The sequence below is a fragment of the Pristiophorus japonicus genome, chromosome 8, assembly GCF_044704955.1.
Source record: "Pristiophorus japonicus isolate sPriJap1 chromosome 8, sPriJap1.hap1, whole genome shotgun sequence".
In the NCBI taxonomy this organism is placed as follows: domain Eukaryota; kingdom Metazoa; phylum Chordata; class Chondrichthyes; family Pristiophoridae; genus Pristiophorus; species Pristiophorus japonicus.
Window position 1 is genome coordinate 226,977,893 of NC_091984.1, and position 72,089 is coordinate 227,049,981.

At 48.0% G+C, this 72,089-nt stretch overlaps 1 protein-coding gene across 1 annotated transcript; it reads left to right on the forward strand.

Moving 5' to 3' along the window:
* Positions 1-10,788: 10,788 nt before the first annotated feature.
* On the forward strand, positions 10,789-55,821 carry slc7a4 (solute carrier family 7 member 4). The gene is made up of 4 exons (XM_070886396.1): positions 10,789-11,770; positions 35,881-36,548; positions 46,336-46,444; positions 55,628-55,821. The coding sequence occupies exons 1-4, from the start codon at positions 10,789-10,791 to the stop codon at positions 55,819-55,821; spliced, it is 1,953 nt and encodes a 650-aa protein (XP_070742497.1).
* The last annotated feature ends 16,268 nt before the right edge of the window (positions 55,822-72,089 follow it).

The following is a 72,089-nucleotide window of genomic DNA, read 5'->3' on the forward strand; positions in this document are numbered from 1 at the left end:
AATGTTCAGTAACCTACAGACTTCTTGGCAGCCAGCACCTGTGAAGTGTGTTCCCTGATCTGAGTCAATGCTACTCGGGACTCCCCATCGGGGAATGTAATCCTTACACAAGACCTTTGCAATGTGATTGGCTGTGGCTCTTTTAGTTGGGACAGCTTCTACCCATCTAGAGAATCTGTCGACCATGACAAGAATGTTAGTGTATCCTTGGCATGAAGGAAGAGATATATAATCAACCTGCAGATGCTGGAATGGTCCGACAGGGGCAGGGGGCCTCAGTTGGGGCATTATCGTGATGGGTCCAAAATTATTTTTCTGGCAGACCACACAGCGGTCTGCTACCAGCTGGGCATGTTTTTTAAATCCCCGACCCCACCAGCTTTTCTGGAACCGTGCCGTCATCTGTTGTGAGGCCAAGTGTCCCCACGAGTGGATCTGTTGGGCTAAAAAATGGCATAAGCGCTTGTGGTAACTCTTTGTCTCCAGACACCATCTTCGCATAGCTTAATTCCTGCCTCAATCCATGTCCATTTTTCCTCTCGGGAGCACTCGCCTTGCATTGTTTGAAGGTCTCGTGTTCCTGAGTGCTTTCAATCTGCACACCTGTGTTGGTTCTTCTGGGGGAATGTCCTGTGAGGCGGCATCTTTAGCTGCCTGGTCGGCTAGGGCATTTCCCTGTGCTTCTATGGTATTTTCCTTGGTATGGGCCTTACACTTCAGGATGGACACTTCCTGAGGTAATTGTATGGCCTCTAGTAAGTCTCTGACTTCTTTTCCATTTCGGATAGGTGTACCAGCAGCAGTGAGGAATCCTCTTTTCCGCCATAACAGACCAAAGTCGTGAGCGACTCCAAAAGCATAACGCGAATCTGTGTAGACATTAGCTGTCTGTCCTTCTGCTATTCGACATGCTTCTGACAGGGCCTGTAACTCGGCCTGTTGTGCTGACGTTCCTGAGGGTAAACATCCTTTTGCTACTACCTCATATAAGGTTGTAACTGCCCATCCTGCTTTTTTGGTACCATTATCAACAAAGGAGGAACCATCTGTAAACAGGATGAGGTCTGGGTTGTGCAGAGGCTCCTCTGCTGCTAAGGCTGCTTCTTCTGTTTCTTTTAAAATCTCCACGCAGTCATGCTCTTCACATTCTCCCCCCTCTTGCTCCCTCGATTCTGACATCGGGAGCATAGTTGCGGGATTAACCGGGCTGGCCCGGACAATATGGAGATTAGGAGCTTCCAAAACTGCTGTCCAGCAGGTCCATCTAGCTGTCGTCACCTGAGGCATTCTATTCATAGACAGCAAAGCATGTACGGTGTGGGGACACTTGACAATCAGCTTTTGGTCGAGGACTAGACCCGCAGTGGTCATTACCGCTCGATAAGTAGCTTCCATGGTCCTTGGGCAACTTCCCCATCCGAGGGCTACCACATCCAGTTTTGCCGAATAATAGCCAATAGATATTTGTTGATCCCCATGTTCTTGTGTCAGTGTAGCTGTCATATATCCTTCTTTCTCATGGACAAACAGGGTAAATGGCTTACCACTGTCGGGGATTCCCAGAGCCAGTGCTGAATACAAAGCCTTTTTCAAACTCAGGAAGGCCTCTTGCTGTTCCTTAGTGAGGGTGTTGGCTTCTTTAGAGGCACAATTCCCCTTTAAAATATCATTCAATGGCTGAGCAAGCTGTGTGAAGGAGTCAATCCAATTTCTGTTAAAGTTACACAATCCCAAAAAAGACCTTAGTTCCTGAATAGTGGTGTTTTGTTTTAGCAGCCCGAATGGCTGCAGTTCTATCCTGGGTAAGTTCTCTCTTTCCTTGTGAAATCTTTTGTCCCAGGTATACAACCTCTTCTTGGGATATTTGTGCTTTGTCGATGCTGGCTTTATGTCCTTTCAGCCAAAGGTGGTCCAACAAAGCTCGTAAATCTTGTTCATGCTGTACTTCCGTGTTTGAAGCTAGCAGGATATCGTCTACATATTGGATGACTGTGGATGACAGGGGAGGTAATTCTCGCAAATGGCTTTGTAAAGCCATGTGGAATACCGTAGGGCTGTTGTGGAAACCCTGCGGTAACCGGGTCCAAGTATACTGTTGTCCTTGGACCGTGAAAGCAAACCACTCTCGAACCTCCGGTGCCAGAGGCACCGACCAAAATCCGTTGGCCATATCTATAACCGAGAAATATTTATGTTCCGGTTTGAGGGCATTAAAAATGGTGGAGGGATCTGCGACCAAAGGAGCTTTTTGATCAATACACTGATTAGCTTTCCTATAATCGACAGTCAAACGGCAAGTCTCATTAGATTTCTGTACCGGCCACACGGGGCTATTGGAGGAGCTATGCGTTTTAATAAGCACCCCTTGTTTCTCCAATTGCTGAATAACCAGTAAGATTCCCACGATGGCAGTTGGACTGATGGGATACTGTTTAGTGCATGCAGGCTTGGTCCCGGTAAATGACGCAGGCTCCATCTGGAGTTAGCCACAATCATTCTTATCTTTAGCCCATATCGGGTGTTCCTTCAATTCTTCTTTCTTCAAAGTTCTAATTGACCATGTCACCCGACCATCCTCGAAATGCAACGATGAATCTACTTGGATTAGAACGTCCATTCCCAAAAGGGGTTGATCTACTGGGCCTATCCAGACCGGCGTGGTTAGTTCATGTGGACCCAGCCCTATAAGTACCAGTGTTGTCCTTTTAATTTCCATTTTATGGCCCCCAACTCCATAGGCTGTACGTGTCCTACCATCCAACTGCAAAAAGTCTCCATATTGTAGGGGTAAGCATGTTAATTCCGCCCCTGTGTCTAAAAGACAGTCCACATCCTTATCGCCCACCCTCACAGTTATATATAGCCCATCTCCCCGCTGTTGTATTAGTGCGAGGAGGGGGGCCAGGGTAGGCTCTAATCGTTTTTTGCTATCCCAAGTAACTCCTTCTGTTGTTGTATTGTCAGTCGCTTAAATGCTTCTATGAGGTCGTTACCTTGTGACAAGCCTGGTTTGTTGGCTGAATTGTATCCCTGGCTGCGTCCTCTTCCCCAGCCACGACCTTGCTGTTTTGCCCTGCACGTCTTGGCCCAGTGACCTTCTTTCCCACAATAATGACATTTTCCGGGTAATTTTCCTAGTGACTGTTTATCAGAATCCTGGGATTTCCATCCCATAGCCTGTACAGCTCGGACTTTAGCTCCCATATCCCGATCTAATTGGTTACATCAATCCACCAATGCTGCAAAGGTTGTTCCTCTACCTTCCCAGTCCGGTAACACTACCTTAAGCATTTTGGACAGTTCTGGCTTTAGACCTGCCACGAAAGCTGCTTTCAGGGGTCCAAACACTTGTTCCATCCATTTCCTCATCCGTATTATTCATACCCGAATGTTCTAGCCACGCGCATCTAAACCGCTCGTCATACTCCAGGACCTCCTCTGTTCCTTTCTGTGGTCAGGCTGCAATGTTTCCCAGTCTGTTTTAGCTGGACTGAAGGCTTGCAGCCAGTGTTTAATCGCCTCCCATCCTGCATTGAATTCTTGCTCATCCTGCCCCAAAGCTTCTTCTACCTTGTTGTGCAATTTTCTTCCCTGTGTTTTTGGCACCATTATGGTCAAAATTTGCACTCCGTCCCAGGGATGAAGTTGATATATATTTCTTAAGCGGTCCAATTGGTCCCATGTTTTCACTCCCCCTTTCTTTGGATTGGGCAATTCCATGGACCATTTATCAATTTTCTCTGGGTCTGCCGGATCATGAAATAAGTATTCTGCATACACCCTTTTCTTTGTTTTTTTGGTTCCGCCCTCATCCGCAGTCTTTTCTGATTTGACTACAACTCGCCTTTTTTTAAACGGGGCAAAGCGCACCCCTAATTTTTCATCCTCCGACCCTGTATCATCAGAGGATTCAGAATCCGTATCTATTCCTTGGTCGTGTCTTCGGGTTTGCGCTTTTAATTTATCTAAACATGGGTACCCTGGGAATTGACCGATACATTTTCCTTTTCCGATTACTGTCTCTTGACCTAATGATTTTTTCCATTCTTTAATTTCACCTTTAAGATCTTTAACTTCCGCTTCCGACTTTTCAAGTTCAAATCTTTTCTGTCGCAGCTGTGCACAGCTTGCAATTGGTCCTTTGTACTGGTCAGTTCTCGATCATGTTGGGAACGCATTATAATTTCATTCCGCTTTTGGATCTGTCCCATTACAGCTAGGGACCATCTAGTTCGCTCTTTATTTTTCATTCGGGTCGTTTTTCCCCAGACCCTTTTAATCTCGTCCAAGGACCATTGTCCTTTGGAGGTTCCGTACTTTTGTTCGATCTTAATACAGGTTTTAGATAAGTTGAATTGTTGCTCTATGTATTCTTTCAACTGTTGGAGGATTTCATCTATCGAAACCTCAGGTGGTGCCCGCCCACCTTTAACAGTTGTAGACAATTCTTTGCTCTTATCTCCTGCTGCCATAATACTGATTTCTTTACTGGGGTCTCGAGTCGTAGGCTTTCCAGCCGATCAGTGGGTCGGTGATTAATTAACTAACACACCGCCGAAGTTAGACGTCTATGGGACCCCGAGCCGACTACCAACCGGAGGGTTCGCAAATCGCGTAGAAGGAGAGGCAAATTTAGACTTTTGACCGAGGACTTTTATAAAGAGGAGTCCTTACCTCAGTATGTAGGTCCGATGTCCAAAATTCAGTTTCTTCCCTCAGCGATCGTGTTCGTGACGCCAAAATTGTTAGAGCTCTTAATTTCCAATGAAATACGAACTCCGATTGTAGTTTTAATGTAACTTTATTCTAGCAGCAGCAACAAGCTTCTGGCTTTAAGCCAGGCCTTTGTCCTTCTGAGACCACATGGCCAAAATGGCTGTACTTATACCTGGTTCAATTTACAGAAAATAACTCGCCTTCTTTGACCTTATTGGCTCAATTGATAGTCTGTTAACCTTTTAATTGGCTCGCTACCCAAGGTCCTAAAATGTCAAGTTGATTGATGACTTAATGCAACATGCTGAGTTTTCTCAAAAACTGCAGCCAGGCTGCAGAGCTTGAATTCTCTATCACTTCCCGAAAGGGCATTAGTGAACCAGATGGGTTTTTAACAACAATCCGATAGTTTCACAGTCACCATTACTGATACTAGCTTTTTTTATTCATTCCAGATTAATTTAATTAACTGATTTTAAACCCCAAGCTGCTATGATGGGACTTGAACTCACCTCTCCAGATCATTAGTCCAGGCCTCTGGATTGTGAGTCTAGTATGTTTACCACTATGCTACCGTACTCCGTGTTAGTAGAGTAGGTCTCCAGTCATCTTGGATAACCCTTGTCACTGGACCAAGACCTAGCTCTGTCAAGCCTGTGTGGTGGCTGGTGTGCAACGGTCACCACACGTTAAAAAAATACACACACAGGCATCTTCCACCCTTCAGGACATAGTTCAGGACCTGGAATATTAGATCCTTCATTGAACACCTGTGAACTCATCCTTTTTTGGCATGGAAGCAAGTCATCCTCGTTTCGAGGGACTGCATGTGATGATATGATGATGATGTACCCTATATGCTGCTACTCTAATCCCATTTCCTTTTAATATGGTGCAGCAAACAGACAGAATATCTCTGATGAGAAACCAGGGAATTGTACATTTGAATATTCTTGGCTCCTTAATGAGGCTTTTGCATATCTTGTGAGCGAACGCTCTTGGGCTCAGTCTCCTCCTTGCTGGATAATAGCGCACGCTCTGCATTGGATGGAAAAAAAACAGGCCTGGGCCCATCTATCTGATCTTCTGACTTCCGTTTGCCCGCAATCCAAACTGACCCATGCAGTGGGAACCATTGGAGAATTATTGGCACTGTCTGTCGTGTCCTTGCGGAGATTTGCTCTTTGGTGCACCATCCTGATGTTTTGCGCCAGTGACTTTAGGACGAGGGATGGAGGGACCCTGTACCAGGCCAGATTAAACCTGTCAGCTGGCTGTGTACTGAATGGACGAGGTGAGGATCAGGGGTGGGTATGGAAATCAGCCAATGATTGCTAACCAATAACCATGCAAAGTGCATGTATGTGGATATCAGGTGAGGATAGGAGCAGGCTCTGCTGTGATGCCATAATGGTGGAATATCCTGCCAACATTAAGGGGGAGAAATTGATTATTGCCCCGTTTCAGGGGCGGGAGCTTTTGAGAGGCGGGAAACTTAGCACCAGGTTTTAATGTTTCCCCGCTCTCAAAACATTGGGTTTCACCCTCCTGGGAGGAAGTGGAGCACTAACGGACCGTGCAGCACTGCCGCGTTCAAAGGGCCCTTCTCTCCCTTAAAGGGACAGGCCATCGCTGCAGGCTCTGCAATATGAAGGGGATCTACCGGGACCACTTACGGAGCAGGGGCGCCCTTGCGATCAGCCCGGAACTCAAGCAGAGCGCCAGGCTGAGCGATCGCGGGATGGAACCCGCGAATAAAACTGATCAAAACAGCAGAAGCAAAGGCAAGGTTTTTTTTTTAAACTTACCTCGGCCACCTCGTCTTCAATCATCGCCCCGCTAACGGCTGGCCACCCAATCCACGCCTCCTGCAGTTGCCGGTGTTTTCACCCGGCGCTGCTGCAGGGGGTGAAAATCAATTTCGGGGCCAGGGTGATGCGCCCGGCGATGACGTCACAATCTCCGGCCGCAGGAGATTGGGGTGCAACACCGTAGTGCCACCGCTAACCCCCCCCCCCCGCCCAATATGGCGGGGGGCGTTGTCAGCGCTGCGCCCAGTCACTAATGCATTTGTGCCCCGTTAGCGCCTCCTGGTGGGCACTAACAGGAGGTGCAAATGCACTGAATTTGTAGGCCTAAGTGTCTAAGTTCACGAGTGAAGAACTGTTGACCCAGACAATGTACTGGAAGGTGGTTGGCATCTGAGGAATCATAGTCCAGCAAGTATCAGCACTTTTAGGAAAGGATAAATACCTGAGATGAGAGGGTGGTCCTATGAGGAGAGATTGAGTAGATTGGGCCTTTCCTCTGGAGTTTAGAAGAATAAGAGGTGATCTCATTGAAACACATAAGATTCTGAGAGGGATTAACAGGGTAGATGCTGAGAGGCTGTTTCCCCTGGGCTGGAGTGTCTAGAACTAGGGGGCAGAGTCTCCGGATAAGGGGACGGCCATTTAGGACTGAGATGAGGAAAAATCTCTTCACTCAGAGGGTGGTGAATCTTTGGAATTCTCTCCCCCAGAGAGCTGTGGATGCTCAATCATTGAGTATATTGAAGGCTGAGAATTTTGAACTCGAGGGGACTCAAGGGATATGTGGATTGGGCAGGAAAGTGGAGTTGAGGTCGAAGATCAGCCATGATCTTATTGAATGGCAGAGCAGGCTTGAGGGACCATACTCCTGCTCCTAGTTCTTATTTTCTTATGTTCTTGGGAGAGGGGAAAAAACAGGAGTGTTCTTTTTTAGAACATTGTGAAAATTAGGTTCAGAACACTCCAAATAAAAATGGCAACTTGGTTTTGTACCAGCCATCACTAACATGGTATAAAATGGTGGGGGTCAGTAGGAATATGTGTGTGTGTGCTAGGCCCATGCAGCAGAGTCTGGTCTCCAATCGTCTTGGATCTCTTTGCCACTGGACCAAGACCTTGCTCTGTCAAGCCCGTGTGGTGGCTGGTGTGCAACGGCCACCCCACATTAAAAGAAGTCACGCACAGGCATCTTCTACCCTTAAAAATAAAGTTTGGGACTTGGAACACCAAGACCCTCATTTGGTCTCATCAGTCACCTTAGAACTCATTTTAGTGTGGAAGCAAGTCATTCTCGACTCCAGGGGACTGTCTATAAGAGAGGAGAAAAGATAAAGGGGCTAATCTCTGATCCCTCGTCCTTGGGGGGGGGGGGGGGGGGCAAATGACCTTGAAGGAAGCAGAAGTTGGAGAAAGGGTGAGAACATTGTAGCCTCAAATCTCTGAGCACTCCTTGTGAGTGCAGGATTGTGGAATTATATATCATTACCATAGGCAGTCCCTCGAAATCGAGGAAGACTTGCATCCACTCTAAAAGTGAGTTCTTAGGTGACTGTACAGTTCAATATGGGAATTACAGTCTCTGTCACAGATGGGACAGTCAATGGTTAAAGGAAAGGGTGAGTGGGACTGGTTTGCCGCACGCTCCTTCCGCTGCCTGCGCTTGTTTTCTGCATGCTCTCGACGACGAGACTCGAAGTGCTCAGCACCCTCCCGGATTAGGGAATTATATATACATCTCTAATATAAACCACAGAGTTTTCTTCTATACGTTGGGCAGTAGTGGGGCTGGTACTCACACCCATCAGCTGCAGCCCAGAAGGAGCTGTAATCCCCAGTGTTGTCACTGTTACTTTTACCAAGTGTTAACAGGAATAGTTACAAATGAAAGAATTAGCATCTATTACTCTGGTGGCACAGCATGTTCGAAAACTGAGGTGTTGCCTGACAGTGGAATCTCTTAACTCCTCCTGTGCCAGTGACTCAAATCTTTCATCCTTGCCCTGAAGGCGCCGGTTTGTGCTCGTGTATGTTTCTGCAGGCGCTCGAAGCCTTCTGATCTGCGATCCTAGCGGCCATACTTCATGTGTGAGTCTAGGCAGTGAATGTTGATGGGCTATTGGGCTGTGACTTGAGCACAAAAATCTAGGCTGACACTCCAGTGCAGTACTGAGGGAGCGCTGCACTGTCGGAGGTACCGTCTTTCAGATGAGATCTTAAATGGAGGCCCATCTGCCCCCTCAGGTGGATGTAAAAGATCCCTTGGCACTATTTCGAAGAAGAGCAGGGGAGTTATCCCCGGTGTCCTGGGCCAATATTTATCCCTCAATCAACATAACAAAAACAGATTATCTGGTCATTATCACATTGCTGTTTGTGGGAGTTTGCTTTGCGCAGGTTGGCTGCCGCGTTTCCTACATTACAGCAGTGACTACACTCCAAAAGTGCCCATCCGCTTAAAGCTCTTTGAGATGTCCGGTGGTCGAGAAAGGCGCTATATAAATGTAAGTCAGCACAGCCAGGTGTGACCCTGTCTCTCCTGACCTGACATCCACACAATGGGCAAGATTGGATACTGATCAGGAGCGGGAAAATCGATTAATCCACCCCCCACTCCCGCTGAAGCCCAGGGCCTCTGAGACCAATTGTACAGCTCTTACTTCTACTCAGGTGGAGTCCAACTAATTCCTCACAGGTCAGGTACCAAACCCATACCCTTCACAGTGTGTATGGGGTTCCATATGATGATTGATTTACTCATTGACTAAACCATCAGCGTAAATTAAACTCTGCATTTTAGTCTGCAGGTAAAGTACTTTATGACATGAGAAGGATTAAAGATGATTTCTATAGAGGCCAGCTATTTATCCAAAGAGTTAAATTTAAGATTGACACTTGAGATTATCATCTCCATTTAGCCCTGAATTTCAGTATGTCTAACCGATTCTACTTATCACACTTAGGACTGGATTTTCGGCTTTTAGGATTCTGAAGTGTTAATGACGACAGAGTGGTCCTGATACCGCCTGGAAAAAGTTTGCGCCTCAGTCAGCAAAATTGGGCAGCTGGGCCCTGAGTGTGGGGCGGAGCGCTAAGGGAGGTGTTGCACACCTCTCTTAGGGTGCTCGGCCGGCTGAGCAAGCGAATATCCCGAGCTAAACAGCCGGCCTGGGAGTACTCTAAGAGAGGCCTGGGGGGGAGGGGAAATCCTGAAAAAACTCCACCAAACACATTCCCAGTACCTAGTCCATGCCACCACAACATAAATCACAAAAAAAAGAAAAAAAAACAATCATTGCCCTGCCTACGTAATCAGTAACTTTGTAAAGTGTAATTCGAGCCATTCTAACTGCCGAGTCCAGACAAAAGAGAGCTCACTCACACAAGTTAAGACCTCTCCCACCCCACTCCCCTTCTCAGCCCAAGTTCCTGATCACCCCCCTCCACCCAAATTCCTGCCCCATCCCAGCCCAGGTTCCTGACAATCCCAGCCCAAATTCCTGATTCCCCCCCGCCCAAGTTCCTGCTCCCACAGCCCAACTTGCTGATCCCCCCCCCACCAAAGTTCCTGATCCCCCCCCCACCCCCCGCCCAAGTTCCTGCTCCCCACCCCCCCACCCCCGCCCAAGTTCCTGCTCCCACAGCCCAACTTCCTGATCCCCACCCCACCCAAGATCCTGATCACCCCCGCCCAAGTTCCTGATCCCCCGCCCAAGTTCCTGCTCCCACAGCCCAACTTGCTGATCCCCCCCCCACCCAAGTTCCTGATCCCCCCCCCCCAACTCCCGCCCAAGTTCCTGATCCCCACCCCCCCACCCCCGCCCAAGTTCCTGCTCCCACAGCCCAACTTCCTGATCCCCCCCCACCCAAGTTCCTGCTCCGCCCCCCCCAGCCCAAGTTCCTGTCCCCTCCCAGCCCAAGTTCCAGCCCAAGTTCCTGACACCTTGTCACCCAAGTTATGTTGCAGTATTCAAGAGAGCAGCCCTTAAGCTGGGCCACGCTTCAGGAAACCTCAGTGTATAAGACTATTTCAAATCTTATACCAGGCTGCCAGAAGTATTTACCAATCGCTAACCGGTTTTTGTTTTCTCCTTTGATTCACAGATCTGTAATTATCGTCAACGCGCCCTCTTTTCGGAAATGACGGCTTCTCTGCTGCATGGGGGAATAGAATGAAACGCAGATAGATCCAGCCTCCAGCCCCTCTGCTGACAAGCCCTGACTTTGAACATCGGAACATTTTAGACGCGGGAAGGGAGCCAAAATGGTGAGCCGGTTGCCCAGCTGTAACTCCCTGACTCGATTCTGCCAGAAGCTGAACAGGGTGAAGACCCTGGAAGCAGACATGATGGAGACCGCTCTGAATCGGTGCCTGTCCACTGTGGACCTGACCTTGCTCGGCATCGGTGGCATGGTGGGCTCCGGCCTCTACGTCCTGACCGGCACGGTGGCCAAGAACGTGGCCGGCCCCGCCATCATCGTTTCCTTCATCTTGGCCGGTTTCGCTTCCCTGCTGGCCGCCTTCTGCTACGCCGAGTTCGGATCCCGCGTGCCAAAGACCGGCTCCGCCTACATGTTCACTTACATCTCCGTCGGCGAGATCTGGGCCTTCATGATCGGCTGGAACGTCATTCTGGAGTATATGATCGGTGGGGCCGCGGTGGCCAGAGCTTGGAGCGGCTACCTGGACTCTATCTTCAACCACAAGATCCGGAACTTCACCGAGACGCACATTGGCACGTGGAGCGTGCCATTCCTCGCCCACAACCCCGACATGCTGGCCGCGGGGATATTGCTCGTTGCCACGGCCTTCATCACCTGCGGGGCCAAAGTGTCCTCCTGGCTGAACCACGTCTTCGCAGCCATCAGCCTGGGCGTGATCGCCTTCATCCTGATATTCGGGTTCATCCTCGCCGATCCCAAGAACTACAGCGCCGAGGAGGGGGGGTTTGCCCCTTTCGGATTTTCCGGCATCATGGCCGGCACGGCGACCTGCTTTTACGCCTTTGTCGGATTCGACGTCATCGCCGCGTCCAGCGAAGAGGCTCGGAACCCTCAGAAGGCCATCCCCATAGCAACGGCGGTTTCCCTGGCCCTGGCCACTTTGGCCTACACCATGGTTTCTGCCGTACTCACCCTGATGGTCCCCTGGCACAGCTTGAACCCAGACTCGGCCCTCTCGGATGCCTTTTACAGGAGAGGCTACGCCTGGGCTGGATTCATCGTGGCTCTCGGGTCTCTTTGCGGTAAGTCTTCAGAAAACCCCCCATTGGAGCATTATTTTCCGAAGCTCCGCGCTTGATTTAGTGGCGCAATGCCCAAGGGCTGGATTTTCGGGTCTGCTCATTCGGGGGCGGTAATGGCGGCGGGGCGGTAAAGTTTGCGCCTCAGTCAGCAATATTGGTCAGCTGGACCCTGAGTGTGGGGCGGGATGCGCTAAGGGAGGCGTTGCGCACCGTTCTTGGGAAGCTAGGCCGGTTGAGCATGGGAATATCCTGAGCTAAACAGCCAGCCTGGGAGCGCTCTTGAGAGGGGTCTGGGGGTGGGGGGGGGAAAATCTGAATAAAACCCCACCAAAAACATTCCCCCAAAAATAACACACGCCACCACAACATAAAGCGCAAAAAAAACCCCAATCACACGTACCCGAGGTCGGCATTACTTACTTCACTGCGGCCGCTGCAGTTCGGAACACCTCCTTTCACAGGCAGTCCCAGCAGGAGGGCCATGGAGCATTACAGGTCAGGCAGCAGCCAAAAATGAAGGCCAGTGTCGCAACCAGGGGCTTTGCACACCGGGTCGCCTCTTCCGGGCGGTAATGTTCCACGTCCCCTCGAAACCGGCCCTGAAAGTCCCGGTGGGGAACTGGAATCTGGCCGCCCGCCCGGAAGAGCTCACCGCCGCCATTGCCGCCTCTCCGGAGCGCAAACAGAGGCGGTAGAAGGCAGAAAATCCAGCCCCAAACGTTTGATTCACAGCTGGAGGATAGAATCATGGTTGATAAACATTTTTGCTTCTCACTTATTTTCCGCCAAATATGCTTGTTGTCCAAGTCACACAATAATAATCCAGGTTTTTCATTCCTTCCCTCCCTCCCCATCTATTGTTCTCAGGAAGGCCAATGGTACCTTGGCCTTTATTGCAAAGGGGATGGACTATAAAAGCAGGGAAGTCTTGCGACAGCTATACAGGGTATTGGTGAGGCCACACCTGGAATACTGCGTGCAGTTTCGGTTTCCATATTTACGAAAGGATATACTTGCTTTGGAGGCAGTTCAGAGAAGGGTCACTAGGTTGATTCCGGGGTTGAGGGGGTTGACTTATGAGGAAAGGTTGAGTAGGTTGGGCCTCTACACATTGGAATTCAGAAGCACGAGAGGTGATCTTATCAAAACGTATAAGATAATGAGGGGACTTGACAAGGTGGATACAGAGAGGATGTTTCCACTGATGGGGGAAGAATAGAACTAGAGGGCATGATCTTAGAGTAAAGGGCCGCCCATTTAAAACAGAGATGAGGAAAAATTTCTTCTCTGAGGGTTGTAAATTTGTGGAATTCGCTGCCTCAGAGAGCTGTGGAAGCCGGGACATTGGCTAAATTTAAGACACAAATGGACAGTTTCTTAAACGATAAGGGGATAAGGGGTTATGGGGAACGGGAAGGGAAGTGGAGCTGAGTCCATGATCAGGTATCGGCCATGATCTTATTGAATGTCGGAGTCGGAGCAGGCTCGAGGAGCCGTATGGCCTACTCCTGTTCCTATTTCTTATGTTCTTATGTTCTTATGTTATGGAGATTTGAAGTGTGACTGTCAACATGGATCTCCGCATGGGTAAAATATCTTGTAATGTGTCTCAGTTTTACTCTCAGGAAGATTAGAGATCTGTGCCTCGTGTTTAGTGGAGAAACCAGGCCCAAACTCCTAGGCTTATCATAGAACGATGCAGCATAGAAGGAGGCCATTCAGACCATCGTGCCTGTGCTTATAAAAGTGTAAGATGCCGCCAAGGCTGAAAATGAAGTTGGACAAGAGATGTAAATGCTGAGACAATGGCAGGGAGGATGTTTCCCCTGGGTGGGATGTCTAAAACCAGGGGTCACAGTCTCAGAATAAAGGGTCAGCCATTTAGGACTGAGATGAGAAATTCTTCACTCAGAGGGTGGTGAATCTCTGGAATTCTCTACTCCTGAGGACTGTGGAGGCTCAGTCTTTGAGTACATTCAAAACAGAGATCGATAGATTTTTGGATCAAGGCATATGGAAATAGTGCGGGAAGGTGGAGTTGAGGTGGAAGATCAGCCATGATCTCATTAAATGGCGGAGCTAGCTCGAAGGGGCCGAATGGCCAACTCCTGCTCCTATTTCTTATGTAAGTGGCCAGGACATTGGCAGATAAAATTGAATGCAAAGACATGTACAAGCAGGAAGTGAAAAATAGATGAAATGCACTTCATGGATGATGTTGAAACCGGAAACAGTCTGAGCAGCTTTAGGCAACTTGACGCTAACCGTCTCAAATAAATGGAGAGCAGTAATTATCAAAGCCAACACAATGTTGAATTGCATATGCAAAACAGTAGAACCTAAGTCAAAGTTGGTAGTGGGTACGTTAGCAGTGACTGTACCAAACTGCCAGTCAGAATGTTAAAGTGACACCATGACATCCTGACAGCAGAGAGGAGGCCTTGGAAGGGCCTGAGGAAAATCTTCATAGAATCATAGAATGATACAGCACAGAACATAAGAATTAGGAGCAAGAGTAGGCCATTCGGCCCATCGAGCCTGCTCCGCCATTCAGTGAGATCACGGCTGATCTTCTACCTCAACTCCACTTTCCTGCATAATCTCCATATTCCTTGATTCCCTTAAATCCAAAAATCTATCGATCTCTGCCTTGAATATACTTAAAGACTGAACCTCCACAGCCCTCTGGGGGTAGAGAATTCCAAAGATTCACCACTCTCTGAGTGAAGAAGTTTCTCCTCATCTCAGTCCTAAATGGCCGACCCCTTATTCTGAGACGGTGCCCCTGGTTCTAGACTCCCCAGCCAGGGGAAACATCCTCCCTGCATCTACCCTGTCGAGCCCTGTAAGAATTGTGTATGTATTGTGGAAATGGCTGAGCCCTTAAACAATTATTTTGCTTCGGTCTTCACAGTGGAAGACACAAAAACCATGCCAAAAATTGCTGGTCACAGGAATGTGGGAAGGGAGGACGTTGAGACAATCACTATCACTAGGGGGGTAGTGCTGGACAGGCTAATGGGACTCAAGGTAGACAAGTCCCTTGGTACTGATGAAATGCATCCCAGGGTAATAAAAGAGATGGCGGAATTTATAGCAGATGCATTCATTATAATCTACCAAAATTCTCTGGATTCTGGGGAGGTACCAGCGGATTGGAAAGCAGCTAATGTAACGCCTCTGTTTAAAAAAAGGCAGGTAACTATAGGCTGGTTAGTTTAACATCTGTAGTGGGGAAAATGCTTGAAACTTTCATTAAGGAAGAAATAGCGGGACATCTAGATAGGAATAGTGCAATCAAGTAGACGCAGCATGGATTCATGAAGGGGAAATCATGTTTAACTAATTTACTGGAATTCTTTGAGGATATAACGAGCATGGTGGATAGAGGTGTACCGATGGATGTGGTGTATTTAGATTTCCAAAAGGCATTCGATAAGGTGCCACACAAAAGGTTACTGCAGAAGATAGAGGTATGCGGAGTCAGAAGAAATGTATTAGCATGGATCGAGAATTGGCTGGCGAACAGAAAGCAGAGAGTCGGGATAAATGGGTCCTTTTCGGCGAGGAAATCGGTGGTTAGTGGTGTGCCACAGGGATCGGTGCTGGGACCACAACTGTTTACAATATACATAGATGACCTGGAAGAGGGGACAGAGTGTAGTGTAACAAAATTTGCAGATGACAAAAAGATTAGTGGGAAAGCGGGTTGTGTAGAGGACACAGAGAGGCTGCAAAGAGATTTGGATAGGTTAAGCGAATGGGCTAAGGTTTGGCAGATGGAATACAATGTCGGAAAGTGTGAGGTCATCCACCTTGGGAAAAAAAACAGTAAAAGGGAATATTATTTGAATGGGGAGAAATTACAACATGCTGAAGTGCAGAGGGACCTGGGGGTCCTTGTGCATGAATCCCAAAAAGTTAGTTTGCAGGTGCAGCAGGTAATCAGGAAGGTGAATGGAATGTTGGCCTTCATTGCGAGAGGGATGGAGTACAAAAGCAGGGAGGTCCTGCTGCAACTGTATAGAGTATTGGTGAGGCCGCACCTGGAGTACTGCATGCAGTTTTGGTCACCTTACTTAAGGAAGGATATACTGGCTTTGGAGGGGGTACAGAGACGATTCACTAGGCTGATTCCGGAGATGAGGGGGTTACCTTATGATGATAGATTGAGTAGACTGGGTCTTTACTCGTTGGAGTTCAGAAGGATTAGGGATGATCTTATAGAAACATTTAAAATAATGAAAGGGATAGATAAGATATTGGCGGAGAAGTTGTTTCCACTGGTCGGGGAGACTAGAACTAGGGGGCACAGCCTCAAAATACGGGGGAGCCAATTTAAAACCAAGTTGAGAAGGAATTTCTTCTCCCAGAAGGTTGTGAATCTGTGGAATTCTCTGCCCAAGGAAGCAGTTGAGGCTAGCTCATTGAATGTATTCAAGTCACAGATAGATAGATTTTTAACCAATAAGGGAATTAAGGGTTATGGGGAGCGGGCGGGTAAGTGGAGCTGAGTCCACGGCCAGATCAGCCATGATCTTATTGAATGGCGGAACAGGCTCGAGGGGCTAGATGGCCTACTCCTGTTCCTAATTCTTATGTTCTTATGTTCTTATGTTCAATGAGATCACCTCTCACTCTTCTAAACTCTTGAGAATATAGGCCCAGTCTACTCAATCTCTCCTCATCGGACAATCCCACCATCGCAGGAATGAGGTAATCATTGCTGTGTAAATTGAAATTGAGGAACATTTCAACATATTCTAGAAGCTAGTTATTAAAACAATTGTTGATGTTGGATGTCTGTATTCCAATAGCCGTGGTGTGGTTATTGAGCCATACAGACCAAGAATGCTCCTATCCTGTGCTGTGTTATCTGAATGCAGCCAGGGTGGCGATGGATCAGTTCAAACCACAGGGGGGGTGAAATTGCCCTGCGGCCCGATTGGGGGCGGCAGCCATCTGGGGCCAGGACCTCCTGCGCCCACCACAGAAGTCCCGCCCCTGCCGCGAAATTGCCCTTACCGCCCCTCAAAGGAAGCTGAGTGCTATCTCGCCCGCTCCACTTCCTTTGGGTGCGGTAACCGGGGCGCTACTGGGGCGCTGAGGGAAGCGCTACCCAGATGCTCCACGTAATGCTGATGTGCTTCAACGCCCCTCCCCTTCGCTTAAAGGGGAGGGCCGCTGCGCACTCTGTCAGGCCTCTGATGGATCTCCACTGGGCCACCAGGGCAGCGTGGGACCGGGCCCGCAGCCCTGGACACAAAACGGAGCGCCGGGCTGCACGAGGGTGGCCCGGACCACGCTAGGGCCACCATCGTAGAGCCAACCCAAGAGTCAGCAGGCGAAAAAAGATGGCGGCCCGGGGCCGCTGGCGCCCTCCCCTTTAAGGAGCACCCCGAGAGCGGATGTCGGTCAGCTTCGCGACCCACGAAGGTGGTGTTGACATCCGCTCGCTTCAGCCTCGCGATTTCCTCTGTGGGGCATTAAGGGGTCGCCGCAGGGGAGTAAGGGGGTCGCTGCACAAGGTGTGACGTCATCGCCGGTTGTGTGGCGGCCCGGGGCATTAACCGCGGGGCACAGCGCTCCCGGGATGCAGTAGCAGCCCCCTCCCCTGGGTGAAAAGTCTCCTCCATCCCATTAGCGCCCCCCCGGGGCTGCTAACGGGGCTATTAAAAGGGCCAATTTTGCCCCCATAGAATTATATAGCACAGAAGGTGGCTACTATGCCTGCGCCGGGTCTTGTAAAGAGCGATCCAATTAGTCCCACCCCCGGGCTCTTTTCTCACAGCCTGCACATTTTTCCTTATCGAGTATATATCCAATTCCTGTTTGAAAGTTGCTATTGAATTCGCTTTTACCCACCCTTTCAGGCAGTGCATTTCAGATCATAAAAATTCACTGCTTAAAAAAATTCTCCTCATCTCCCAACTCTTTCTTTTGCCAATAATCTTGAATCTGTGTTCACTGGTTACTGACCCTCCTGCCACTGGAAACAGTTTCACCCTATCTACTATAAGAACATAAGAACATAAGAAATAGGAGCAGGAGTAGGCCATACGGCCCCTTGAGCCTGCTCCGCCATTTAATACGATCGTGGCTGATCCGATCATGGACTCAGCTCCACTTCCCCGCCCGCTCCCCATAACCCCTCATCCCCTTATCGTTTAAGAAACTGTCTATTTCTGTCTTAAATTTAGTCAATGTCCCAGGTTCCACAGCTCTCTGAGGCAGCGAATTCCACAGATCCACAAATCTCTGAGAGAAGGAATTTCTCCTCATCTCATTTTTAATTGGGCGGCCCCTTATTCTAAGATTATGCCCTCTAGCTCTAGTCTCCCCCGTCAGTGGATACATCCTCTCTGCATCCACCTTGTCAAGCCCCCTCATAGGCCCCAAGTTTCACCATGATTTGCTCCTGATTTTTAGGAGCAACTGGTGTAGAACGGAGTATCTTAGAAATCGGAATTTTCGCCATTTAGTTTGCTCCAGTTCTAGTCAGTTAGAACAGTTTCACTTTGGAACAGAATTTTTTTTCCAAAAGGGGGCGTGTCCGGCCACTTACGCCTGCTTTCAAAGTTTCGGCAGTGAAAACTTACTCCAAACTAACTTAGAATGGAGTAAGTGAGGATTTTTGTACGCTGGAAAAAACCTTGTCTACACTTTAGAAAATCAGGCGTAGGTTACAAATCAGGCGATGGAATGGGGGGAGGGGGGGGTTTAAAGGGAAGTTTACAAACATTAAACACTTCAGTTTTACAAATAAAGAGCCATCATCAATAATAAATGATAAAAACATCAATAAATCAATAACAAAAAATTAATAAGAAATAATTTTTTAAAAATCAATAAATAAAACATTTTCTACTTACCGACTGCAGCACCGGGAGCCCTCCAACAGCGTGCTGGGATCTCCCCCCCTCCCCCCCTAGTGTGTCTCTGTCAGTGTCTGTCTGTGTGTATCTCTCACTCTCTGTCTGTCAGTGTCTGTGTTTCTGACAGTGAGGGGAGGGGTAGGAGGGGGGTAGAGGAAGAGAGGGGGAGAAGGGGGAGGGGGAGAAGGGGGAGGGGGGGTGGAAGAAATGGAGGGGGGGAAAGAAAATGGGGGGGAAAGGAGAGGAAAGGGGGAAAGGAGAGGGGGGGGGGGAAAGGAGAAGGGGGGGAGGGAGGCTGACCGGGCCGGGCCTGGCTGGGCCCGAGACTTCGGGCGGGGCCCGTCCCCAGCACCAGATTTACAGGTAGGTGGCGTTGGGTTGGGTCGGGATCGCGGGTCGGGTTGGGGGGAGCGCGGATCGGGGGGGTGGTGGGAGGGAGAGGGAGATCAGGTCGAGGGGAGGGAGGTCAGGTCGGGTCCAGTCGGGGGAGGGGGAAGCGTGAGTTGTGTCGGGGTCGGGGTCCGGTCCAGGGACGGTGGGGGGGGGGGGGAAGCGGGAGTCGGGTCGGGTCCGGTCCGGTCCGGGGGCGGTGGGGGGAAGCGGGAGTCGGGTCGGTGTCGGGTCTGGTCCGGAGGTGGGGGGTGGGAGTCGAGTCGGGTCAGGAGGAAGCAGAAGCTGGCCGTGGGAGGAGCCTTAAGGAGTGGAGGTCAACAAACGACTCCACTCCCCCCCCCCCCCCCCCCCCACAATAGGTTAGGTAGAGGTTGCACTATGCTTTTGCCATGAAGATAACCATAGCCAGCCTCAACATCAACGGCGGCAGAGGGGCACGCCGTAGATTTGACAATTTTTCGCTCCTGCGGGAGGGGAAATATGCGGTGTGCTTCCTGCAAGAAACCCACACCGTTCCGGGAGACGAAGCCACGTGGCTCCTGGAATGGCAAGGAGAGGTCCGCATGAGCCACCTCACCGCCACTTCTAGTGGGGTGGCCATCTTGCTGGGCCCGCATTTTCAGCCGGAGATCTTGGGGGTCGAGGAGCCCGTGCCAGGCCGCTTGCTGCACGTAACGGTTCGCCTGGGGGACGTGCCGCTCCATCTCGTGAACGTGTACGCCCCTCATCCCGGCCCGCAGCAGGCGCGCTTCTTCGAAGAAGTGTCCGCTCTTTTTGGTTCCGTCGACGTCGGCGACTGCATTGTCCTCGAGGGGGATTTTAACTGCACCCTCGAGGCGAGGGACCGCTCCGGTGCCCCGCAGAGCATGACGGCGATGGAGAAGTTGAGGGACCTGGTCGGGTCCTTCAACTTGGTGGACGTCTGGCGAAATCTCCACCCCGACTCCAGCGCCTTTACTTGGGTGAGGCCTGGAGTAGGATGGTCCAGAGTCGACCGCCTTTACGTGTCTCGGGCGTACGTTTCCTGCATCCCGGCGGTCGGTGCCATGTTCGGACCACCACCTGGTGTGGGCGGAGCTCGCTTCGCTCCGCGCGAGGACGGGGTCCGCATACTGGCACTTTAACAACCGGCTGCTGGAGGACGTGCGGTTCCAGGACTCGTTCCGTCGATTCTGGTCCGACTGGAGAAGGAAGCAGGGGGGCTACCCCTCCTTGAGGCTATGGTGGGACGTGGGCAAGGCTCACGTCCGCGTCTTCTGTCAAGAGTACGCGAGGGGGTCGACCAAGAGGCAGGCGGCCGGAGTCGGGCGCCTAGAAAAAGAGGTGCTCGACCTGGAATCGCGTCTCGGTCAAGCCGTCCAGGACCCGGCCCTGCGGACGGTGTACGAAGCGAAGAAGGCCGCGCTGAAGGACCTGCAGCTCGTCGGGTCCCGAGGTGCATTCGTGAGGTCGCGGATCCGGTTCCTGCGGGATCTGGACCGCGGCTCCCCCTTCTTCTACTCGCTGGAAAAAAGGCAGAGTGTCCGTAAGCAGCTCTTGATGCTGCTGGCTGACGACGGCTCTCTCGTCTCGGATCCGGAGGGCGTCAACAACAGGGCCCGTGAATATTACGGGGCTCTGTTCTCTCCAGATCCGTCCAGCGAGGAAGCGTGTAGAGTTTTGTGGGAGGACCTGCCGAAGGTCAGCCCGGAGGGCGGTGAAAATTTGGAAGCTCCGCTAAGCCTGGCGGAGCTGACCGGTGCCCTCGCCCGGCTCTCGAGGGGAAAATCCCCGGGGCTGGACGGGCTGACCGTGGAGTTCCACAGGGCGTTCTGGGACGTCCTGGGGAGCGACTACGCGCGGGTCCTGGGGGAAAGTCTGGCGACCGGGGAGATGCCCCTCTCTTGGCGCAGGGCAGTCATCGTCCTGCTGCCTAAGAAGGGCGATCTCCGCCTCCTTAAGAACTGGCGCCCGGTCTCCCTCCTCAGCACGGACTACAAAATCTTCGCCAGGGCGATGTCTGCTCGCCTTGGCACCGTGCTGGACCACATGATCCACCCCGACCAGTCCTACACGGTCCCGGGCCGGACAATCCACGATAACATCCATCTGGTCCGGGACCTCATCCATCATTCCCAGGAGGCTGGTCTGTCGGTCGCCTTCCTATCTCTCGACCAAGAGAAGGCGTTCGACAGGGTGGATCACGACTATCTGCTCGGAACTCTGCGCGCTTTCGGGTTCGGGACGCATTTCGTCACCCGGATCCGACTTTTGTACGCCGCCGCGGAGTGTCTGATTAAGGTTAACGGGTCCTTGACGGTGCCCCTTCGCTTTAGGAGAGGGGTGCGCCAGGGATGCCCCATGTCCGGCCAGTTATATGCCATCTGCGTGGAGCCTTTCCTGCGCCTCCTGCGGACGAGGTTGACGGGACTGGCTCTGCAAGGGCCGGGCGTGGAGGTCGTCCTCTCGGCTTACGCCGATGACGTGCTTCTCGCAGTAGAGGATCCCGCTGACCTGCGGAGGATGCGTGAGTGCCAGGAGATTTACTCGGCCGCATCCTCCGCCAGAATCAACTGGGAAAAATGTTCCGGACTCCTGGTGGGTCAGTGGCGGGTGGACACCCTGCCGGAGGAGCTCAGGCCTTTTGCCTGGAGCACGACCCATCTCCTCTATCTGGGAGTCTACCTTAGCCCCGACGAGGAAGCCTGGCCGGTGAACTGGCAGGAGCTGGAGGCCAAGGTCGCCACTCGCCTAGGGCGCTGGACAGGACTCCTCCGAGTGCTGTCCTACAGGGGTCGAGCGCTAGTCATAAACCAGCTGGTGGCCGCAATGTTGTGGTACCGGCTGGTCACTTTGACCCCTCCCCCTGCGTTTGTCGCCAAGATACAGAAGAAGCTGGTGGACTTCTTCTGGAACAACAGGAAGCACTGGGTCTCTGCCGCGGTCTTGAGTCTCCCGCTTGAGGAAGGCGGTCAGTCTTTGGTGTGCGTCAGCGCCCAGCTCGCGACTTTCCATCTTCAGACCCTGCAGAGATACCTTTACGTCGAGCCCCCTCCTAGGTGGTGCGCTCTGGCGAGGTATTTCTTCCGCCAGCTGCGCGACCTCAACTACGACATGCAGCTCCTGTTTGTGAACTTGGGGGGTGTCAGGACCGCCCTCCAGGAGCTGCCTGTCTTTTACAAGGAACTCATCAGGGTCTGGAACAAAGTCTCCACCAAGCACAGCTCTCCGCCGGCTGGAGTGTCGGCCGTCCTGCAGGAGCCGCTGCTCGGGAATCCGTACCTCCACGACCGAGGTTTTATGTGGCGGTCGGAAGAGAGGGCTGTGGCTGGTGAGGTGACCAGGGTCAGGGACCTGCTCGATGGCGGAGGAGCGGGCTGGATGGCGCCAGGCACGCTGGCGCGGCACCTAAATTCAGCCAATGTCTGCCGCGCGGCCGAAGCCATCGAGTCGCTAAAAACAGCTTTGGGCCCTGACTCTGTTAGGTGCATCGAGGAGGCTCAAGCACGTGGGGAGATCCCGTCCGAACTGACCCCCGTCCGGACGGAATTCCTCATCGGCGCCAAACCCCGGAACCTCCCTCGGGGGCCGGCGCCTCACAACTTGAGCCGCCTCGAGGAAATCCCCTCCGTGCCTTTCAGTTCCGCGCGGAGGGGTTTCCTGTACGGGCTGCTCCTGCACAATCTCAACTTTGCCATCCTCGCCGGCCGTCCGGACACGCCATGGCGTACCATCTTGCCATCCGGAGGAGGCGGGGATCCCCGATGGAGCGCACTCTATGCGGGAGTCCTCCCACTATTCATCGGGAACTTGGCCTGGAGGGTGGTGCACGGAGCAGTGCCGTGCAACAAATTTTTAAGCCGGTTCACGGACTCCCAGGCCGCCTGCAATTTCTGCGGTCTGGGAGAGTCCGTGTTCCATGTTTTTATTGAATGCACGAGGTTGCAGCCCCTGTTTTATTATTTAAAGGGGCTGCTCCTGAAATTCTGGCTGCACTTCAGTCCCACTCTCCTGACCTTTGGGCACCCTGTGCGGAGGGGAGCGGGTAAGTCCGAGGGCCTCCTCGTAGGACTGCTCCTGGGCACGGCCAAGGGTGCCATCAGCCGGTCCAGGCAGCGGGCGGTCGAGGGGGTCGTTCAACCTGACTGCCTGCCTCTCTTCTGCGCGTACATCCGCGCCAGGGTGTCCTTGGAGATGGAGCACGCGGTGTCCACCGGTACGCTCGCGGCCTTCCGCGAGAGGTGGGCACCGGAGGGACTGGAGTGCATCGTCACGCCCGGCAACCAAATTTTAATTTGATTTTATGTTTTAAAGTTTAATTTGTTTTAATTGCTGGTGCTTTTAGTGTCCCCCTCCCCTTTTATAGGGGGCACTGGAGGAAAAAATGTGATTTTAGTGCCCCAAAAAAAAAAGAAAAACACAAAAAAAAACCACAAAAAAGAAAAAAAAAGGGCCTTGTAAATGTCTGGTGTGTCATCCAGGGCGGGTGGCACGGTTTAATGTTTATGTTTTTTCAGGTAAACTCCAAAAGAGTTTCACAGAGCCCCAGTGAGGCCATTGGGCCAGGGCTAGGGGCTGCTGGCTTCAGCCCCTCCCACAGTTTTGGGCGCCTGGAGCTACTGCACATGCACTGCACTGTAGCGCGCATGTGCAGAGGTCCCGGCACTGTTTTCAGCGCAGGGACCTGGCTCCGCCCCCTACAGCTCATGCTGCGCTGCGCCCAGCTGCAAACGACCAGCAGGGAGCCGGAGAATCTGGAAGTTTTTTTTAGGCGCACTTTGTGGCGCGAAAAACGGGCATCCAGGTCGGGACTGCACCGTTCTAGGCGCGGCTCGAAACTTGGGCCCATAATCTTATATGTTTCGATAAGATCACTTCTCATTCTTCTGAATTCCATTGAGTAGAGGCCCAACCTACTCAACCTTTCCTCATAAGTCAACCCCCTCATCCCCGGAATCAACCTAGTGAACCTTCTCTGAACTGCCTCCTTTCTTAAATATGGAAACCAAAACTGCTCGCAGTATTCCAGGTGTGGCCTCACCAATACCCTGTATAACTGTAGCAAGACTTCCATACTTGTATACTCCATCCCCTTTGCAATAAAGGCCATGATTCCATTGACCTTCCTGATCACTTGCTGTACCTGCATACTAACCTTTTGTGTTTCATGCACAAGTACCCCCAGGTCCTGCTGTACTGCGGCACTTTGCAAGCTTTCTCCATTTAAATAATAACTTGCTCTTTGATTTTTTTTTCTGCCAAAGTGCATGACCTCACACTTTCCAACATTATACTCCATCTGCCAAATTTTTGCCCACTCACTTAGCCTGTCTATGTCCTTTTGCAGATTTTGTGTGTCCTCCTCACACATTGCTTTTCCTCCCATCTTTGTATCGTCGGCAAACTTGGCTACATTACACTCAGTCCCTTCCTCCAAGTCGTTAATATAGATTGTAAATAGTTGGAGTCCCAGCACTGATCCCTGTAGCACCCCACTGGTTACTGATTTCCAACCAGAGAATGAACCATTTATCCCGACTCTCTGTTTTCTGTTCGTTAGCCAATCCTCTATCCATGCTAATATATTGCTACTCTATCAAAACCCCTCATAATTTTGAACACATCTATTAAATCTTAACCTTCTCTGCTCTAAGGATAACAAGCCCGGTCTCGCCATAGAACTGAAATCCCTCATCCCTGGTACCATTCTAGTAAAGCTCAACAACAACAACTTGCATTTATATAGCGTCCTGAATGTAGTAAAACATCCCAAAGGGCTTCCCTGGAGTGTTATCAAACAAAATGTGGCACTGAGCCACATGACGAGATATCAGGACGGATGACTAAAAGCTTGGTAAAAGAGGTAGGTTTTAAGGAGCGTCTTAAAGGAGGAGAGCGAGGTAGAGAGGCGGGGAGGTTTAAGGAGGGAATTACAGAGTTTAGGGCCAAGGCAGCTGAAGGCACGGCCGTCAATGGTGGGGTGATTAAAATAGAGGATGTGCAAATGGCCAGAATTGGAGGAGCGCAGAGATCTCGGAGGATTGTAAAAAGAAAGAAAGACTTGCATTTATATAGCGCCTTTTACATCCAACAACCATTTTACAACCAATGAAGTATTTTTTTGAAGTGTACTCACTGTTGTAATGTGGGAAATGCGGCAGCCAAATTGCACACAGCAAGCTCCCACAAACAGTAATGTGATAATGACCAGATAATCTGTTTTAGTGATATTGATTGAGGGATAAATATTGGCCAGGACACCTGGGATAACTCCCCTGCTCTTCTTCGAAATAGCGCCATGGGATCTTTTACGCCCAAGAGAGAGGCAGCTTGGGCCTCAGTTTAACATCTCATCCAAAGGACAGCACCTCTGACAGTGCAGCAGTCCCCTGGACTGTCAGCCTAGATTTTTGTGCTCAAGTCTCTTGGGTAAGACTTGAACCCACAACCTTCTGACTGAGAGGCAAGGGTGAGCCACAGCTGACACTGTTTGCAGAGCTGGCAGAGATTATAGAGATAGGAGGGGAGAGGCCATGGAAGGATTTGAAAACATTGATGAGAACTTTAAAATCGTGGCATTGCTTATCTGGCAGCCAACATAGGTCAGCAAGCACAGGGGTGATGGGTGAACGGCACTTGCTGCAAGTTAGGACACGGGCAGCCGAGTTTTGGATGATACAAAGATTCCGCAGGGTAGAAAGACAACTGGTTGTTCCTGTAGATTCATATCTAGGTAGTCACAGGCTTACAGGTGAGGAACTGTGGGCAAAAAAGTTAAGATAAATGAAGGCAAATGGAATGTTGGCCTTTATTGCAAGGGGATAGAGTATAAAAGCAGAGGAATCCTGCTACAACTGTACAGAGCATTGGTGAGGCCACACCTGGAGTACTGCGTACAGTTTTGGTCTCTGTATTTAAGGAAGGATATACTTGCATTGGAGGCTGTTTAGAGAAGGTTCACTCGGTTGATTCCGGAGCTCAGCGGGTTGACTTATGAAGATAGGTTGAGTAGGTTGGGCCTATACTCACTGGAGTTCAGAAGAATGAGAGGTGATCTTATCGAAACATATAAGATAATGAGGGGGCTCAACAAGGTGGACGCAGAGAGGATATTTCCACTCATAGGGGAAACTAAAACTAGGGGACATAGTCTCAGAATAAGGGGTCGCCCATTTAAAACTGAGATGAGGAGGAATTTCTTCTCTCAGAGGGTTGTAAATCTTTGGAATTCTCTGTCTCAGAGAGTTGTGGAGGTTGGGTCATTGAATATATTTAAGTTGGAGATAGGCAAATTTTTGAGCAATAAGGGAATAAAGGGTTATGGGGAGCGGGCAGGGGAAGTGGAGCTGAGTCCATGATCAGATCAGTCATGATCTTATTAAATGGAGGAGCAGGCTCGAGGGGCCAAATGGCCTACTCCTGCTCCTATTTCTTATGTTCTTATGAATATTTCTGTTAAGTGAGTGGAAGTTGGAGATCCAGAAGCTGGTTTTATTTGCACCACTGAATTCCCTCCTGTTTAATTGATAGTTTTAGTGCTGAGCTCTCCATCAATGAGTGGCCGAGTTTTCTGCAATTTAACCTGTTTACAGCCCCGTCTGTGTAAACTGTACAATTTCAACAATTTTCTATAGTGTTTTAGAAACACAGCAAATGAAAAGTACCACAACACATAAGAAATAAGAACATAAGATCATGGCTGATCTGATCTTGGCCTCAGCTCCTCTTTCCTGCCCGCTCCCTATACAGCTTGACTCCCTTATCATTTAAAAATCTGTCTATCTCCGCCTTAAATATATTCAATGACCCAGCCTTCACAGCTCTCTGGGGAGATAATTCCAAAGATTCACGAACCTCTGAGAGAAGAAATTCGTCCTCATTTCCATTTTAAAATGGGCGATCTCTTATTCTGAAACTATGCTCCCTAGTTCTAGATTCCCCCACAAGGGGAAACATCCTCTCTATATCTACCCTGTCAAGCCCCCTCAGAATCTTGTACATTTCATTAAGATCACCCCTCATTCTTCGAAACTCCAATGAGTATAGGTCCAACCTGCTCAACCTTTCTTCATAAGACAACCCCCTCATCTCAGGAATCAACCTAGTGACCTTCTCTGAACAGCCTCCAATGCAAGTATATCCTTCTGAACTGTACACAGTACTCCAGGTGTGGTCTCACCAACAGTTGTAGCAGGACTTCCCAACTCTTATACACCAGCCCCTGAAAAGCCAACATTCCATTTGCCTTCCTGATTACTTGCTGTAGCTGCATACTTATGTTTTGTGTTTCATGCACAAGGACCCCCAGATGCCTCTGTACCTCAGAATTTTGTAATCTCTTCACATTTAAATAATAATTTGCTTTTTTAGTTATCCTACCAAAGTGGATAATCTCACATTTTCCCACATTATACACCATCTGTTGAATTTTTGCCCTCACTTAGCCTGTCTATATTCCTTTGCAGATTCATTGCATCCTCCACACAACTTGCTTTCCCACCCATCTTTGTATCATCAGCAAACTTGGCTACATTACACTCAGTCCCTTCATCCAAGTCATTAATATAGATTGTAAATAGTTGAGGCCCCAGCACTGATCCCTGTGGCACCCCACTAGTTACTGATTGCCAACCTGAAAATGACACCTGCAGAATTAATTGTCACTTTTGCATTGACCCGCTGACAAAAGCATCTTATCGACTGACCCCAATTTACAGGTCTTAATTTCACATGTTTAGATGCGGTTCAAACACTGGCTGTTACTGTACTTACAATGTGAAGCAATTAAATTATGTAATAAGGAGGTTTTACTAATATGTGGGACTGTTTAAAAAAGGGGGCAGACAAAAGGCAGGTAACTATAGGCCAGCTAGTTTAACATCTGCAGTGGGGAAAATGCTTGAAGCTATGATTAAGGAAGAAATAGCGGGACATCTAAATAGGAATAGTGCAATCAAGCAGACGCAACATGGATTCATGAAGGGGAAATCATGTTTAACTAATTTACTGGAATTCTTTGAGGATATAACGAGCATGGTGGATAGAGGTGTACCGATGGATGTGGTGTATTTAGATTTCCAAAAGGCATTCGATAAGGTGCCACAAAAAAGGTTACTGCAGAAAATAAAGGTACGCGGAGTCAGAGGAAATGTATTAGCATGGATCGAGAATTGGCTGGCTAACAGAAAGCAGAGAGTCGGGATAAATGGGTCCTTTTCGGGTTGGAAATCGGTGGTTAGTGGTGTACCACAGGATTGGTGCTGGGACCACAACTGTTTACAATATACATAGATGACCTGGAAGAAGGGACAGAGTGTAGTGCAACAAAATTTGCAGATGACAAAAAGATTAGTGGGAAAGCGGATTGTGTAGAGGACACAGAGAGGCTGCAAAGAGATTTAGATAGGTTAAGCGAATGGGCTAAGGTTTGGCAGATGGAATACAATGTCGGAAAATGCGAGGTCATCGACCTTGAAAAAAAAACAGTAAAAAGGAATATTATTTGAATGGGGAGAAATTACAACATGCTGCGGTGCAGAGGGACCTGGGGGTCCTTGTGCATGAATCCCAAAAAGTTAGTTTGTAGGTGCAACAGGTAATCAGGAAGGCGAATGGAATGTTGGCCTTCATTGCGAGAGGGATGGAGTACAAAAGCAGGGAGGTCCTGCTGCAACTGTACAGAGTATTGGTGAGGCCGCACCTGGAGTACTGCGTGCAGTTTTGGTCACCTTACTTAAGGAAGGATATACTAGCTTCGGAGGGGGTACGGAGACGATTCACTAGGCTGATTCTGGAGATGAGGGGGTTACCTTATGATAGATTGAGTAGACTGGGTCTTTACTCGTTGGAGTTCAGAAGGATGAGGGGTGATCTTATAGAAACATTTAAAATAATGAAAGGGATGGACAAGATAGAGGCAGAGAGGTTGTTTCCACTGGTCGGGAAGACTAGAACTAGGGGGCACAGCCTCAAAATACGGGAGAGCCAATTTAAAACCGAGTTGAGAAGGAATTTCTTCTCCCAGAGGTTTGTGTATCTGTGGAATTCTCTGCCCAGGGAAGCAGTTGAGGCTAGCTCATTGAATGTATTCAAATCACAGATAGATAAGATTTTTAACCAATAAGGGAATTAAGGATTACGGGGAGCGGGCGGGTAAGTGGAGCTGAGTCCACGGCCAGATCAGCCATGATCTTGTTGAGTGGCGGAGCAGGCTCGAGGGGCCAGATGGCCTACTCCTGTTCCTAATTCTTATGTTCTTATGACTTGTTGGCGAATGAAATATTGACTCCCTCAATGGCCCCAGTTGGTACATCTCATTAAAACATGTAAGCTTCTGAAGAGGATTGACAGGGTAGATGCTGAGAAGTTGTTTCCCCTGGCTGGAGAGTCTAGAACTAGGGGGAATAGTCTCAGGATAAGGGGTCGGCCATTTAAAACTGAGATGAGGAGGAATTTCTTCACTCAGAGGGTTGTGAATCTTTGGAATTTTCTACCCCAGAGGGCTGTGGATGCTCAGTCGTTAAGTATATTCAAGGCTGAGATAGGTAGATTTTTGGTCTCTAGAGGAATCAAGGGATATGGGGATCACATGGGAAAGTGGAGATGAGGTCGAAGTTCAGCTATGATCTTATTGAGTGGTAGAGCAGGCTCGAGGGGCAGTATGGCCGACTCCTGTTCCTAATTCTTATGTTCTGATGTAACTGCCCAGTGTGGTACTGAGCCACACTGACCACAGGGTCTCAGGTTTGATCCCTGGTCTTTGCTGAGCTAGCTGAATATAGCCAACAGACCAACTAAGGTGTAAGTACTAACTGCTATGTTGCCTGAGATCAGCTAACTCTGTAAAGCTAGGGAGAGGGCAAAATTGGCATCAATTAGGGAGAGGGAAAAATTAGCCTGGGCTCCCATTCCTGAGTTGGAATGACTCCTGCCAATGAACCAGAAGCTACCGGAAGGTTCCAAATTAATAAAATAATGGTCCCAAATTTAAGGAATAACTTTCACAACAGACAGAGGTCTCCGTAAATACCGACTCTTATTTGCTTTTGATGATCAAAATCCATTTATTATTTGTAATATTTTCTATGCTTACAATAACAACATGTATTTATATAGTACCTTTAATGTAGTAAAGATGCTATATGACGTAGTAAAAGGTCCCAAGGCGCTTCGGAGCAGTGTTATAAGACACAAAAATTGACAATTTACAGTTAAGCTATGTAGTTCTGTGGAGACTGTGATTGGAGAATGAACGCAGACAAGAAATACCAGAAAAATGAATATTAAAGCATTCCCATTGGATTGGCTGGATAAACATCCTCATTATTTAAAGGTTTTTTTCCCCTTGTTGGAAATAATTTTACTGTAAAGAAATGCAAACGCACATTATTTTCCCATTAACAATCCAGGCTCAACTTTATCTTACGTTTTATATGTTTCTCTGTTTTTTTATAAAGATCTTTCCGATCGTCTAAGCAGGGTGCCTGCTCAAAAAACACTGGAACTGTGCACACGGAACTACTTCCGGTGCATTGGCAGCAGTCACTTCCTTCCTGCTTACTGCCCAGTGACTGCCTGCTGGAAAGTGCTTTTGATTGAATGTAGGATGAAGACTGTCATGTATGTACTTTTGGGATCACTAGCCACTAGATGGCGTCACTATTGGAGGCCATTGGGCAGCCCAAGCATAAAAGGCCAGCCATTTTGTATATTAGTCACTTTGGGCCTTAATAAAGCAGAGACAAGGTCATACCTCTTGGAGTTAAACAGTACTCAGTCTATCAGTTATTGCATACACAACATTTGGCGACGAGGCAACAAGAACCTTTGCATGCAAAAATGAGCACAATTGGATTGTTGGAGCGATTTGTGGAAGGAGAAGATTGGGCACTTGTGAGCCGTTTGAACCAGTTCTTCGTGGCCAACAAAATGGAGGAGGTCGGTGACGCAGATCGGCGCCGGGTGGTGTTCCTCATGGTTTGCGGTCCAAAAATTTATGGTCTGATAAAGAATCTACTCCTGCCTGTGAACCCAACAGAGACTACGTATGAAGAATTGTGTACACTGGTACAGGACCACCTTAAGCCAGACGAAGTCATCACCATCTCGAAATACAGATTTTACACGCATGTTCGCTCAGAGGGCCAGAATGCGGTGGAATTCGTTGTCGACCTGAGATGTCTAGCGGGACACTGTAAGTTCGGGTCTATATTGGCAGACATGCTGCAGGACTTCTTTGTAATCGGTATCAGCCACGAGGTGATCTTGCATAAACTACTGCTGAAGGAGACGTTGGAGACGTTGGAATCCTTCCATCATGGTCGTTCAGTCATACATGACGACGGATAGAAGTCTGAAGCAGACATCAGTGAAAAATCGAAACTCGGCAAGTACTGTAAATATGATCGATTCGGCGTTCGGCAGAGCGGCACATGGCAGGGCCTACCCGACTGCATACGCGAAACCTGTGGCTGTCCAAATTCCATCAGTGGGAATACATCTGATTTCTCCATGTTGGCGTTGTGGGGGAAATCACCGGCACCAGCAGGGCTGATTTAAGCAATATAGTTGCAAAGGCTGAGAGTGGGGCATCTCCAGCGCAAGTGTCCGCAGATGAGCAAGCGTGCTGCGACACACCATGTGGAGGATGATGGTCAGACTAGCGCGGATCTGGATACGCAATCCGAGATACCAGAGGAGGAAGTGTATGGACTGTACTCGTTCCTAACTAAGAGCAAACCGATAATGATCAATGTGAAATTTAATGGGGTGCCGGTATTGATGGAACTGGACACGGGGGCGAATCAATCAACAATGAGCCAGAGGGCATTCGACAAGCTGTGGGATACTAAGGCTGTGAGGCCCAGGCTGAGTCCAGTCAATGCCAAGTTGCGCACGTACACAAAGAACTCATAACGGTGATTGGCAGTGCCACAATTAAAGTGTTGTATGACGGTGCGGTTCACGAGTTACCGTTATGGATTGTCCCAGGCAATGGCACAATGCTGTTCGGCAGGAACTGGCTTGAAAAAAATCAGATGCGATTGGAACGACATCAAGGCGTTGTCGTCGGAGAAAGATACATGTGCCCAAGTACTGAGCAAGTTCCCCTCGCTGTTCGAACCAGGCATCGGCAACTTCACGGGAGCCAAGGTGCAGATCCACGTGGACTCGGATACAAGACCCATCCATCATAAAGCTCGGGCAGTTCCGTATGTGATGAGGGAGAAGGTCGAAATCGAACTGGACAGACTCCAGCGTGAAGGGATCATATCACTGGTTGATTTTAATGAATGGGCCAAGCCCCATTGTTCCTGTGCTGAAAAGTGATGGCACAGTCAGAAACTGTGGAGACTACAAGGCTACGATCAACAGGGTTTCAAAACAGGATCAGTACCCATTACCGAAGGCTGATGACTTGTTTGCAACGCTAGCCGGGGAGAAGACGTTCACCAAACTGGACCTGACGTCAGCCTACATGACACAGGAGCTTCGAGACAGTGAAGAGACTTACGTGCATTAACACACATAAAGGATTGTTTATTTATCACAATTGCCCTTTTGGAATTCGCTCGGCTGCAGCAAAATTTCAGAGGAACATGGAGAGTCTACTGAAGGCCATTCCCAGAACTGTCGTGTTCCAAGATGACATCCTGATCACAGGTCGTGACTCCGAGGAATATCTGAACAACCTGGAAGAGGTTCTACATCGTCTGGACAAAGTGGGGCTCGGATTGAAATGCTCGAAGCGCATCTTCATGGCACCAGAGGTCGAATTCCTGGGGAGGAAAATTGCTGCTGACGGCATCAGGCCTACGGACACGAAAACCAAGGCCATCAAGAATGCACCCAAGCCGCAGAATGTGACGGAGCTGCGTTCGTTCCTGGGTCTGCTCAACTACTTCAGTAACTTTCTACCTAAATTGAGCACCTTGTTAGAACCACTGCACATGCTGCTAAGGCAACTGGGTGTGGGGTGCGTCTCAAGACAGATCTTTTGAGAAAGTCACTAACCTGCTTTGCTCTAACAAGCTGCTGGAACATTATGACCCATATAAATGTTTAGTATTGGCCTGTGATGCTTCGTCATATGGAATTGGTTGCGTATTCCAATAAGCTAATGAGTCGGGTAAACTTCAACTAGTCGCATATGCTTCAAAAAGTTTGTCTAAAAGCGGAAAGAGCCTACAGCATGTTAGAGAAAGAAGCACTAGCCTGTGTGTATGGGGTTAAAAAGATGCATCAGTACCTGTTTGGTCTTCGGTTTGAACTGGTGACAGATCACAAGCCGTTCATTTCACTGTTCTCTGAAAACAAAGCTATCAATACCAATGCTTCATCCTGCATCCAGAGGTGGGTGCTGACATCGTCCGCTTATGATTATGTCATTTGCCGTAGACCTGGCACCGAGAATTGTGCCGATGCTTTGAGCTGTCTGCTGTTGCCCACACCGGAGGTGGAAACACCACAACTGGCGGACCTATTGTTAGTTATGGATGCTTTTGAGAGTGAAGAAACCCCTGTCACGGCTCAACAAGTTAAGACCAGGGCCAGACAGGACCCGATTTTATCAGTGGTGAAGAGTCGCATCCTCAAAGGTGATTGGTCTGCCATACCCAAGTAAATGTGTGAGGAGACCAAACCTTACATTCGTCACAAAGACAAACTGTCTATTCAGTTGGATTGTATACTGTGGGGCAATCGTGTTGTTATGCCCAAGAAAGGGAGAGAGCAATTTGTACGTGAGCTACATAGCACACATCCCGGCATTGTAATGATGAAAGCCATCACTCGGTCTCATGTATGGTGGCCGGGAATTGACTCTGAGCTGGAATCATGTGTGCATCAGTGCAACACTTGCATACAGCTCAGCAAAGCACTAGCGAAATCGCCGCTGAGTCTGTGGTCGTGGCCATCCAAAACATGGTCCAGGATCCACATAGATTTCCTGGGGAAGATGTTTTTAGTTGTGGTGGATGCATATTCGAAGTGGATAGAGTGTATAATCATGTCATCCAGTACATCCACAGCTACCATTGAGAATATCAGTGTCATGTTCGCGACACATGGTCTGCCTGATATTGTTGTTAGCGACAATGGATCGTGCTTCACCAGTTAGGAGTTTCAAGAGTTCATGAAACTCAATGGTATCAAACATGTAAGGTCAGCACTATTCAAACCTGCATCCAATGGGCAAGCAGAACGTGCTGTTCAAATTATAAAGCAGAGTATGAAGCGAGTAACCCAAGGGTCACTGCAGACCCGCCTGTCATGCATACTGCTTAGTTACAGGACAAAACCACACACGCTTACATGGGTCTCGCCTGCTGAACTAATGATGAAGAAAGGTCTTAAGACCAAGCTATCTCTTGTACAACCCTGACTTGAATAATCATGTTGAATATAGAAGACAAAGTCAGCAAGAGTATCATGATCGCACAGCTGTGTCACGAGATATTTCTGCAAATGATTCTGTATATGTTCTGAATTATGGTCAGGGTCCCAAGTGGATTGCTGGTACTATCATGGCCAAGGAGGGTAACAGAGTATTTATTGTGAAGCTCAAAAATGGGCAAACATGCAGGAAACATATGGATCAGACAAAGCTGCGGCACACAGACGAACCGGAACAGTTGGAGGAAGAGACAATCGACGACCAACCAACCCACCCGCAGTCATCAGAGGACTCAGTGGTCATCAGTGAATCGGGTCTTTCAATCACTGACATGTTCAATGAAAATGGACTTTCAATCCCTGACATGGCCATTGCCAGTCCCACCAGGTCAGCCACCCATCACAACAAACTCTGAACACTCACCCAAAGCTGGAGTTGAACTGAGACGGTCAACCTGGGAGCGTAAAGCACCGGACTGTCTCAATTTTTAAAAGACTGTATTAATATCTCAGAGGGGGATATTGTCATGAATGTACTTTTGGGATCACTAGCCACGAGATGGCGTCACTGTTGGAGGCCATTGAGCTGCACGTACGTGTGTGCAGTCCAAGTATAAAAGGCCAGCCATTTTGTATATTAGTCACTTTGGGCCTTAATAAAGCAGTGCCAAGGTTACCTCTTGGAGTTAAACAGTACTCAGTTTAACGGTTATTGCATACACAACAAAGACCGTGCGCAGTAATGCCATCTACAGTTGTACATCCTGCCAACCTTCAGGTTTATTCTCGTGATGCGCTTGAGCTGTGGCTCAGTGGGTAGCACACTCGCCACTGAGTCAGAAGGTTGTGGGTTCAAGGGACTTGAGCACAAACATTGTCTAGGCTGACACCCCAGTGCAGTGCTGAGGGAGTGCTGCACTGTCAGAGGTGCCGTCTTTCGGATGAGACGTTAAATCGAGGCCCCATCTGCTCTCTCAGGTGGACGTAAAAGATCCCATGGCACTATTTCGAAAAAGAACAGGGGAGTTATCCCCGGTGTCTTGGTCAATATTTATCCCTTAAATCAACATAACAAATGAACAGATTATCTGGTCATTATCACATTTCTGTTTGTGGGGGCTTGCTGTGCACAAGTTGGCTGCCGCGTTTCCCACATTACAACAGTGACTACACTCCAAAAGTACTTCAGTGGCTGCAAAACGCTTTGTGATGTCCGGCGGTCGTGAAAGGCACTATATAAATGCAGGTCTTTCTTTTCTTTCTGTGAGTGAGGTATCAGAGGGTTAAATGGCATCTGTGACACCACATGAGTCATCACCTTCAAAACAACATGAGAATGAAATGGGGTGAGAAGAGTAAGGAAATGTGTAGGTGTTGATTATAATACTAAATGGTGTAACATCCAACAGATGTTGGCAGTCTTGCTTTGTCTCTTGATTGTTATTATCTTTTTTTCCACTTCTATTCAAGCAATGAACACAGTTCTCCTCAGCAACCTGTTTTCCCTCCCTCGGATTGCGTACGCCATGTCTGAAGATGGCCTTTTCTTCAAGATATTTGCCCAGGTCAACCCGGTCACCAAGGTCCCCGTGATTGGCATTGTGGTGTTTGGAATCTTGATGGCCATCTTGGCGTTGGTGTTTGACCTGGAATCCTTGGTGCAGTTCCTGTCCATCGGAACGCTCCTGGCCTATACCTTCGTTGCCGCCAGCATCATCGTGCTACGCTATCAGACAGACAAAGCGAAACCCTCGGAGCCATCGCCACACGGCCAAAGCCCCCAAGCCCAGGACAGCGGCGGGGTGAAGGAATACGAGTCATTTTCGGATAAACTCCAGTTGGTGGAGAGGCAAAAAGCAGCCAAAGAACGGAGAGAGCCCGGCCAGCTGAGGTCCTCCTTCGAGCCTTATTTACATTTCCTGGGTGATTTTGCGCCGGGGGAGATAGTGACTGTGTCAGTCGTCGCTATGATGACCTGCTCCGTGTGCCTGTGTTGTATATTGGTGTTTGGCAGCAGTCATCTCCAGCTCCCGCCGTGGGCGTCTATTTCATTCGTCGTCTTCTTTGGGATTGGGTTTCTCCTCAGCTTGTTCCTCATCTGGATTCATGAACAACACCAGAAACTGAGCACCTTTCAGGTGGGTCCTCGAGGAGCTTGCATGTTGGCACACAGGCATGAAATACATTCTCCTTTCACTCGGGGGCGTAGTTTCAGAATAAGGGACTGCCCATTTAGAATAGAGTTGAGGAGGAATTTCTTCTCTCAAAGGGTCAATAATCTGTGGACTTCTCTGCCCCAGAGAGCTATGGAGGCTGGGTCATTGAATATATTCAAGGTGGAGATAGACAGACTTTTGAACGAAAAGGAAGTGAAGGGTTATGGGGAGCGGACAGGAAAGTGGAGCTGAGCCCAAGATCAGATCCGCCATGATCTTATTGAATGGTGGAGCAGGCTCAAGAGGTCAAATGGCCTACTGCTGCTCCTAATTCTTATCTTTTTATGTTCAGGCATTCCGGGTCACCATTGAGTGCTCCCAGGTCAGGTAATGCACAGCGTGGCAGGACATAAAGGCCTGAGTTATGATTTTCAATAATTGTGTTTGCACGATTTTCTCTCTATTAGTCCAAATGTAATATATCCAAGTTTGCTAATGATATAAAGCTAGGTGGGAATGTGAGTTGTGAGGAGGATGCAAAGAGGCTTCAAGGGGATATAGACTGGCTAAATGAGTGGGCAAGAACATGGCAAACGGAATATAAAATGTGGAGAAATGTGAAGTTATCCACTTTGATAGGAAAATAGAAAAGCAGAGTATTTTTTAAAATTGAGAGATTGGGAAATGTTGGGTAGACGAGTAAGAACCGATAGTGTTTTATGTGTTCGAGCCAGATCTGGTGGTGAATGGCTAAACCAGTTGTCCGCCACATCTGTTCAAGTCTACGTCCTTTTGGCTTGAGGGAGCGGAGATGAGGGCTGTACCAGAGGGAACGGTAAGGGTGGGAGAGAGGAATCCTTTTAATAGGGACTAGGGCATCAAAGGTGGTAGTGAGAGTGTGATTGAGCAGATCGGTGGCTGAAGAAATGTCATTGTTAAAAGAGGGCCAAATAATGGACAGTTTTGAGTTGATAAGTGCAGTTGTAATAGAATTTGGAGAGAGTTTTTTCCAGGGGCGGATGCAGAAGGAAGTAGGTTTGGATTGGGAAAGAGGGATGTGGGTTGAGAGCGATACAAGGAAATGGTCAGAGATGGCTTTATCTTTAATTGATACAGTTGGAATAGCGAGGCCACGAGAGATAGCCCACTTCCTGATTGGTTCCCAACGTACTGTTCAAGGAAACTATCCTAGATACATTCTATGAACTCTTCCTCAAGGCTACTGTGGCCAATTTGCTTTGTCCAATCAATATGGTTAAAATCGCCCATGATTATTGCCGTTCCTTTTTTACAAGCCTCCATTGTTTCTTGATTTATACTCCGTCCAACAGTGTAGCTACTGTTAGGGGGCCTGTAGACTACACCCACCAGCGACTTTTCCCCCTTATTATTCCTTATCTTCACCTGAACCGATTCAACATCTTGATCTTCTGAGCCAATATCGTTTCTCACTAACGCACTGATCTCATCCTTTATTAACAGAGCTACCCCACCTCCTTTTCCTTTCTGTCTGTCCTTCTGGATTGTCAAATACCCCTGAACATTTAGTACCCAGCCTTGGTCAACTTACAACCACGTCTCTGTAATGGCTATCAGATCATACCCATTTGTATCTATTTGTGCCATCAAACTCATCTATTTTGTTACGAATGCTGCGTGCATTCAGATAAAGAGCTTTTAAATTTGTTTTTTTTAACCATTTTTTTCCGGCTTTGACCCCACTTTCTGATACATTTTTATGTTTATACATTCTGTATAGGGAGGGAATTCCAGAGCTTAGGGCCTTGTCTACCAATGGTTGAGTGATTAAAATCAGGAATGCACAAGAGGCTAGAATTAGAGGAGCGCAGATATCTCGGAAGGTTCCGGGGCTGGAGGAGATTACAGAGGTAGGGAGGGACAAGACCATGGAGGGATTTGAAAACAAGGATGAGAATTTTAAAATCATGGAGTTGCTTAACCAGAGCCAATGTAGGTCAGCGAGCACAGGGGTGATGGGTGAGCGGGACTTGGTGTGAATTAGGACACGGGGCTGCCGAGTTTTGGATCACCTCTAGTTTACGTAGGGTAGAATGTGGGAGGTCAGCCAGGAGTGCGTTGGATAGTCAAATCTAGAGACAACAAAAGGAATGGATGAGGGTTTCAGCAGCGATGATTATATATTATTTGTAATTAAATCATAAAACCTATGGCAATTTACGAAACAGGAGGTGTTTGGAGCACAGGAGTTTCTCTGCAATGGGGACTGAGGAGCTGGGAGACGCAAAGGTGATGTGCTACAGTGCCACCAATGGCAGGAGGATGTAACTACAACATGACAAATTCACACAGGCAGTTCCCATTCGAAATACGGACAGATGAATTTATACTGGGAATTTGCCACAAAAGCGTGTCAAAAATTTGAAAACAGGAAGCCTAGTTTTGCAGACAGGAAGTGCACATGGCTGTAACATATTTAGAAAATTATAGCGAAGTAGAAACCATATTTGCTCAATAAAGTTGCTGCATCAAAAATCTTGTTACAATACCTATCCCCAAGTGTGCGAAGTCTTGAGATGCAAAGACCAAAACAGCTCTCAGTGCTAGCAACAAGACGATGCATCCTCCCACTATAATAACACCTGACAAACACATGGTGTGAGCACCAGTGGGATTGCAGAAAAGGCCCGACCAGTAAGTCGGCGGTAAAAAAAAAAATGGCCGCGTGCGGCGGCACGCACCTCCCCTTTTAAATTTCGCCCCGCAAGCGGAGTGCGGGTCAGTTCGTGACTCATGACGCTGGCGCTGACAATTCACTAAATACATTCGAAAAAGGAGTTAGATGAAGTCCTTACTACTAGGGGGATCAAGGGGTATGGCGAGAAAGCAGGAATGGGGTACTGAAGTTGCATGTTCAGCCATGAACTCATTGAATGGCGGTGCAGGCTCGAAGGGCCGAATGGCCTACTCCTGCACCTATTTTCTATGTTTCTATGCATGATATACAGGGGCCAAAATTCCCCTGTTGTGCATCTCCCATTAGCGCCTCCAGCGGGCACTAACGAAGCGCGAAATTGGGGGCGCTATCAATTCTCAGGAAATTGCACAGGAGTTACGGAGGCGCAAGACCAGTAGCGCCGTGCCCCTCACTGGTCACACCCCAGGCTGCTGCATCTCTGCCGATAACATCATCGCCATGCACCGCGGCTCCTTTTCGTATGGCGGCAGAAATTGGGCAACGCCTACCGTGAGGCTGCCGTGGGCAACGTCAGCGCCAGGGTCACGAACTGACCCGCACTCCGCTTGCAGGGCGAAATTTAAAAGGGGAGGTGCATGCCGCTGCACGCCGCCATTTTTTTTACCGCCGACTTACCGGTCGGGGGGGGGGGGGCCCTTTCTGCCGATTTCGCGGGGTCCGTGCCGCGATCGTGCAGCCCGGCGCTCCGTTTCGGTGCCGGGCTGCGGCTACTGCACCACCCCCACCCCCCGCATCCCTTGTGGCCCAGTGGAGGCCCATGAAGAGCACTGCAGAAGTCGCAGTGTCATGCCCCTTTAATGGAAGGGGAGGGGCCCATGTAACGCGTCAGCGCTACACAGCGTTGCGTGGGCTTAGCGCTCCCGAGCCCGTCCCGAGAGGAAGCGGAGCGCCCGACATTGCGCTCAGCGGCGGTGAACCCAAGTTAGGTCGCAGGAAGTCCCGCCTTTCCAGGGTTACCGCCCTCAAATGGAACACTTCGGAATTTCTACATGTGTGACAGTCACACTCTGCCACCTCACCTGAGTGGCCATTCTTTGTGCTGCATCTGGCAGAATGACTGTTGGCCATCAATGTTCCCCCTCACTTATTTTAGCCCACGTGGCCACTCTAACGAGCTGCGTGGGCCATTCAAAATTTCGCCCACGCGCGGTTTTCCTATCTCAAAGGCGGTTCACCGGCTGGGCGGGACCTTCAGAGTGCTGCACTGCCATGCAGCTTAAAGGGAACATTGTTGGCAGGTTATTTGAAGAACTACACACACAGCCAAGCACAAACCTGCTCTCACCCAAAATTCACAGACCAGTGACCAGCATGCCTTGTCATTTTTTTCCCCTTCCTAGCCCAGAAAGCAAAGAAAGAATTTACATTGCTGTAGCACCTTTCACAACCTCAGGATGTCCCAAAGTGCTATACGGCCAATGAGGTACTTTTTAGAGTGTAGTCACTGTTGTAATTTAGGAAATGCGGCAGCCAATGTGTGCACAGCAAGCTCCCACAAACAGCAATGTGATTGTTATGTATGCAACCCTATGTAACCAGTATTCTACCGCCACCAGAGGGCGTATCTGTTGGAGTCCCAATGGATCCCAGCATCCCTTGGGAGCACTGTATATAAGCAGGCCTCCCATGCTGTACCAACACTCTGGAGTTAGAATAGAGAGACTAAGGTCACACTTACTCCCGTCTAACTCCAGAGCGTTGGTACAGGATGGGAGGTCTGCTTAAATACAGTGTTCCCAAGGGATGCTGGGGTCCCTTGGGACTTCAACAGATACATAAGAACATAAGAATTAGGAACAGGAGTAGGCCATCTGGCCCCTCGAGCCTGCTCCGCCATTCAACAAGATCATGGCTGATCTGGCCGTGGACTCAGCTCCACTTAACCGCCCGCTCCCCATAACCCTTAATTCCCTTATTGGTTAAAAATCTATCTATCTGTGACTTGAATACATTCAATGAGCTAGCCTCAACTGCTTCCTTGGGCAGAGAATTCCACAGATTCACAACCCTCTGGGAGAAGAAATTCCTTCTCAACTTGGTTTTAAATTGGCTCCCCCGTATTTTGAGGCTGTGCCCCCTAGTTCTAGTCTCCCCGACCAGTGGAAACAACCTCTCTGCCTCTATCTTGTCTATCCCTTTCATTATTTTAAATGTTTCTATAAGATCACCTCTCATCCTTCTGAACTCCAACGAGTAAAGACCCAGTCTACTCAATCTATCATCATAAGGTAACCCCCTCATCTCCGGAATCAGCCTAGTGAATCGTCTCTGTACATCCTCCAAAGTTAGTATATCCTTCCTTAAGCAAGGTGACCAAAACTGCACGCAGTACTCCAGGTGCGGCCTCACCAATACCCTATACAGTTGCAGAAGGACCTCCCTGCTTTTGTACTCAATCCCTCTCGCAATGAAGGCCAACATTCCATTCGCCTTCCTGATTACTTACTGCACCTGCAAACTAACTTTTTGGGATTCATGCACAAGGAATGCCATCGAGTCGCTAAAAACAGCTCTGGGCCCTGACTCCGTTAGGTGCATCGAGGAGGCTCAAGCAAGTGGGGAGATCCCGTCCGAACTGACCCCCGTCCGGACGGAATTCCTCATCGGCGCCAAACCCCGGAACCTCCCTCGGGGGCCGGCGCCTCACAACTTGAGCCGCCTCGGGGAAATCCCCTCCGTGCCTTTCAGTTCCGCGCGGAGGGGTTTCCTGTACGGGCTGCTCCTGCACACCCTCAACTTTGCCATCCTCGCCGGCCGTCCGGACACGCCATGGCGTACCATCTTGCCGTCCGGAGGAGGCGGGGGTCCCCGATGGAGGGCACTCTACGCAGGGGTCCTCCCACTATTCATCGGGGACTTGGCCTGGAGGGTGGTGCACGGAGCAGTGCCGTGCAACAAATTTTTAAGCCGGTTCACGGACTCCCAGGCCGCCTGCAATTTCTGCGGTCTGGAGGAGTCCGTGTTCCATGTTTTTATGGAATGCACGAGGTTGCAGCCCCTGTTTTATTATTTGAAGGGGCTGCTCCTGAAATTCTGGCTGCACTTCAGTCCCACTCTCCTGATCTTTGGGCACCCTGTGCGGAGGGGAGCGGGTAGGTCCGAAGGCCTCCTCGTAGGATTGCTCCTGGGCACGGCCAAGGGTGCCATCAGCCGGTCCAGGCAGCGGGCGGTCGAGGGGGTCGTTCAACCTGACTGCCTGCCTCTCTTCCGCTCTTACATCCGGTCCAGGGTGTCCTTGGAGATGGAGCACGCGGTGTCCACCGGTACGCTCGCGGCCTTCCGCGAGAGGTGGGCACCGGAGGGACTGGAGTGCATCATCACGCCCGGCAACCAAATTTTAATTTGATTTTACGTTTTAAAGTTTAATTTGTTTTAATTGCCGGTGCTTTTAGTGTCCCCCTCTCCTTTTATAGGGGGCACTGGAAAAAGGAAAAATTTGATTTTAGTGCCCCAAAAAAAAAACACAAAAAAATAAATAAAAAAGGGGCCTTGTAAATGTCTTGTGTGTGTCATCCAGGTCGGGTGGCACGGATACATGTTTTATGTTTTTGCAGGTGAACTCCAAAAAGAGTTTCATGCACAAGGAATGCCATCGAGTCGCTAAAAACAGCTCTGGGCCCTGACTCCGTTAGGTGCATCGAGGAGGCTCAAGCAAGTGGGGAGATCCCGTCCGAACTGACCCCCGTCCGGACGGAATTCCTCATCGGCGCCAAACCCCGGAACCTCCCTCGGGGGCCGGCGCCTCACAACTTGAGCCGCCTCGGGGAAATCCCCTCCGTGCCTTTCAGTTCCGCGCGGAGGGGTTTCCTGTACGGGCTGCTCCTGCACACCCTCAACTTTGCCATCCTCGCCGGCCGTCCGGACACGCCATGGCGTACCATCTTGCCGTCCGGAGGAGGCGGGGGTCCCCGATGGAGGGCACTCTACGCAGGGGTCCTCCCACTATTCATCGGGGACTTGGCCTGGAGGGTGGTGCACGGAGCAGTACCGTGCAACAAATTTTTAAGCCGGTTCACGGACTCCCAGGCCGCCTGCAATTTCTGCGGTCTGGAGGAGTCCGTGTTCCATGTTTTTATGGAATGCACAAGGTTGCAGCCCCTGTTCCATTATTTGAAGGGGCTGCTCCTGAAATTCTGGCTGCACTTCAGTCCCACTCTCCTGATCTTTGGGCACCCTGTGCGGAGGGGAGCGGGTAGGTCCGAAGGCCTCCTCGTAGGACTGCTCCTGGGCACGGCCAAGGGTGCCATCAGCCGGTCCAGGCAGCGGGCGGTCGAGGGGGTCGTTCAACCTGACTGCCTGCCTCTCTTCCGCTCTTACATCCGGTCCAGGGTGTCCTTGGAGATGGAGCACGCGGTGTCCACCGGTACGCTCGCGGCCTTCCGCGAGAGGTGGGCACCGGAGGGACTGGAGTGCATCATCACGCCCGGCAACCAAATTTTAATTTGATTTTACGTTTTAAAGTTAATTTGTTTTAATTGCCGGTGCTTTTAGTGTCCCCTTCCCTTTTATAGGGGGCACTGGGGAAAAATTGTGATTTTAGTGCCCAAAAAAAACCAAAAAAAGAAAAACACAAAAAAAAAAACAAAAAAAAGGGGAAAAAAAGGGCCTTGTAAATGTCTGGAGTGTCACCCAGGTCGGGTGGCACTCTTTAATGTTTATGTTTTCGCAGGTAAACTCAAAAGAGTTTCATGCACAAGGACCCCCAGGTCCCTCTGCACCGCAGCATGTTGTAATTTCTCCCCATTCAAATAATATTCCCTTTTACTGTTTTTTTTCCCAAGGTGGATGACCTCACACTTTCCGACATTGTATTCCATCTGCCAAACCTTAGCTCATTCGCTTAACCTATCTAAATCTCTTTGCAGCCTCTCTGTGTCCTCTACACAACCCGCTTTCCCACTAATCTTTCTGTCATCTGCAAATTTTGTTACACTACACTCTGTCCCCTCTTCCAGGTCATCTATGTATATTGTAAACAGTTGTGGTCCCAGCACCGATCCCTGTGGCACACCACTAACCACCGATTTCCAACTCGAAAAGGACCCATTTATCCCGACTCTCTACTTTCTGTTAGCCAGCCAATTCTCTATCCATGCTAATACATTTCCTCTGACTCCGCGTACCTTTATCTTCTGCAGTAACCTTTTGTGTGGCACCTTATCGAATGCCTTTTGGAAATCTAAATACACCACATCCATCGCTACACCTCTATCCACCATGCTCGTTATATCCTCAAAGAATTCCAGTAAATTAGTTAAACATGATTTCCCCTTCAAGAATCCATGCTGTGTCTGCTTGATTGCACTATTCCTATCTAGATGTCCCGCTATTTCTTCCTTAACGATAATTTCAAGCATTTTCCCCACTACAGATGTTAAACTAACCGGCCGATAGTTACCTGCCTTTTGTCTGCCCCCTTTTTTAAACAGAGGCGTTACATTAGCTGCTTTCCAATCCGCTGGTACCTCCCCAAAGTCCAGAGAATTTTGGTAGATTAAAACGAATGCATCTGCTATAACTTCCGCCATCTCTTTTAACATCTTGGGATGCATTTCATCAGGACCAGGGGACTTGTCTTCTTGAGTCCCATTAGCCTGTCCAGCACTAGTGATAGTGATTGTCTCAAGGTCCTCCATTCCCACATTCCTGTGACCAGCAATTTCTGGCATGGTTTCTGTGTCTTCCACTGTGAAGACCAAAGCAAAATAATTGTTTAAGGTCTCAGCCATTTCCACATTTCCCATTATTAAATCCCCCTTCTCATCTTCTAAGGGACCAACATTTACTTTAGTCACTCTTTTCCGTTTTATATATCTGTAAAAGCTTTTACTATCCGTTTTTATGTTTTGCGCAAGTTTACCTTCGTAATCTATCTTTCCTTTCTTTATTGCTTTCTTAGTCATTCTTTGCTGTCGTTTAAAATTTTCCCAATCTTCTATTTTCCCACTAACCTTGGCCACCTTATACGCATTGGTTTTTAATTTGATACTCTCCTTTATTTCCTTGGTTATCCACGGCTGGTTATCCCTTCTCTTACCGCCCTTCTTTTTCACTGGAATATATTTTTGTTGAGCACTATGAAAGAGCTCCTTAAAAGTCCTCCACTGTTCCTCAATTGTGCCACCGTTTAGTCTGAGTTTCCAGTCTACTTTAGCCAACTCTGCCCTCATCCCACTGTAGTCCCCTTTGTTTAAGCATAGTACGCTCGTTTGAGACACTACTTCCTCACCCTCAATCTGTATTACAAATTCAACCATACTGTGATCACTCATTCCGAGAGGATCTTTTACTAGAAGATCGTTTATTATTCCTGTCTCATTACACAGGACCAGATTTAAGATAGCTTGCTCCCTTGTAGGTTCTGTAACATACTGTTCTAAGAAACAATCCCGTATGAATTCTATGAATTCCTCCTCCAGGCTACCCCGTGCGATTTGATTTGACCAATCGATATGTAGGTTAAAATCCCCCATGATTACTGCTGTTCCTTTTTCACATGCCTCCATTATTCCCTTGATTATTGCCCGTCCCACCGTGAAGTTACGCCCTCTGGTGGCGCGAGAGACCAGATGATCTGCTTTAATGATGTCGGTTGAGGGATAAATATTGGCCCAGGACACCGGTGATAACTCCCCTGCTCTTCTTCGAAATAGTGCCATGGGATCTTTTACGTCCACCTGAGAGAGCAGACGGGGTCTCGGTTTAACGTCTCATCTGAAAGACGGCACCTCCGACAGCGTGGCTTAGACTTTGTGCTCCAGTCTCTGGAGTGGAACTCGAACCCAGAAATTTCTGACTGAGAAGTGAGAGCGCTGTGCACTAAAGCCACGGCTGACACCTCAATGACGTTACTGTCTCCAAAACCGAGATGGGCTAACAGGACAGACTAGGATTGAGGATTACAACCAGTTGGTTTCTATGGCTGATGCTTTTACCCATCAGCTCATCAGGCGATGTTACTGCAATTTTTTTTAGTAAAAACGCTATTGAGTTGTTTTATCGATTATACCCTCACGACCTTTCTTTCCACAGGTTCCTCTGGTGCCACTGATTCCTGCTGTGAGTATTTTACTCAATGTGTACCTGATGTTAAAGCTGAGTTTAATGACCTGGGTGAGATTTTCCGTTTGGCTAGCTATAGGTACGTCAACTTTATTTTTGAACTTATTTCTATATGTCAAGCTTACGTTTGAGGCATCACTTTACGAGGCTCCACTGATGGTGTGTTGCACTGATGGTGGTGATCATGGGTTGGGAAGTCTGGGTGATAGCTTTCGTAGCCCGATCCCCTACCCGACTCTCCACGCCAGCAATGGATAGTCACAAAGTTACCGGTAATCCATTGTGAGAAATAAAAAAAACAACTGCAGGTACAACGTCGCAAATCCGACTGTCCAAAAATCGGAATTCTACGAAAACCGGCCATTTTTGAGAAACTCCCATTTGATACGCAGTAAAATCAAAATCCGGAATTATTGTCCAAAAACCGGCGGGCCCGACTAGTTATCGGCTTCGCCGCTATGTTTTAAATGGCCCTCGACCTGGCCCGCCCCCCACCTGACCCACACCACCAATCGTACTTTGTCTGTCTCGGGAGCATACACACGCTCTTAATTTTCTTGTTTTAAATCTGGAAAAATCCAAAAACAGTCCCGAGGTTGCCGGATTTGCGATGTTGTACCCGTAGTAATATACAAGCGGTTACCTTATACCATATAAAATTGTCTTGCAATGTTTTTAATCTGCAAGGTGTGATAACGAAGGCACTGCCCGAAAGGGCGGTGGAAGCAGATTCACTAGTAACTTTCAAAAGGGAGTTGGATAAATAGTTAAAAAGGAAAAAAAATGCAGGGCTGTGCAGAAAGAGAAGTCGAGTGGGACTAATTGGAAGCTCGTTCAGAGAACCAGCGCAGGCCATGATAGACCAAATGGCCTCCTCCTGCACTGTATTATTCTGTGTTCCTCCAGGTATCCTCCCCTCACCTGGATTTTTAACTTTATTACTCACACGATAGGTACAGAGGCGATTTGGCTCATCCTAACTCATCCATGCAGAAAGCTTGATTGGCCCCCCCCATCCACCACCTTCAACACTCACTCCCTCCACCACCGGCGCACCGTGGCTGCGGTGTGCACCATCTACAAGATGCACTGCAGCAACTCGCCAAGGCTTCTTCGGCAGCACCTCCCAAAGCCGCGACCTCCACCGCCTAGAAGGACAAGGGCAGCAGGTGCATGGGAGCACCATCACCTCCAAGTTCCCCTCCCCAGTTACACACCATCCTGACTTGGAAATATATCGGCCGTTCCTTCATCGTCGCTGGGTCAAAATCTTGTAACTCCCTCCCTAACAGCACTGTGGGAGCACCTTCACCACACGGACTGCAGCGGTTCAAGAAGGTGTCTCACCACCACCTTCTCGAGGGAAATTAGGGATGGGCAATAAATGCCGGCTTTGCCAGCGACGCCCACGAATAAAAGAAAAAAACCCTACAGTTCCATCCATTACAGTATCCAGCTGTATCTTAAATGGTTCCAGGATTTATACTCCCTCTATTCCTACAGTTATCAGAATTCCATCTCATGAGTTGCTCATAATTTGTGTGAAGAATTTCCTGGCATCAGTTGTAACATTTCCTTGTACTAGTTTGAACCTGTGATCTTGTCTTCCTGTCATGGCTTAGTTTGGAGTCATGTTCCTTGGTGATCACCAAGCTGGGAAATGGAACGCTTTCCATTTCAGGTCCCCACTGTCGGCATCAAGCACTCTCGCACAGCTGGATGCAGGGTAAAGTTGCCCCAACCATGTACCTCAGCCCCAGCCCCAGAACAGCTTACACACAACAGTCTTTTCGATTTCCATTTCCCTCACTTGACTGGGTGACATTGCCAAATTAAGGCTTTTTTTTTTTTGCTGTGTACCCAAAGCCACTAGAAAGAAAAAAAACAGAAATACTTGCATTTATATAGCGCCTTTCATGACCTCCGAACATCACAAAGCACTTTATGGCCAATGAAGGACTTTTGAAATGCAGTCACTGTTGTAATGTGGCGGCCAACTTGCACACAGCAAGCTCCCACAAACAGCGATGTGATAATGGACCACATAATCTGTTTTTTTTTTGTTATGTTGATTGAGGGATAAATATTGGCCCAGGACCATTGGGGATAATTCCCTTGCTCTTCTTCGAAATAGCGCCATGGGATCTTTAACATCCACCTGAGAGAGAGCAGGCGGGGCCTCGGTTTAACATCTCATCCTAAAGATGGTACCTCCGACAGTGCAGTGCACCAGAGTGTCAGCCTAGATTTATGTACTCAAGTCCTGGAGTGGGACTTGAACATCCAACTTTCTGACTCAGAGGTGAGTGTGCTACCCATTGAGCCACAGCTGACACTAGGAACTGAATATCCATTTCACATAGGAGGATCCTTGGGACCAGGCGACCGAGGAGATTGTCATCTGTTCAGGTTGGGCTGTATTTGAACCGAGGAACTGAACTTCCGATGTCAAACCCACTGCACCAGCAAGGTCTTCCTTTTCCTTTGAGACCCTCCTTAAAATCTACCTTTTTGACCAAATTTTTGGTCACCTGCCCTAATTGTTATGTCTTTAGATGCTCTGATAATGACTCCACAAGGCAATGTGTTGTACTTGAACTGTAGTGACCTTAGTCCTTTATTGATAATTCCAGAGTGAGGATCACACCTGGTGGCCTGCCTTTTATACTAGGCCAGGCACACCTGTACAGGTAACCTACAAGTCTCCCACTGTGGTGCCCTCTGGTGGCACACCTTGTAATTGTACAAGCAGTAACTAGGTAGGCTACATGACACTACTATCTCCTTATATGGCTCGGTGACAAATGTTGCAGAATAATCGCTCCAGTGAAGCGCATTGAGGCGTTTTACTATGTTAAAAGGTGCTATATAAATGCAAGTCTTTCTATACTATTGAATTATATAGTCCTATGAGAACCCATCTCAATTTCCTCCTTTCAAGGGGAGTAGGGGACAGAATTAAATTACAATGAATGGATGAGAAATCAGAGGCCAATTTTACGATATGCACTTCCATTGGTGTGGGAGGGAAGTCATTGAATCATAGAGTGACACTGCACAGCCATTCAGCCCATCAAGACTGTACCTGCTCTTTGGTAGAGCTATCCAATTAATCCCACACCCCCGCTCTTTCCCCAGAGCCCCATAAATTTATACCCTTCAAGTATTTATCCAATTCTCTTTGGAAAGTTGCTATTGAATCTGCTTCCACCGCCCTTTCAGGCAGCGCGTTCCAGATCATAACAACTCGCTGCATAAACAAGATGTTTCCTCATGTTGCCTCTGGTTCTTTTGCCAATCACCTTAAATCTGTGCCCCCTGGTTGCCTACCCTTCCGTCACTGGAAACATGATGGAAGAATTATACACGGAGTCGAGTTTCGAGATAGTTTGAAGGGCCGAATAGGCTTTTGTTACTCTGGAATATTTTGTGTGTTCTTACAATTTAAAAGCCCAATTTTCTCCAATTTTTACTCATTACATTGTCCTGTCTCGACGTTCTCTGTAGTTAAATTAAGAGGAGAGATTACACAAATTAGGATTGTATTCCCTGGAATTTAGACGGTTAAGGGGTGATCTGATCGAAGTTTTCAGGATAGCGTAGATAGAGAGAGACTATCTCCGCTGGATGGGGATGCTTGGACTGGGGGCAGAGTCTAAAAATTAGAACCAGACCTTTCAGGAGTGAAATTAGGAAACACAAAGAGTGGTAGAAGTTTGGAACTATCTTCCGCAAATGACAATTGATGCTCGGTCAGTTGTTCATTTTAAATTTGAGATTACTACATTTTTGTTAACTAAAGGGTATTAAGGGATATGAGGCAAAGGCGGGTAAATAGAGTTAGGTCGCAGATCAGCCATGATCTCATCATCATCATCAGCAGTCCCTCGGAATCGAGGAAGACTTGCTTCCATTCTAAAAATGAGTTCTTAGGTGATTGAACAGTCCAATACGAGAATCGCAGTCCCTGTCACAGGTGGGACAGACAGTTGTTGAGGGAAAGGGTGGGTGGGACTGGTTTGCCGCACGCTCTTTCCACTGCCTGCACTTGATTTCTAACGGCCGAACAATCTCGAGGGGCTAAGTTTCCTGCTCCTGTTCCTATGTTCCTATATCCTGTGTTCGCAGATCTCAGCTAAGACAGCAGCTAGGGAGACAGAATTTTCCTCAGTGCCATTGATCTAGGGAAGAGAGCTGGAGTGGGGGGGTGGGGGGGCGGAGGGGTTGCAACCAATCTGCGCTCTCACTTTTGATCATTATCCCCTAGAAAGAGCACACTTGGAAAAGATGGGTCAGGACAGGATCAGACTTGGCTTGGAAGCTCCTGCACTCTGTCTAGTCGTCTTACAGCAGTCAACTGGATAAGCTTACACAAGGGGAATAGCCCCTCGGGCTGCTTGTATTGTATGAACTGTATGGCCTCTTTCTGTGCCGTATATTCTATGTAATCCTACGACAATAAATTACAGATCAGATTGCGACCATACAATCGATACCGCATGTCACTGCTACAAGATGACCTGGCAACACCAGGCAAATCTTAGATGCTATTCTAATATCTCCTTATGTGGCTCGGGGTCAAATCCCCAGAGTCAGCACCTCCTGGAGAAAGTGGGAAGAACTGGGGCTGGAAAAAAGTGCATTACATTATGGAGAAGCTTTCACAAATATTCAGCCCGGCCTGTCAAGTGTAAGCTTACGGAGATTTAGGCATATGATAGACCACACTTGGAGCACTGCGTACAATTCTGATTATTGAGGCACTTGAGAGGGTGCAGAGAAGATTTACAAGGATGATACAGTGGTGATGAGCAGACTGACCAAGGCATTGTGGTGCAGAAAGCCATTCAAGTAGGGGGAGTAAAGAGGCAGATGGTTGTAGTAGGGGACAGTATAGTTAGGGAGATAGATGGGGTTCTCTGCAGCCAAGAGCATGCGTCCCGAAGGCTGTGTTGACTGCCTGGTGCCAGGGTAAAGGACATCTCCTCCGGGCTGGAGAAGAACTTGGAGTGCGAGGGGGAGGGTCCAGTTGTCGTGGTACACGTAGGTACCAATGACATAGGTAGGACTAAGAAAGAGGTTCTGCTGAGAGAGTTTGAACAGTTGGGGACTAAATTGAAAAGCAGAACCACAAAGGTATTAATCTCTGCATTATTACCTGAGCCACGAGCAAATTGGCATAGGGTCAATAGAATCAGGGAGATGAATGCGTGGCTCAGAGGCTGGTGCGGGAGAAGTGGGTTTCGATTCGTGGGGCACTGGCACCAATACTCGGGAAAGAGAGAGCTGTTCTGTGGGGACGGACTACACCTGAACTATACTGGGTCCTGAGTTCTAGTGAACCGACTAACTAGGGAGGTAGATAGGGCTTTAAACTAAATAAGGGTGAAGGAGAGGACCATCGCATTAGAGAGCCATCTAGAATGCTAAAGAGAAAAGAAAAGGAATCAATGCAGGAAAGTGATTGTGGTAAGGATAACCAGATTATGTCAGGAAGGGACAGAGCATACAAACAAAAGAGTGCACTAAAAAATAGGGTCCAGGTAAGAAAAAATAGTGATAAGACAAATAGGGCTGTAGTATAAAATAATGTTAAGATGTCTAATAATGTTAAAAAGACAAATTTAAAAGCATTGTATCTGAATGCACGAAGCGTCTGTAATAAGGTAGATGAATTAACAGCGCAAATAGATGTAAATGGATACGATATAGTTGCAATTATGGAGACATGGTTGCAGGGTGACCAGGGTTGGGAACTGAATATCTAAGGATATTCGATATTTAAGAAGGACAGGCAAAAAGGAAGAGGGGGTGGTGTGGCATTGTTAGTAAAGGATGAAATCAGAGCAATAGTGAGAAAGGATATTGGCTCAGAAAATCAAGATGTAGAATCAGTCTGGGTGGAGCTAAGGAGCATCAAGGGGCAGAAAACATTGGTAGGAGTTATCTATAGGCCACCAAACACTGGTAGTGATAGTGTAGGGGATGGCATCAAACAGGAAATTAGAGATGCATGTAACAAGGGTACTACAGTAATCGTAGGTGACTTTAATTTACATATAGTCTGGCCAAACCAAATTAGTAATAATATTGTGGCAGATGAATTCCTGGAGTGTGTACGAGATGGTTTTTTTAGACCAGTATGTTGAGGTGCCTACTAGAGAACAGGCTATCCTAGATTGGGTATTGTGCAATGAGAAGGGGTTAATTAACAGCCTTGTTGTGCGGGGTCCTTTAGGGAAGAGTGACCATAACATAATTGAATTTCTTATTAAGATGGAAAGTGAAGTAGTCCAATCCGAAACTAGGGTCCTAAATCTAAACAAAGGAAACTATGAAAGTATGAGGAATGAATTGGCTATGATAGATTGGGAAGATTCCTTAAAAGGCATGACAGTGAATAGGCAATGGCTAATATTTAAGGAACGAATGCATGAATTGCAACAGTTATATATTCCTTTCTGGCTTAAAAACACAAAAGGAAAAGTGGCCCAAACATGGCTAACAAAAGAAATTAAGGAAAGTATTAGATCCAAAGAGGAGTTATACAAAGTTGCCAGAAAAAGTCGCAAGCCTGAGGATTGGGAGCAGCTTAGAATTCAGCAAAAAAGGACCAATAGATTGATTAAGAGGGGAAAAATAGAGTATGAGAGTAAACTTGCAAGGAACATAAAAACCGACTGCAAAAGTTTCTACAAGTACGTAAAAAGAAAAAGATTAGTGAAGTCAAATGTTGGTCCTTTACAGACAGAAACAGGAGAATTTGTAATGGGGAGCAAGGAAATGGCAGAACAATTAAATAAATACTTCGGTTCTGTCTTCATGGTAGAGGACACAAATAACATCCCAGAAATGCTAGGGAACCAAGATCTAGTGAGCAAGAGGAATTAAAGGAAATTCTAATTAGTAAGAAAATAGTGCTGGAGAAACTAATGGGACTGAAGGCAGATAAATCCCCAGGGCCTGATGATCTGCATCCCAGAGTACTAAAAGAGGTAGCCATGGAAATAGTAGATGTCATCTTCCAAAATTCCATAGATTATGGATCAGTTCCTGCAGATTGGAGGGTGGCAAATATAACCTCACTATTTAAAAAAAAAAGGAGGGAGAGAGAAAACGGGGAACTACAGATCGGTTAGCCTGACATCAGTAGTAGGGAAAATTCTGGAGTCTATTATAAAGGATGTGATAACGGCACACTTAGATAATATCAACGGGATTAAACAAAGTCAAAATGGATTAATGAAAGGAAAATCATATTTGACAAACCTTCTAGAGTTTTTGGAAATTGTAACTGATAAAATAGATAAGGGAGAACCAGTGGATGTAGTGTATTTGGATTTTCAGAAGGCCTTTGATAAAGTCCCACATAAGAGGTTAGTGGGAAAAATTAAAGCACATAGGATTGGGGGTAATGTATTGGCATGGATTGAAGATTGGTTAACTGACAGGAAACAGAGAGTCGGGATAAATGTTTTTTTTTCAGAATGGCAGGCAGTGACTAGCGGAGTGCCGCAGGGCTCAGTGCTGGGACCCCAGCTCTTTACAATATACATCAATGATTTAGATGAAGGAATTGAGTGTAATATCTCTAAGTTTGCAGATGACACTAAACTGGGTGGGATTGTGAGTTGTGAGGAGGATGCAAAGATGCTGCAAGGTGATTTAGATAGGTTGAGTGAGTGGGCAAACAAATGGCAGATGCAGCATAACGTGGATAAATGTGAAGTTATCCACTTTGGTAGGAAAAACATAAAGACAACGTATTATTTAAATGGTGATGGCTTGGGAAGTGTCGATGTACAGAGCGACATGGGTGTCCTTGGTACACCAGTCACTGAAAGCAAACATGCAGGTGCAGCAAGCAGTTAGGAAGGCAAATGGTATGTTGGCCTTCATTGCAAGAGGATTTGAGTACAGGAGCAAGGATGTCTTACTACAGTTATACAGGGCCTTGGTGAGACCGCACCTGGAGTATTGTGTGCAGTTTTGGTCTCCTGACCTAAGAAAGGATATACTTGCCATAAAGGGAGTGCAGCGAAGGTTCACCAGACTGATTCCTGGGATAGCAGGACTGTCGTATAAGGAGAGATTGGGTCAAGTAGGCCTGTATTCACTAGAGTTTAGAAGAATGCGAGGGTATCTCATTGAAACATATAAAATTCTGACGGGGTTGGACAGACTGGATCCGGGGAGGATGTTTCCCCCTGGCTGGGAAGTCTAGAACAAGGGGTCACAGTCTCAGGATACGGGGTAGGAAATTTAGGACCGAGATGAGGAGAAATATTTTCACTCAGAGGGTGATGAACCTGTGGAATTCTCTACCACAGAAGGCTGTGGAGGCCAAGTCACTGAATATATTTAATAGGGAGATAGATAGATTTCTAGAAACAAAAGGCATCAAAGGGCATGGGGAAAAAGCAGGAATATGGTGTTGAGATAGAGGATCAGCCATGATCATATTGAATGGCGGTGCAGAATCAAAGGGCCGAATGGCCTACTACTACTCTTATTTTCTATGTTTCTATGATACCAGAAATGCGAGGGTATACCTATCAGGAAAGGATGAACAGGCTGGGTCTCTTTTCTCCTGAAAAAAGAAGACTGAGGGGTGACCTAATAGAGGTCTTTAAAATGATGAAAGGTTTTGATAGAGTGGATACAGAGAGAATGTTTCCACTTGTGGGGAAGAGCATAACTAGAGGCCATCAATATAAGATAGTCACCAAGAAATCCATTAAGGAATTCAGAAGGAACTTCTTTACCCAGAGAGTGGTGAGAATGTGGAACTCGCTACCACAGGGAATGGTCGAAGCGAATAGTATGGATGCATTTAAGGGGAGGCTCGACCAGCATATAAAGGAGAAGGGAATAGAGGGTTATGCTGATAGATTTAGATGAGGAAAGACGGGAGGAGGCTCGAGTGGAGCATAAACGCCGGCATGGACTGTTTCTGCGCCGTATATTCTATGTAATCCTAAGACAATAAATTACAGATCAGATTGCTACCATACAATCGATACTGCATGTCAGTGCTATAAGAGGACCTGGCAACACCAGGCAAGTCTTAGGTGCTGCCTTAATATCTCCTTATGTGGCTCGGGGTCAAATTTCTGTCTGCTAACGCCCCTGTGAAGCGCCGCGGGACATTTCACTACATCACAGGCGCTATATAAATGCAAGATGTTGTTGTTGAGAGTCGCCAGTGCCGGTAACTGTTGTGAATTTGTAAGCTTCTAACACCCTCTTGCCCGTTGAAAAGGTTTCCTCGTCTACTTTGGCTACGGAATCTGGCACAGCAAGGAGAACCTGAAGGAGCCGAAACCCCGGAACGTCACCGCCCGCTACGTGGTCCTTCCCAGCGGCAGCTTGCTGGAAACGGTCCAAACTGTGCAGCCAGACCCGCAGGACACCATGGGCATAGCGGAGGTGACCGGAGAGGAAGTGAGTAGATAGTAGCGAACTCGGCCAGTCACTCTTCGATGGAGGACTTCCTCACCCACCCAGACCCCCCCCCACCCAAACCCGCCACTTCCAAATGTCGATATTAGTCCAGGAGCAGTCAGCCAGAGCCATCTTCACCGGGTTGCTGACGCACAGCGGACATGTGTTGCATCTTTGCTTTTGTTTCACCCATGGAGCTTTTACGACGTCTGCTGATGTTAACTTTCTCTACCAAACTAAAAGGGAATGAGGTGTTTAACGTAAAGGGATATCATCTCCAGTAAAATAGCAGAGAGAGCAATTTAAGAACAGAAGAATTAGGAGCAGGAATAGGCCACACGGCCCCTTGAGCCTGCTCCACCATTCAATAAGATTACGACTGATCATTGACCTCAACTCCACTTTCCCGCACGATCTCCATATCCTTTGATTCTCCGATAGTCCAAAAATCTATAGATCTCTGTCTTGAATATACTCAAAGACTCAGCATCCACAGCCCTCCGGGGCAGAGAGTTCCAAAGATTCACCACCCTCTGAGTGAAGAAATTCCTCCTCATCTCAGTCCTAAATGGCCGACCCCTTGTCCCGAGTCTGTGCCCCCGAGTTCTAGACTCTCCAGCCCAGGGGAAACATCCTCTCAGCATCTACTCTGGCAATCCTCCTCAGAATCTTTCAGGTTTCAATTTCAGATGAATTCATTAAACACTCATACACTGGTATCCCAAAGGTGTCATTTCAGGGTCCAAATCTCCCATGTAACACTGAAATTATTCACCCTCCCCCCCACCATTCGATTCAATTGACCCAATCTCTCCCTCGCTCCCTTGTCTTGTTATCCGGTAGACTAGGGGAAAGATCGAGAAAGCAAACAAACACAAGCTTGGTCAAAAAATTCCTGTCCCCATGAGCTATATATCAAAGCTTGTGATGTCACTACTCTGGGCTTCTGCGAGAAATATTTAGTGATGGATTAATTCGGTGGGTCAGTATATATTGTAGGATAATTATCGATTCGTTGTAAGTTCAGGGATTTTAAATCCTTTACCCAAGAACTGTTTCTGTCCTGACTGCTGTTCACTGGCCCTTGACAAACTCACCCTCCATTAATGACCCATCCACCCTTGCAATGTTGGCATTAACTGCGGCCCCCTTTCATTATTTTGCTGTCAGCATCCTCCATTAGAGATTTCCAGCCTTCCCCCCTCCACACTGAGGTAATCTCATACACCTATTCTCATACACCTCCTCAACCCTCCCCTTCTCTACCCCTTCCTTTTCTCTGTCCTTCACTGTCCCCTCTCCTTTTCCTCCCTACCCACCTTCCTCATCCTCCTCTTCCCCGCTCCCTTCTCACCCCTCTCCCCCATTTGTTTCTTCTCTATCCCCTCTCTCTCTCTCTCTCTCTCTCTCTCTCCCCCCACCGCCTCTTCTCTTTACCCTTTCCTCTTCTCCCCCTCCCCCAACATCCCTTCCCTCCTCCCCTACACCCCCTTCACTCCTTTGGCTAGTTACAGCCACTTATCCTCCTGACCTCTAACCCTGCTTGACTTAATATCGCCCTACTTCTTGTTCCTGTTCACAGCCACAGGAATCAATCAGTAATATTGTTTAAAAAAAAAAATCATGCATTCCCTGTGCTTCACACATCTCTGTCACACTTTAACCATTGTACTCAAATGTCTGTGTCATAACTCAAAGAGAAGCAGAAGGACTCTTCAGGACCACACAATACCAGTAGCCTGAATGTCTACAGCCTCTTAATTGTCCTCTGTATGAACTCACCCAGTGTTTAATTAACAGCAATTGGACTTTATAGCCTTAAAGAGGCACACAACTACATTTTAGCACTCGAATAATACGTTATATTTTGCATTATATAGTGTTCCCATCCTTATAAAACAGCATATCCTCTGATTAGGGCCGCAGTAGATTTGCTGATCTTTCCAAAGCTTTGTGTATAATGTGTGTCACACGTCAGATGTGTCTGGAGCAGAGAACAAAGTTCTGGCCTGCTTTTGTGATTGGCTTAAATTTCTCAGGATCCAATCAAAACTATCTTACCGCTCACACCGATTGGTTCCGAATTGGAGCCAATCAAAACAACGTTGCACCATTCATCCAATTACCTCAATGTCTCTCATCACATCTCTCACAAGCCCCAAACATATCTTTCAACCCACTATGAGCAATAACATGGGCGGTCCTCGAGTAGTGGATTCATAATATTAATTGTAGCAAAAAAAAAAATTATAAGAAAGTTTCAAGTAAAAACGGCCCTTTGGCTGTTTTGAACTCACCCTTAAACAGTACCAAGGGATAAACTGTCAGCTTGCCTCTTTGGCATAAAATTGGCTCTGTGAATTGGCTGCACATGATTAAAAAAAAACACACATGGCATTATCAATATAATGGCCAACTGACAGACTAGCTGGACTTTATCTGCCTGTCACTTTTGTATGTTCGTACGATCCACAACAGGTTGGCAAGTTCAACACCTGACCCCTGAGTCTACCATCTTCCCATGACTACATCCGGCCTGTTGGTTTAACGAGCCTAAAGTCCTGGCCTCAACCACCCTTCCCAGTAACCCATCCCAGCTCTCGAACTCTGCTCAAGGGTATTTTGTTTCCAGTAAGTGCACATTAATCAGCGTGTTTCCGTAAGTGACTTCAGCGAGAAAGGGTCAAGAAACCAGTGATCGATTATACAAAGTGTGATCTATTCTTTACGACATCACAAACGCACACATATACAAGATGGCTCTGCAGGAACCTGTCATGTGACCTTGTCACGCGATCCTTTTATTATTATTATACATCGGCAGTTGCATTACCACAGTAGTCCACTAGGTGGAGCAGTAGTCCACTAGTGGGAGCTCTATATTACACTTATGGAGGGATTGGGGTGAGGGGGTTGGGGGAGAGGGGTGAGGGGGTTGGGGGGGGGGGTGGGTTGGGGGCGGAGGTGGGGGGGGTTGGGGGGAGGGGGTGTTGGGGTACAGTTGGGGGAAGGGGGGGTAGGCTGTATGTCACTTATCCTTAAATCTGAATGAGCGACTTATAAACTATGTGAGAAAGTAATGAGATCTCTGCGGTGAAAGGAACCAGGGAAGTAGATGATTCTTTTGGAAAGGGGCAGGATCCTTACAGTATAACGAGCCAAGCAATCACGCCTAAAAGTCACATTTGTGATTTTACTGCTCAAGTTAAAACTCTCTTTGGTCGTACTTGTACATAAGCCCTTCGGACCCCAAAAAGGGCAACATTTTCTTGCTGCACCAATTCCTGGAGGTGTATCTTCAAAACGTGCTGTCCTTCTACATAGAATGCTACAGCACCGAAGGAGGCCATTCAGCCCATCATGCTTGTTCTGGCTCTTTGAAAGAGCGATCCAATTAGTCGCAATACCTTGCTCTTTCCCCATAAGCCCTGCAAATTTCTGTTTTTTAACTCTATTTCCAATTCCCTGTTGAAAGTGACAATTGAGTCTGCCTCCTCCACCTTTTCAGGCAATGCATTCCAGATCCTAACAACTTGCTGCATAAGTAAATGTCTCCTCATCTCCCCCACCGTTCCCCTCCCTGGAGTATTTTGCCAAGGACTTTAAATCTGTGTCCTCTGGTAACCGACCCCCCCTGCCAATGGAAATGGTTTCTCCCGATCTGCTGTATCAAAATGCCTCATTTTTTTGCCTTGTTTCACGATTTGTACATTGAAATGATTTGTGATTGCCAGGTATCCCGCCCTGCCCGACCCCCTCCCCTCCCCTCCCCGCCCCCACGCAGCAAACAAGCAACTTATGCCAGGCCCAGTATGTGCCGGTCACATGTTAAGGAGCTGACCACGCAATGTTGCACTCGGCCAACATGTTGGCAAATCAGTGAATGCCGCAGTCACCCTGGGCTGGTTCATTGGGTACCGCACTGGGATGAAAGTGCGTACTCTGAGAGTCACTGCTGCTGCACTTAGCGGAGATGGAAGAGAACAAAATCAATCTCCATGGGCAACAGTGTGTGCCTGGCCCTCGCTGGCTGGCTCCTGTTACACCAGCCGCACACTTTATCCAGACAAGATCAGGAGTCGCTCAGCAGCAGATGCCAGTCAAATTTTACCTCGCGTGCACTCTAAAACCTTCTCCCATCTTACGTATTTACAATAACAGATGGATATCCCTGCACGCAACCCGGTGCAACTGACCCCTTTTAACTGGAACAAAACTAAACGCTTGAATCGCGGAGCGGATTACAGCAATGCCCGAGGAATGAGCAGAGTCCTGTGACAGGCTTCAGCCCGCCTTTAAATCGCCCTTTACACCCAGCAGTGGATGTGTTGCACACTGAGCTGTTCCACGTTAACCCTTTGCTATCAGGGGTATGGCAACATAATGGTTATGTAACTGGCCGAGTAATCCAGAGGCCCGGACTGATGATCTGGAGGCATGAGTTCATATCCCACCACAGGCAATGCATTCCAGTTCATAACTACATGCTGTGTAAAATAAACCTCTCTTCATCTTCCCCCCTGGCTTTTTTGGCAATTACATTCAGTTAATTAAATTCATCTGGAATAAAAAGCTAGTGACAGTAATGGTGACCATGAAACTATTGGATTGCTGTAAACACCCATCTGGTTCACTAATGTCCTTTAGGGAAGGAAATCCGCCGTCCTTACCCGGTCTGGGCCTATATGTGACTCCAGACCCACAGCAATGTGTTTGACTCTCAACTTCCCTCTGAAATGGCCTAGTAAGCTCACCACCACCTTCCCAAGGGCAATTAGGGATGGGCAATAAATCCTGACCTTGCCAGCGACACCCACATCACAAGAACAAATTTTTTAAACTTTCCATGTCATCTTTACACATTGCTCGAAAGTACACCTTCGTTCACATCTCCTTCAAGCGTACATACTGCACGTTACTAAAAAACTTCTTTCCCTACAAGCTTTTTTGTTATGAACTTATGAATGACTCCATGAGGCAATGTGTTGTACTCAAACTGCAGTGACCTTGGTCCTTTATTCGTAACCCCAGAGTGAGGCACAAGCATGGTGGGCAGCCATTTATACTGGGCCCTGCACACCTATGCAGGTAACCCTCAGGTCTCCCACTGCAGTGCCCCCTGGTGGACAGCCTCTGCCACAGGGGCAGGAAATCCCGGTCTCCATCAGTTGCACCCTCTAGTGGTGCCAGCATTGTATATACACAGTGTAAACCTTATTGATAGTACATCAGGTAAACAAGTCTCCATCTTATGCAACTATACAGTGACTACACAGAGAGTATATCTATAGTCTGCATATGTAACAGTTTATTCCTGTGTAACGGTTCACACATCCTGTGCCAATCCCTGATTGTGAGGGTGCACTATGATCCACTCGCCCATGATGCCAACCAAGCTGTGGGCAACCGTCGTGCTTTAAGAGACAAACCAGAGGCGCTTTGCTTTGCTTTTCCCTCTCGAATAGCTCAAGCTGAAGTCACGCAAGGTAGCTCAGATGTACGCCTGAGTTGGCTCAGTCCGTTAGTAGGACTGTTGCCTCTGGGCCCAGGAAGGTGTGCACTTGAGTCCCTGTTCATAAGCTTGCTTGTACAGTCAGTTCTGCAATGTTGGAGGTGCTGTCCTTTTGATGAGAGGTTAAACCAATGCCTTGACCACCTAGTCAACTGAACATAAAAGGAATACATTGTCAAACCATTATTTTCCAATATTAGTAACTACATGTACGATACTATATCGACAGCAAAAAGAATGGCTTGCTCCACTTCCATTAAGATCATGCTATGTGATATCAATCAGAGAGTAGCTTCATCTGCTTTGTAGCTTTGAGCTTGGCGAGCATCTCTTCCCATTGAATGAACCGCTGTGAAAGGAGCAGAATCATTTTGTTCCACTCTTATACTTCAAACGTAGTTCATTGGCGGTGAGCACTTTTGGGTCATTGTGACCAGGCATTACACGCATGGTAGTTCTTCCCGTCTTCTTTATTTCCTGGTGCAGGATACCAGTACACTGGCTTCCAGAGGCCTCCCGATATAACTTGTTTGCTGCCAGCTTCTAGCTGTTTGCAAACAGAATAATGACAAAAAGAAGCAAGCCCTTCTAATACAGCTGTGTGTTCAATCTTCAATCTGTCAGCTCCAATGGTAATCAAAACAGTTGCATTGCTCTCTCCGGTTGAAAAGTCATTTCTCCTCCCAGCTTTGACTCACTTTGGATGATGCGCTAATGGATACCTGAACGAACTAAATATCCACTTGATTCAATCTCCAATCTGTAAACCCCAATGACGTGGTGACTGAGATCACAAACTTGCTGGGTAGTGTAATGTATTTGCTTCATGGGTTCTTTGCTTAAGAATTCATAGCAACGCATTGCTATTAAGAACCAATTGGTTTATTAGCAAAAGGTTTAACAATCACACGACACATTACCAGTGCATCCACTAGGCTCACAACCACCTGTCTCATCGTGGATCCCCCGAACCCAACTGGCTGGGGTTTTATTGAGTCTTATCTGGGTTTTCCTTGCAACTAAGACAGAAGGTCTTGTGTTGGGGTCGCCAATTCTGATTGGATGGATTCCTGGAGGTTTCACCCCACGACCCCCTGCCTCCAACTGCCCCTCCCCCCACGCCTCCGCCATTGGCCGCCCAACACGCCCACCTTCACGGCGCACCGCTTTCTCCCTCCAATTGAAAATAGAAAAGACTTTTCATTGCCCAGTTGGATGATTTGTCAGTCAAAACAATCTGGAAATCAAAATCAAAACCGGGAGAGGTGTAAAGCGGGCTGCATTTTCGCTGTCACTTGTTTTACAGCATCGCACACAATTGAAATCTACCCTTATGATTGTAGAAGGGAACTTGGAGGCTGATGGTTGTGTGAAGGCCTGATTTGAAAGTGGCCTCTTTAATGAGTAGTTGTATATAAAAATTTGTTGAGTTTTACCAAATTTCAGACTTAACTCCATTGAATGGCGGGTCCTTTAGAATGCACTTTAATAACATGGCAATGGTATTTGCCATTTGCATTTCTTTATTTCATAGTCAGTTCCACTAAACTCAGCTCACCACACACATAGTTGTCACTTTCTACTACCCACACTGAGCATTGGGAGAGGCCACAAACTATCTTACTAGTATCAAGAGATACTGAGGGCAACGCTCTCACTATGAGCTGACAGAGACACACTGGGTCAGTTGGTCTCCTTCTGTGCTGTAAGTTTCCATGGTTCTTGCCTTAGGATCATTTGCCAGACCCCTTTCTCCCCAATAAGCCTCTCGCCTCGCACCTCCAACCTCCAACCTCTCTCTCCATTGTAGCCAGTCTTATTGTTCCTTGTTCATGAATAATAACACTCCTCTGAACCCTCCCTGCATTGACTGGTCATACTAACCCAGGGTGCTCATTCTTACCCAGGGCCCCAAGATCAGATCAGCTCATCTCCCTCCGTTTCCCTTCCTCATACAATCTGCAAGCTGGAGCTTGGTGTCATCCAACCATGACTTTTTTGGAATTACCTCCAATTTGTTATTTTCCAACTTGGTGGTTATGAGCACTGTGGACTTTAGCCCTTCACCCAAGTTTCCCAATAAAAACCTGGATTCTGTTTATATTCCTTTTTTTGTGAATGGTTTAATCAAGTCCTCGTTCATTTCACCCGATGACAATCCATTCGATAAGTTGTAAGCAACTTGGAAATGTGAAGATGATTACTTCTTAACCGTGATTGTATAAAGTGTCTGAATGGGGTGAAAAAAATGCTTTCTCACATTCTAACAACCAGGTACTGCATCTGTCAACTGTAGGATCCAACTTGCTCCTAGTGAATTAAAATTGGTTACAACCCAAATTCAAACCACAGATTTCTCCCATAAACTGAAACGCCCCAAGCCTCAGGCTTAAGAACATTAGAAATATAGGAGCTGGAGTAGGCCATTCGGCCCCTCGAGCCTGCTCCGCCATTCAATAAGGTCACGGCTGATCATTGACCTCAACTCCACTTTCCCGTCCGATCTCCATATCCCTTGATTCCCTTAGAGCCCCAAAATCTTATCTATCTCAGCCTTGAATATACTCAAAGAGTATAAAGGCTTCTGAGAGTACCTGGACATATGTGCACCAATTCATAGAATCATAGAAATTTACAGGGCGGAAGGGACCATTTCGGCCCATCGTGTCCGCCCCGGCCGACCAAGAGCTATCCAGCCTCATCCCACTTTCCACCTCTTGGTCCGCAGCTCGGTTACAGCACTTCAAGTGCACATCCAAGTATTTTTTTTATAGTGGTGAGGGTTTCTGCCTCTACCACTCTTTCAGGCAGTGAGTTCCAGACCCCCCACCACCCTCTGGGTGAAGAAATTGCTGAGCTCAGGCCCAGAACCATCGACATTTCTGAAGTAGAGGAAAAATTCAAATTGACGAAGGAGCTTCTTATGGGAGGAATGGGGAATGAGGAATGGAATGGATAATGGGCAAGCAAAATCTAAAGCAAATCAGAGGGGAGCTAAATTGGATAAAAGTAAACCAAATGGGAGTTAAAGATCACGTGGACATAGAGAACAAAAAGTAGAAAGCAGCGACAAAATGGAAAGTGAGGCAAGGGGTGACTGGGGATGTGAGAGCAGAGAGAGAGGGTAACAGGTTTGGAATGGGGAAGACAGAGAGTGCAGCGAGGTATCCTGTGACATGGCCATATAAACATCCAAAGCATTCTTTCTGAGTCTGACTAGACTCAGCATGAAGACTTTTGAGTCCCCCAACTCGACTTGAATTGGATATTAGCCATTCCCAACACCTCACTTTCCTCCCCCTCCAAAACAAAATGGGTGAGACCTTTCCAATGGTCTCTTTGCTTCTGTACCTCCTTAAATGATAAGTGCTGGCAAACTTGTATTTATATTTTTGTAGCATAGGATTTTTTAAAAGAAATGATTTGTCCCGCACTCTTGTAAAAACGATGCTACTATTTGCCTTTGGAAGATTGTAACCTGGGTTTTCCGTCGCAATTCTTGTCAATGTTGTATTTATTTTGGGGACAAGCTTCTAATTTGGTGAATAAATGTTCTGAAGCAGCAGGCTGGTATGTTTTGTGTGTTGGTGTTTACTGACTGTTCGTTCCTTTTCCAGTTGCCCCGCCCGCTTTCCTCCTGAGGCCGCTGATTCGTCTGTTTTAAGGTCGACTGGCCCCAGCGGCCATTTTCCACATGTGAGTCCAGACAATGAGTACCTCTGAGTCAGAAGGTTGTGGGCTCGAGTCCCACTCCAGGAACTTGAGCACAAAAATCTCGGCTGACGCTCCCAGTGCAGTGCTGAGGGAGCGCCGCACTGTCGGAGGTGCCGTCTTTCGGATGAGATGCTAAACCGAGGCCCCGTCTGCCCTCTCAGGTGGACGTAAAAGATCCAATGGCACTATTTTGAAGAAGAGCAGGGGAGTTTGCCCCGGTGTGTCGTGGCCAATATTTATCCCTCAATCAACATCACTAAAACAGATTATCTGGTCATTATCACATTGCTGTTTGTGGGAGTTTGCTGGACGCAAATTGGCTGCCGCGTTTCCTGCATTACAACAGTGACCACACTCCAAAAGTACTACATTGGCTGTAAAGCGCTTCGGGACATCCGGTGGTCATGAAAGGCGCTACATAAATGTAGATGTTTCGTTTCTTTCACCCACCTGCACAATTGGGCCTGATCCTGTTCTCAGTCGATGGCCAGATGTGGGCACTGACCACCACATATTTACCAAATAATGATCAGGAGCAGAAATCTTGAGTGTTTTTTTTTTGCCCCTTCTCCCCGACCAGCTCCTCCTTAGATCAAGAGCACCAACGCTAATTGTAGCTCCCACCACCCTCCCCCAACGGCAGTTACACCCAGGATCACATGACAGCGCAGTCCGAGGAGTTAACTTGGAGCATTGCAACAACAACTTGCGTACCAAAATGTCCCAAGGCACTTAACCAGAGCGATAACAATAAATCTTTCTTGACAACGAGCCACAGAAGGAGATATTAGGACAGGCAACCAAAAGCTTGGTCAAAGACATTGGGGTGCAAATTCCATCGCGTCTCTGTTGCGGCATTAACCCGGGCGGAGTGGTAAATTTTTGCGCCGAGAAATGGTTTGCGTCTGCAGCTGCAAAATTCACCAGCTGGGCCCTGAGTGTGGAGCTGAGCGCTAAGGGAGGCATTCCAAATCTCTCTCAGGGCGCTAGGCCGGCTGAGCAACTGAAACTCCTGAGCTGACCAGCTGATCTTGGAGCGCCCTAAGAGAGGCTTCCGTGCAAAAAAAGATCGGAAAAGAAATCACCGAAAACAATCCCAATACTTTCCTCTTGCCACCACAACATTCCCGATACTTGACTGACGCCACATCCACATGGATCGCAAGAATAAATAAATAAGAAGCAATCACACTTCCCTCAGGTCGACATTCCTTCCCTCACTGCGGCCGGTACAGCTCGGATCGCCCGCTTTCACAGGCGTGCCCACTAGGGGGCGCTGCGGGGGCGCTACTGATCGGGCGAGTTTCAAGTTTCAAGCCGGTGTCGGAACCAGGGGCGTTACCTCCATGCCCCACGCAAACCCAGCACCCAATGTACCGGCGGAGCGCTGGTAGCTGGCCGCCGGCCCGGAAATGCTCTCCGCCGCCAGAGGTGGCAACAAACCAAAAATCCAGCCCATTGGTTTTCAGGAGCGTCTTCAAGGAGGAGAGGGAGGTAGAGAGGTGGAGAGGTTTAGGGAGGGCATTCCAGAGCTTGGGGCCCAGGCAGCTGAAGGCTCGGCCACCGAAGGTGGAGTGATTAAATTCGGGTCGTGCAGGAGGCCAGAATTGGCCAGAATTCCTAGTCGACTCCTGCTGGGATGTGGTTTTGTGGGTGTTAGTCTCCAGTACCTTATCCATAAAACCATTCTTCATGTACGAGTCCCACTGCTGGCAAGTTATTCAACTCTAGGGGGCATCATAGCTGATTCTGATCCTGTTCTCGCCCGATATTCACACACTTTCCAGCAAGGGTCATTGGATAGCCATCAGGGGTGGCAGCCTTGGTTTACTGGTTCCTCCAAGCACAGGACGCTGAAGCCTAATTGCAATCCCTCATCAGCTGAGAGAACTGACTTCATACAGACTGCAGATCAATTGTAGGAACAGGAGGGACCCAGCGTAATGTAGCCAAATTTGCTGATGATACAAAGATAGGTGGGAAAGCAAGTTGTGAGGAGGATGCAAAGAATCTGCAAAGGGATATAGATAGGCTAAGTGAGTGGTAAAAATTTGGCAGATGGAGTATAATGTGTGAACATGTGCGGTTATCCACTTTGGTAGGAAAAATAAAAAACAAAGTATTATTTAAATGGGCAGAGATTACCAAATGCTGTGGTACAGAAGGATCTGGGGGGGTCCTTGTACATGAAACTTGTTGCGTATCTGCAAACCATGCACTTCCATGTTCCACCACCAGGGAGTGCATCCCCTGAAGTCCCAAGGGATCCCAGCATCCCTTGGGAGCACTGTATATAAGCCGGCCCATAAGGCCCGCTCCTCACTCTGGAGTGTCTTAATAAAGACTGAGGTCACTGTTACTTTAACCTCACTGTGTGCAGCCTCATCTGTGTTAGGAACACAATAAAACTCAAAAAGTTATTATGCTGGTACAGCAAGTAATTAGGAAGGCAAATGTAATGTTGGCCTTTATTGCAAGGAGGATGGAGTATAAAAGTAGGGAAGTCCTGCTACAACTGTACAGGGTATTGGTGAGACCACACTTGGAGTATTGTGTACAGTATTGGACTCCTTATATATGGGCTCAATTTTCCCAGAGCCCGTTTTCTGGCATACTTGCCCGAGTTGCGGCGCTTAATTACGATAATAGATGTGCCAGGAAAAATTCTTCATAGATTCCCCGATGTTTGGACTCTAATCTGTTGTGGTGCAGCATGGCCAGTCGCCTCAGGGTGTGGATCCTGCGGTCTGCGCTGGAAAAAGGAGACGGGCCTTCTGCGCATGCGCGCGGGGGGGAAAAGTGACGTTCTTGACGTCGCTGAAATGGCCGCGCATGTGCAGTCAAGCTCCGAGTCTGGGAGACTTCCTTCAGCTTCATATAGTGAGTAACCTTCGAGGTCTGTCAACAAGTAATGGTTAGGTGACAGTGCAATAGATTTCAAGAAGCTGTAGATTATGTCTTCCCCCCTCCGCCCCCCCCCCCCACCCCGAGCCCCTCCGGTGCCTTCCCGCCGCTCTGTGGCCCCCGATGCCGGCCAGTTCACTGTCTCCCCCCCACCCAGCCTCCCGGTCCGCTCTCCCGCCCCTAGCCCAGGCCGAGTGGCCTCCCGGTCCGCTCCCCCGCCCCTAGCCTCGGCCCAAGTGGTCTCCTCCCTCCCGGTCCCCGCACTTAACTACACTCGAAAGGCTTCCCCCCAACCCCTCTCCCTCCCCCCACCTCTCTCTTCCTCCCCCACCTCTCTCTCCCCCTCTCTCTTACTTTTCCTGCTCCTGCTGTCCGGGCATCTGCTGCACTTACCTGCGCCGATTTCCTTACCTGCGCCGATTTCCTTACCTGTGCCGATTTCCTTACCTGCGCCGATTTCCTTACCTGCGCCGATTTCCTTACCTGCGCCGATTTCCTTACCTGTGCCGATTTCTTTTAACTCTCCGCAAGAGTTTTCTCGAGTGGCCACATACGCTGGCCTAAGTAGAAATGGAGTAACTTTTGGCTGGCCAAAGTTGCCTAAATGGCCAGAATTGGCTTAGGTAGCTGGTAACAGCCCATTTTGAGGGGAAAAAAAGTACCTAAAAAAAAGTTACTAAGTACCTAAAAAAAAGTTACTAAGTCAGTTATACTGATGCAAATTGATTGGGGAAACTGGGGATTTTTAAGTTAGGCCAGAAAAAGCAGCCTACTCCAAAAAAAATGGAGCAAATACTGGGGAAAGTTGAGCCCTCAAGGAGGGATATACTTGCATTGGAGGCAGTTCAGAGAAGGTTCACGAGGTTGATTCCTGAGATGAAGGGGTTGTCATATGAGGAAAGGTTGAGCAGGTTGGGCCTACGCTGCTTGGAGTTTAGAAGGGATAGGGACACACCTTATTGAAATGTATAAGATTCTGAAGGGGCTGGACAGGGTAGATGCAGAGAGGATGTTTCCCCTCCTGGGGGAATCTAGAACTGGGGGGATAGTCTCAGCATAAGGGTTCGCCCATTTAAAACGGAAATGAGGAGGAATTTCTTCTCTCAGAGGGTCGTCAATCTTTGGAATTCTCTGCCCCAGAGAGCTGTGGAATTTGGGTCATTGAATATATTTAAGTTGGAGATAGACAGATTTTTGAAAGATAAGGAAGTCAAGGGTTATGAGGAGCGGGCAGGGAAGTGGAGTTGAGGCCAGAAATGGATCAGCCATGATCTTATTGAATGGCGGAGCAGGCTCAAGGGCCCAGATGGCCTACTCCTGCTCCTATTTCTTATGATTTTATGAGGCCATTCAGCCCCTCGAGCCAGTTCCGCCATTCAATGAGACGACAGCTGATTTGTACCTTAACTCCACCCACCTGCCTTGGCTCCATATCCCTTTATACCCCTGTCTGGCAAAATTTCAGCGATCCTGGGATCTTTATGCATCAGTGTGGCTCATTGGCAGGTGCATTCCACTCACAATTTGCTTGATGCATTGGAAGAGTTCTTTGTGCGATTGTCCCAGTGCAGAATGTGACACTACGAACTAAGTATGAGATCGTATCATGAAAACACCATTGTTTCTCTAGCAAGCGGCATCACTGTGGTTTGCTGCACTTCTCTCTGGCCAAGGCTCGCTTTTAAAACAGTGTAACAGGAATGTGCTTGCATTCTGGAATGGGAAGGGTTAAACTTGCCTTTCGGCTCAGTTGGCTCTAGGGTGTACTTGGAGCTTATGGGATTAAACAGTCACTTGTTAAAAAGCGAAGCAGAATGTGAAGGGAGAGGATTTACAGCTATTATGGAGTTAGAGAGGCCTTGAGGCTATTCGCAGCCTGATTCTCTTTAATGTACAAGCCTTAGAAGACTTGCTCCTCTTTGTACCTTTGTGCCATATTCATGGCCTGCACATCTGTGGCTTGTTGACTGACGTTCATTCCTATTCTTTGCCCTTTCCTTGATCATCAGCAATAATTAAAAACAAAGCCGAGATAATCCTATTTGGAAGCAGCATGCTTGCAGCTTTCATACAGAACATGAAAGAGTCGTGGTATGTATTTGCTTCATGGGCTTCATGGCTTAAGAATTCATAGCAACAGAACTAGTTGGTTTATTAACAAAGGTTTAACAATCACACTGCACATTACCAGTTCATCCACTAGGCTCACAACTGCATACCTCATCGTGGATGACCTAGACCCAACTGACTGGGGTTTTATTGAGTCTTGTCAACATCACGTGACTGGCTAAGCCACTCACAATGCAACAGCACCACAATTATTTTAAACATGCTATTAACCAAGTGCACCCCTTGTTAAAGGGACACAACAACGAGGAAACTGAATAAATCAAATTAAAATGTGTTCGCCGGGGGTGATGATGCACTCCAGTCCCTCTGTGGATTGGAAAGCAGCTAATGTAACGCCTCTGTTTAAAAAAGGGGGCAGACAAAAGACAGGTAACTATAGGCCGGTTAGTTTAACATCTGTAGTGGGGAAAATGCTTGAAGCTATCATTAAGGAAGAAATAGCGGGACATCTCGATAGGAATAGTGCAATCAAGCAGTCGCAACATGGATTCATGAAGGGGAAATCATTTTTAACTAATTTACTGGAATTCTTTGAGGATATAACGAGCATGGTGGATAGAGGTGTCCCGATGGATGTGGTGTATTTAGATTTCCAAAAGGCATTCGATAAGGTGCCACACAAAAGGTTACTGCAGAAGATAAAGATACGCGGAGTCAGAGGAAATGTATTAGCATGGATAGAGAATTGGCTGGCGAACAGAAAGCAGAGAGTCGGGATAAATGGGTCCTTTTCCGGTTGGAAATCGGTGGTTAGTGGTGTGCCACAGGGATCGGTGCTGGGACCACAACTGTTTACAATATACATAGATGACCTGGAAGAGGGGACAGAGAGTAGTGTAACAAAATTTGCAGATGACACAAAGATTAATGGGAAAGTGGGTTGTGTAGAGGACACAGAGAGGCTGCAAAGAGATTTAGATAGGTTAAGCGAATGGGCTAAGGTTTGGCAGATGGAATACAATGTCGGAAAATGTGAGGTCATCCACCTTGGAAAAAAAAACAGTAAAAGGGAATATTATTTGAATGGGGAGAAATTACAACATGCTGAGGTGCAGAGAGACCTGGGGGTCCTTGTGCATGAATCCCAAAAAGTTAGTTTGCAGGTGCAGCAGGTAATCAGGAAGGCGAATGGAATGTTGGCCTTCATTGCGAGAGGGATGGAGTACAAAAGCAGGGAGGTCCTGCTGCAACTGTATAGGGTATTGGTGAGGCCACACCTGGAGTACTGCGTGCAGTTTTGGTCACCTTACTTAAGGAAGGATATACTAGTTTTGGAGGGGGTACAGAGACGATTCAATAGGCTGATTCCGGAGATGAGAGGGTTACCTTATGATGATAGATTGAGTAGACTGGGTCTTTACTCATTGGAGTTCAGAAAGATGAGGGGTGATCTTATAGAAACATTTAAAATAATGAAAGGGATAGACAAGATAGAGGTAGAGAGGTTGTTTCCACTGGTTGGGAAGACTAGAACTAGGGGGCACAGCCTCAAAATACGGGGGAGCCAATTTAAAACCGAGTTGAGAAGGAATTTCTTCTCCCAGAGGGTTGTGAATCTGTGGAATTCTCTGCCCAAGGAAGCAGTTGAGGCTAGCTCATTGAATGTATTCAAATCACAGATAGATAGATTTTTAACCAATAAGGAAATTAAGGGTTACGGGGAGCGGGGGGATAAGTGGAGCCGAGTCCACGGCCAGATCAGCCATGATCTTGTTGAGTGGCGGAGCAGGCTCGAGGGGCTAGATGGCCTACTCCTGTTCCTAATTCTTATGTTCTTATATTCTCTGGTGCCCATCTCTCGCGGAAGGCCGCGAGCGTACCGGTGGACACTGAGTGCTCCAGCTCCAGGGACACCCTGGCTCAAATGTAGCCGCGGAAAAGAGGCAGGAGGTCAGGCTGAATGACCCCCTCAACCGCCCACTGCCTGGACTGGTTAATGGCCACCTTGGCCAATCCCAGGAGGCAACAGCTGTACAAACCCGTGAACGTACTCGCAGGCACATACATTACAGGCCGCATC

What these genes read in the sequence shown, in the direction of transcription:
- slc7a4 (XM_070886396.1), top strand. Translation starts at nt 10,789, where the DNA reads ATGGTGAGCCGGTTGCCCAGCTGTAACTCCCTGACTCGATTCTGCCAG. An exon ending in GGCTCTCGGGTCTCTTTGCG is followed by an intron (nt 11,771 to 35,880) that starts GTAAGTCTTCAG and finishes CTTCTATTCAAG; the next exon opens with CAATGAACACAGTTCTCCTC. An exon ending in TTCCGTTTGGCTAGCTATAG is followed by an intron (nt 46,445 to 55,627) that starts GTACGTCAACTT and finishes CCCGTTGAAAAG; the next exon opens with GTTTCCTCGTCTACTTTGGC.